We start from the raw sequence: 72,089 nt of genomic DNA, 5'->3' as shown, positions 1-72,089 counted from the left end.
GCGGCTGCGGCAGCATCCTCCGCTTGCTTGAGGGCTCCGCCGAATGTTCGCTCGCGCGCGGCAAGCTCCTCCTCGTGGGCATCAAGGTTGAACTTCCGCTGCGCCAGCTCGCCCTCCTGCGCAGACAGCTTCTCAGCGGCAAGCCGCTGTTGCTCTCTGACTTCAGCCTTCTCGAGGAGGAAGGCCTTCTGCTCTTCGGCGAGTTGCTCCCGCTCCTCCGCCAGGGACCGGACAGCTTCCTGGTGGAGACCCCGGAGCTCCTCCGCGCGCTTCTCGATGTCTGCTCCCGCCTTCGCGACAAGCGCCTCGCGGGATTCCAGCTTGGCTTGCCGCGCGCGGTAGAGCGCCAACAAGTTCCGCAGCAGCCGCTCTTCCTCAGGCTCGTTGCTGCTGCTGCTCGGCGCGTCAACCAGCGTCAGCCCAGCGGAGGCGAGCACCTCCCCATCGAAGATCTCTCCCTCGACCGGTGCCCTGGAGCTTGACGCCCAGGGGAGGTTGATGAAGACGCCATCGCCGGCCTTCAAGTAGACGCCTGGCTGGGGCTCTTCGGAGCCTGGCACTGCGGCAGCGGTGGACGAGTCGGCGGTCGATGTAGCGCCTGGCGCTCCTGCGGCCTCAGGGCCGTCAGTGCGATCGCCAGACCCCTCGCCAGTTGCTGCGGCGGCAGCCTTGGCGGCCTCTGCGCCGGCGGGATCGTCAGCACCAGCTGCTTCTTCGGTGGCAGCGACGTCGTCGGGAGCAACCTCGGTCTCCATCGGCTCCGTAGCAGATGGGTCTGACAGCCAGAAAAAGGAGAAGAGTCAAGCAAAAACCCAAGAAGATCAAAAGAAGAAGAACCCAAGGGAAGTCTTGCAGCGAAAGGATTACCTGTACCGAGTTCTGCAGTCGTGGTCTCCGCCGTCGGGGGGCCGCTGGTGCTGTCCCTTGCCGGAGACTTCTCCCTTATCGGAAAGCTCTCCCTTGCCGGAGGACTCTCCCTTGGCTCCTGGTGGGGCTGCTCTGCTCCTACACAAACCAACAGTCAGATATCAGCAAAGACAGAGTATCCATGCGCACCTCACGGCGGAAAGCAAACCATATACTTACGCTAGGGGCTGCTCTAGAGAAAAGTTGTCGGGTCCAGCAAGGTTGTCTCGGGCGCACCCCCTGCTATCGCAGTGGGTTCGTCCTCGATGACGATCACCGGGACCTTGGCTCTCTTCGCTGCTCTCTGGGCCAGAGTCCTAAAGAGGAACAAGTTCAGAGTAAAGCAAATGAGATACAAGACAAAACAGCAAGAATTGAAGAACTACAAGTACAACAAGACGATCTTACTCTTCTTCTTCCTCGTCGGAGCTGAACGCGGAGAAGTCGAAATCCGGCTCACGCTCGGCGCGATGAGGCGGAGGAGTAGTTTCCCTTGGCCGCTTGGCGGGAACGGTGGCGGTGGTCTGAGACGACCCCGCTCCGATTGCTGTCGTGGCATGAGAAACGGCAGGAGCAGAAGCGGTGGTCCGGCTAGACCCTGCTCCAGTTGCCGTGGCAGCATGAGGTGCTCCCGCGGCAACGGTGTTTGCCGCGGTGGAGCGTGTCATGCGGCGCGGCGACTGTTGACCCGCCTGCCGCTCCGCTACGTCACTGGCCTTGCGGAGACGCCTTCTTGGTGGGGATGGAGGCTCTGCTTGCGGCGAGCTGCCCGAAGATGAGGAGGAGGAGGAGTTGATTTCCAGCGAGCCGCTCGTATCCTTGGCGGGCTCGCTCGACTCGACGCCATGACCGGCAAGCTCTTTCTCGCCGGCGGGCTCCCCTCGCTCGGCACGGCTTGCCGCCTCTACTGCCTCTGCCTCCTCCACGGTGAATCCAAATTCGCCCGCGGCTGCGGCTGCCGCCGCCTCTTCCAGCCTAGTGGCGATGCGTGTCATCTCCGCATCGGTGGTGTCGCGGGTGAGGCTATCTTTCTCGTCGGAGCGGATCGGCACTTCTACCAAGTCATCAAAGAATTGCTGCACGACATCGTCTGCAGGCTCTTGCCAAGTTGGGACAATTCCATGCGAATCGCACAGCGGCATTATTGCGCGGATTCGGTCGAGCTCGGAGTTGTTGCACAACGGAACAACACCCCCCGGCAACCTGAACACTTCGGGATGTTGAGGGTCATACTTGAACAGCTCCTGGAGCATTGCGTTGAGCTCCAGAACAGTGAAGTTGAAGTTGAGGCCCGGCCGCAGCCTCATGATATCTGCCGCATTCTTGAACTCCCAGGCGGGTCTCCCTCGTTCCTGCAGGGGGGCGATGCGGCGGCGAAGAAAATCTGCGCCAACAGCGCCTACAGTCAGCCCAGCAAGCCTGAGGCGAAGGATCCGGGTGACAGCAATCTTCAGCCTGTCGTCTTCCGGGGCCACGTCACTCCAATCGCTGCCGCGTGCTACTGGGGTTTGGCGCCGGGCGGTGAATGGCTGCGGGTTCTCCTCGTCAATCCAGCACCAGTCTGCTCTCCATTCCTCCCACTTGCCGCGGAACTCTCCTTCCAGATAAGTGTCCTTCTTGCCGGCCCTTGAGATCCAGGCGATCCCGCCGGATAAAGGCTCTCCTCTCTCTACTCGGGGCATAAAGAAGTGGCGAAAAAGAGCTACATTGGGATGGACTCCGACAAAGTTTTCGCAGAGATGTGCGAAAACTGCCATGGTCAGAACGACATTGGGGGTGAAGTCAAGGAGGTGGAACCCGTAGGTGTTCATGATATCGCAGAAGAATTCAGAGAAGGGCGGGCACAGCCCGCAGTAGAAGAACAAGGCGAAGAAAGGGTATCCGTTTGGAGCCATCTTCCAAGCGGCGGCGGGAAGTACCTTCGTGCGCGGATGCGCTCGCGTCTCCGTCGACTAGAAGAGGTAGTAGTTCTCCCTCAGCTCCCTCGCGGCGAGCTTGGGGGGAAAGACCGCCCGCTCCCTTCGCAGCGCCGCAAGCCGCTGCGCCTCGGTCGACTTCACAACCTTCCCCTTGTCGGCTTTTGGAGCCATGGCGGAAGTTGTGGAGGAGGTCGACGGCGTTGGTGGTGCTGGTGGCGATGGGGGGCGGAGGGCTGCTCTCTTTCGACTTTGGGAAGACAAGGGAGCGGCGGAGATTTCCGAGATTGAAGCAGCAACTGGCGAATGGGCGAACTACCCCTGTTTCCTCTGCTTATAAAGAGGGAGGGGGCGGACGTTCCGCATTTCCGAATAAAGAAACCCCCCACGATCTCTCCCACGATGCCGCATTCAATGCGTGCCGTTCGGGGAGGGCGCGGTGGATGCGGAGAAAGATACGGCGTAACCTAGGCTGCGCGTGCCCGTGCCCTGTTTTGGGCCTGGCCCAACAGCGCTCGGCACCGTGTATGGCCCAGGCCCGGGGGCTCCTGTCGGTGTACTAGAGTAGGGGTACCCTTGTATCCCAAACTTGTGCACGGGCAGTCGCAGCATCCCGCGGCAAGGCTTGCTGGGTGACCGCCAAGGTCATCCATGGTTCCTTTGGAGCCATTCAAGGACAAAGTATCCAAACCAAAGAGACAAGACCCCGGCAAGAGGAGCTTGCCGGGAAGGCCAACCAAGGCGTTTCAAGAAGGAGACAAGACCCCGGCAAGAGGAGCTTGCCGGGAAGGCCAACAAAGGCATCTCAAGACCCCGGCAAGAGGAGCTTGCCGGGAAGGCCAAACAAGGCACTTCAAGGAACTTGCCGCGACGCGCCACGCGTCCCGGCAAGGCCCGGTGAGCGACAAGTTCCCGGACGCGACAAGACAACGACCGCGGCAAGGCGCTTGCCGCGGCAAGCCACCACTCTGTGACCGCGCTCCAGCACATCCACCAACGTGTCGCTCTGGGACCCTTCCAGGCATGCGTGGCGGGAGGCTGTGCAGCCAGCGGTGCGCAGTGGCGAGCGGCGCTGACAAGATTGCCATCGTGGCGAGCGGTGGCGCCCCTGACGGTCCCTTTTGCACTTTTTAGGCGACGCAGACGGGCATTTAATGACCTTGTCCCCTGCCGTCAGGGTTAGGTATGATACACTGTAGCAGGTAGCTGTACCAACCGCAGCACCTTTCCATTTTTACCCTTTGTCTCCGTTGCCACCTGTCGGTGACCCCTTGAGTATATAAAAGGAGGCCCGTGCGCAACGTAGAGGGGAAAAGAAAAAAAACATTCACGCTCGGTCTCCTTAGCTGCTGGGAGGTACTGTAGCACTCTGCGCTCCCGAGCAAGAACTCAATACCAACCACAAAGCAGGAGTAGGGTTTTACGCATCCGTGCGGCCAGAACCTGGGTAAACCGCTCGTGTGCTTCGCCTCGATCCGCTCTTCGTGCGACCCTCGCCCCTGCCGAACCGAAAGGGACTCGGTCCGTCGGTCCCATAGGTGTTCGTGGATTAGTCCCCCGACAACCTCCCACATATTCCATCTCTATATCGTAAAACTATTGCAAGGAATCAAACATATCATATTCAGCGATCCATAAGTTTTATGTAGGTTTTTATGACTAACCATGCAATTGACCAATTCCTTTTGACTCCCTAAATAGATATAAGTGAAGCATGAGAGCTTAATTCTTTCTACAAAAGACCATGCTCTAACAAATATAAGTGAAGCAAAAGAGCATTCCAAATAACGGTTTTCTATGTGAAGAGAAACATGCAATCCAAACTTCAAATGATATAAGTGAAGCAGATGAAGCATTCTATAAAGCCACACTCAAAAGATATAAGTGACGTGCAATGAGCATTCTATAAATCAACCATGGACTATCTCATACCAGCATGGTGCATAAAAGAAAAGTTAAAACTAAATGCAAAAGATGCTCCAAGATTTGCACATATCGCATGAACGAAACGAAACCGAAAACATACCGATACTTGTTGAAGAAAGATGGGATGCCTTCCGGGGCATTCCCAAGCTTGGATGCTCGGGTCTCCTTGAATATTTACTTGGGGTGCCTTTGGCCTCCTTCTCCTCACATCGAGACCTCCTCGATCTTCGAACACTTCATCCACACAAAACTTAACCAAACCTTTAGTGGCAGGGTTAGTGAATATGGCAATGAAATACCATCATATAATGCTGTAACATTATTGTATAATTATAAACAAACATTACCCACTGTATTCTATCATAATTCTATGGCCCCAAGTCAAGGAGGCTTCAACAAGAATTCAAACATATGCAAATAATGAAGCTATAACAGCAATCTATGAAAACAGGACAGTCTGTAAAGATTCGAACATCCACCATACTTCTGTAACTCAACAAATTCTAAAAAATTAGGGAAATATAGAAATACGGTGCAAAAAGTTTTAGAACCATTTGACGTTCCAGCAAAAAAATGTAAATCAAGCACTACAGCCAAAGTTTCTGTTTTGCCCCGCACAAACCAACAAGCAGTCTAATCATCCTAAAGGCAAATCTTGGCACATTATTTTTATAATACAATGGAATTGTACAAGGGGATAATTATTTTTGTGAGAATCTTCATGAAAAATTCTACATTGTTTCCATGAGCATGAACACAAGTGTTCAAGGTCGACCCTCACTTCTCCAATGCATAACTTCCATTTGCTTCTCTTTTGTGAAATTTTTTTAAGTTCCCCTCTATTTTATAAACTTTATGCAAACACTCAACAAAAACAAATGACTCTCTAAAACTTCCGGGTTGTCTCCCTGGCAGCGCTTTCTTTAAAGCCATTAAGCTAGGCATAAGGTTCTCAAGTAATGGATCCACCCGGATCCCAAGGTATATCAAAGCCAATTTGAATTAACAATGATTTGGCATTTAGTAGTGAGCACAAAGAAACATATATCAAGCAATGACGAAGTCTAACTCTCTTCCCATGCATCGGCATGTCATACAAGTGATGTCTACTACACAACCTTCTTCTTGTAGACGTTGTTGGGCCTCCAAGTGCAGAGGTTTGTAGGACAGAAGCAAATTTCCCTCAAGTGGATGACCTAAGGTTTATCAATCCGTGGGAGGTGTAGGATGAAGATGGTCCCTCTCAAACAAACCTGCAACCAAATAACAAAGAGTCTCTTGTGTCCCCAACACACCCAATACAATGGTAAATTGTATAGGTGCACTAGTTCGGCGAAGAGATGGTGATACAAGTGCAATATGGATAGTAGATAATGGTTTTTGTAATCTGAAATTATAAAAACAGCAAGGTAACTAATGGTAAAAGTGAGCACAAATGGTATTGCAATGTTAGTAAACAAGGCCTAGGGTTCATACTTTCACTAGTGCAAGTCCTCTCAACAATAATAACATAATTGGATCATATAACTATCCCTCAACATGCAACAAAGAGTCACTCCAAACTCACTAATAGCAGAGAACAAACGAAGAGATTATGGTAGGGTGCGAAACCACCTCAAAGTTATCCTTTCTGATTGATCTATTCAAGAGTCCATAGTAAAATAACATGAAGCTATTCTTTCCGTTCAATCTATCATAGAGTTCATACTAGAATAACACCTTAAGACACAAATCAACCAAAACCCTAATGTCACCTAGATACTCGAATGTCACCTCAAGTATTCGTGGGTATGATTATACGATATGCATCACACAATCTCATATTCATCTATTCAACCAACACAAAGAACTTCAAAGAGTGCCCCAAAGTTTCTACCGGAGAGTCAAGACGAAAACGTGTGCCAACCCCTGTGCATAAGTTCACGAGGTCACGGAACTCGCAAGTTGATCACCAAAACATACATCAAGTGGATCACGTGATATCCCATTGTCACCACAGATAAGCACATGCAAGACATACATCAAGTGTTCTCAAATCCTTAAAGACTCAATCTGATAAGATAACCTCAAAGGGAAAACTCAATTCATTACAAGAGAGTAGAGGGGGAGAAACATCATAAGATCCAACTATAATAGCAAACCTCGCGATACATCAAGATTGTATCACCTCATGAACACGAGAGAGAGAGAGAGATCAAACACATAGCTACTGGTACATACCCTCAGCCCCGACGGTGAACTACTCCCTCCTCGTCATGGAGAGCACCGGGATGATGAAGATGGCCACCGGAGAGGGATTCCCCCCCTCCGGCAGGGTGCCATAACGGGTCTAGATTGGTTTTCGGTGGCTACGAAGGCTTCTGGCGGCGGAACTCCCGATCTATTCTGCTCCTCGATGTTTGGGGGTATATGGATATATATAGAAGGAAGAAGTACTTCGGTGGACCAACGAGGGGCCCACGAGGGTGGAGGGCGCGCCCAGGGGGTGGGCGTGCCCCTGCCTCGTGGCTGACTCGTTGCTTGCCTGACGTATACTCCAAGTCTCCTGGATTGCTTCCGTTGAGAAAATCACGATCCCGAAGGTTTCATTCCGTTTGGACTCCGTTTGATATTACTTTTAATCGAAACCCTAAAATAGGCAAGAAAACAACAATTTGGGTTGGGCCTCCGGTTAATAGGTTAGTCCCAAAAATAATATAAAAGTATAAAAATAAGCCCAATAACATCCAAAATAGATAATATAATAGCATGGAACAATAAAAATTTATAGATACGTTGGAGACGTATCAGCATCCCCAAGATTAATTCCAGCTCGTCCTTGAGTAGGTAAATGATAAAAACAGAATTTTTGATGTGGAATGCTACCTAACATATTTCTCTAAGTAATTCTCTTTATTGTGGCATGAATGTTCAGATCCATAAGATTCAAGACAGAAGTTCAATATTGACATAAAAATAATAACACTTCAAGCATACTAACTAAGCAATTATGTCTTCTCAAAATAACATGACCAAAGGAAGTTATCCCTACAAAATCATATAGTCTGGCTATGATCCATCTTCACCACACAACATATCTAAATCATGCACAACCCCGATGACAAGCCAAGCAATTGTTTCGTACTTTTGATGTTCTCAAACTTTTTCAATCTTCACGCAATACATGAGCATGAGCCATGGATATAGCACTATGGTGGAATAGAATGGCGGTTGTGGAGAAGACAAAAGAGGAGAAGATAGTCTCACATCAACTAGGTGTATCAACGGGCTATGGAGATGCCCATTTATAGATATCAATGTGAGTGAGTAGGGATTGCCATGCAACAGATGCACCAGAGCTATAAGTGTATGAAAGCTCAACAAAATAAACTATGTGGGTGTGCATCCAACTTGCTTGCTCACGAATACCTAGGGCAATTTGAGGAAGCCCATCATTGGAATATACAAGCCAAGTTCTATAATGAAAAATTCCCACTAGTATATGAAAGTGATATCATAGGAGACTCTCTATCATGAAGATCATGGTGCTACTTTGAAGCACAAGTGTGGAAAAAGGATAGTAACATTGTCCCTTCTCTCTTTTTCTCTCATTTTTTGGCCCTCCTTTTTTATGGCCTTTATCTTTTTTTTCTTTTCTTTTCGTCCGGAGTCTCATCCCGACTTGTGGGAGAATCATAGTCCCCATCATCCTTTCCTCACCTGGGACAATGCTCTAATAATGATGATCATCACACTTTATTTACTTACAACTCAAAAAAATACAAATCGATACTTAGAACAAGATATGACTATGTGAATGCCTCCGGTGGTGTACCGGGATGTGCAATGATGCATGAGTGACATGTATGAAAATTATGAATGGTGGCTTTGCCACAAATACGATGTCAACTACATGATCATGCAAGCAATATGACAATGATGAAGCGTGTCATAATAACGGGATGATGGAAAGTTGCATGGCAATTGAGGGAGTCCTGGATTAGGGGGTCTCCGGACAGCCGGACTATCTCCATTGGCCGGACTGTTAGACTATGAAGATACACGATTGAAGACTTCGTCTCGTGTCCGGATGGGACTCTACTTGGCGTGGAAGGCAAGCTAGGCGATACGTATATGGATATCTCCTCCTTTGTAACCGACCTTGTGTAACCCTAACCCTCTCCGGTGTCTATATAAACTGAAGCGTTTTAGTCCGTAGGACAACAATCACAACATACAATCATACCGTAGGCTAGCTTCTAGGGTTTAGCCTCTCTGATCTCGTGGTAGATCTACTCTTGTACTACCCATATCATCAATATTAATCAAGCAGGACGTAGGGTTTTACCTCCATCAAGAGGGTCCGAACCTGGGTAAAACTTCGTGTCCCCTGCCTCCGGTTACCATCCGGCCTAGACGCACAGTTCGGACCCCCTACCCGAGATCCGCCGGTTTTGACACCGACATTGGTGCTTTCATTGAGAGTTCCTCTGTGTCATCGCCGTTAGGCTTGATGGCTCCTACTATCATCGATAGTGATGCGGTCCAGGGTGAGACTTTTCTCCCCGGACAGATCTTCGTATTCGGTGGCTTTGCACTGCGGGCTAATTCGCTTGGCCATCTGGAGCAGATTGAAAGCTACGCCCCTGGCCATCAGGTCAGATTTGGAAGTTTGAACTACACGGCCGACATCCGCGGAGACTTGATCTTCGACGGATTCGAGCCACAGCCGGGCACGCCGCACTGTCGCGATGGGTATGACCTAGCTCTGCCGCCGAAAAGTACCCCAGAGGCCGCGCCCACATCTGCTCTGACCCTTAGCTCGGAGCCAACTGCGCCAATCGAGGACGGGTGGTTAGACACCGCCTCAGGGACTGCAGTCTCAACGGCAATCTAGCCAAACACCAGCATAATCCTCTACGCAGCCCATGACACCAAGGTGCCGGACTCTTTTTCTGACTCTGAACCGCCCGCGCCCCTGCCAATTGAATCCTATTGGACGCCGATTATGGAATTCACCACCACAGATTATGGAATTCACCGCCGCAGATATCTTTCAGCACTCGCCCTTTGGCGATATTCTGAATTCACTAAGGTCCCTCTCTCTGTCAGGAGAGCCCTGGCCGGATTATGGCCAACAGGATTGGGATGCGGACGACGAAGAAATTCGACGCCCACCCGCCACCCACTTCGTAGCCACTGTCGATGATTTAACCGACATGCTCGACTTCGACTCTGAAGACATCGACGGTATGGATGACGATGTAGGAGACGAACATGAACCAGCACCTATAGGGCACTGGAAAGCCACCTCGTCATATGACATATACATGGTGGATACACCCAATGAAGGCAATGGCGACGAGATAACGGAGGATGACCCCTCCAAGAAGCAACCTAGGTGTCGACGTCAGCGGCGCCACCCTAAGTCCCTCCAAAGCAAAAGTGGTGATACCGGCAAAGGAGATAATAATACTCCGGACAGTGCCGAAGACAACAACAATCCCCTCCAGCAAGACTTAGAGCAGGAGGATGAAGGAGCCAACTCTCCTAAGAGAGTGCTAGATGGAGAGGAGGAGGATGACAATTACATCCCCCCCCCTCTGAAGACGAGGCAAGCCTCGGCGACGATGAATTCGCCGTCCCAGAGGATCCCGTCGAACAAGAGCGCTTCAAGCGCCGGCTTATGGCCACGGCAAATAGCCTGAAGAAAAAGCAGCAGCAGCTTCAAGCTGATCAAGATCTGCTAGCTGACAAATGGACTGAAGTCCTCGCGGCCGAGGAATATAAACTCGAGCGCCCCTCCAAGAGTTACCCAAGGCGCAGGTTACTACCCCGATTGAAAGAAGAAGCGTATGACAAGGCTGATCGGCCACCTCGTGGCCGCGATAGAGAGGCATTCCAGCCAAAAACTCAGCCTCCACCCCAACGCCATTCAAATAAAAAGGCATGGGGAGATACGCTAGACCTGCTAGACATGTTGGAGGACAAGGCAAAACATTCAAGATCGATCTACGGATCACGAGGGCGTACCACTCTACCAGGCGACAAACGTCACGCCGGATACAGTAAAAGCAAACCCGGCCGGGCCGAACACAGCGGGCAAGACCCATTCGAGCTACGTCGAGATATAGCCCAATACAGAGGCACCGCACACCCCTTATGCTTCACAGACGAAGTAATGGAACATCAATTCCCAAAAGGTTTCAAACCTGTAAACATTGAATCATACGACGGTACAACAGATCCCGCAGTATGGATTGAGGACTTCCTCCTCCACATCCACATGGCCCGTGGTGATGACTTACACGCCATCAAATACCTCCCACTAAAGCTCAAAGGACCAGCGCGGCATTGGCTTAACAGCTTGCCAGCAGACTCCATTAGCTGTTGGGAAGATCTGGAAGCCGCATTCCTCGACAACTTTCAGGGCACTTATGTGTGACCACCAGACGCCGATGATTTGAGCCACATAATTCAGCAGCCAGAAGAGTCGGGCAGGCAGTTCTGGACTCGGTTCCTTACAAAGAAAAATCAAATCGTCGACTGTCCGGATGCAGAGGCCTTAGAGGCTTTCAAGCACAACATCCGAGATGAGTGGCTAGCCCGACACCTTGGTCAGGAAAAGCCGAAATCTATGGCAGCTCTCACGACGCTCATGACCCGCTTTTGTGCGGGAGAAGACAGCTGGCTGGCTCGTAGTAATAACATATCAAAAAACCATGGTACCTTAGATACCAAGGACCGCAATAGTAGGTCACGTCGCAACAAGCATAAGCGCCGCATTAATAGCGAAAATACTGAGGATACGGCAGTCAATGCCGGATTCAAAGGCTCTAAACCCGATCAGCAGAAAAAGCCATTCAAACAAAGTACGTCGGGTCCGTCCAGCTTGGACCGTATACTCGATCGCTCGTGTCAAATACACGGCACCCCAGACAAGCCAGCCAATCACACCAACAGGGATTGTTAGGTGTTCAAGCAGGCCGGCAAGTTAATTGCCGAAAACAAGGACAAGGGGCCGCATAGAGATGACGAGGAGGAACCCCGGCAGCCGCACACCGGAGGATAGAAGAGGTTTCCCCCGCAAGTGCGGACGGTGAACATGATATACGCAACCCACATCCCCAAGAGGGAGCGGAAGCATGCGCTCAGGGACGTATATGCGTTGGAGCTAGTCGCCCCAAAGTTCAACCCTTGGTCCTCCTGCCTGAGCACCTTCGATCGCAGGGACCACCCCACTAGTATCCGTCATGGCGGATTTGCCGCACTGGTCCTAGCCCAATCATCGACGGATTTCACCTCACTTGAGTCCTTATGGACGGCGGCAGTAGCCTGAACCTGCATTATCAGGACACAGTGCGCAAAATGGGTATAGACCCCTCAAGGATCAAACCCACAAAAACGACCTTTAAGGGCGTTATTCCACACATAGAGGCCCATTGCACAGGCTCAATTACACTGGAAGTGGTCTTCGGATCCCCGGATAACTTCCGAAGCGAAGAGTTAATCTTCGATATAGTCCTGTTCCACAGTGGTTATCATGCGCTGCTCGGGCGAACCGCATTTGCTAGATTCAATGCGGTACCGCATTATGCATACCTCAAGCTCAAGATGCCAGGACCCTACGGAGTTATTACAGTCAATGGAAACATAGAGCGCTCCCTCCGAACAGAGGAGCACACCGCGGCCCTCGCAGCAGAAGCGCAAAGCAGCCTCTCAAGGCAATCAACCAGTTCGGCGTTTCAAAGCCCGGACACCTTCAAGCGCGCTCGAGGCAATCGGCAAATAGACCGCCTGGCGCGATCTGAGCTCGCGTAGCAATACGGCGGCCACCCCAATCCCAGCCCAACGGCGATATTCTTGCCGTGTGTACATAATTACGCATTAAAAATACCATGGGCACAGGTGGGGAGGGGGGCACAACTGCGGCACGCCCCAAAACGCGGCCTAAACCGCACTAGGGGCTTCCCGTTTAGTTATTTTTCCTTTTTTTAGGACCTTAATCTCTGGAAACACTGTCCGGCAGCACTATTGCTGAACACATGATGCAGAAACCAAGAAGGCAGACAGCTACGTTATACAACGGAATTCCCAGGTTGATCTCAGATTTCATATCATCCCTCAGCTCGCCCTTGGAAGGGACTTAGTCCTACTTTTTGCTTATCGCACTATCTGTATCACTCTGCTTTAACGCAGCTTTTTAATAAACAATGCATTACATTACGACCATTATTGCATTATATATATATGTGTGTGTGTGTGTTCATTAACGACGCCTTGAAACCGTACACTTTGGTACGGCCAATACACCAGGGGCTCACGTACCCCACAATGCGGTGTGAAAAGTCCGAACACTTTCACTAGTGCGGCACCCCGAACTTATAGCATTATATGCATCAGCTCCGAATCATGTCTTTGGTCAAATGTTGGGTTTGCCCGGCTCCTATGTTTTGGTACCGTATGTTCCGCTCTATCGGCTAAGGTAGCGCTAGGAGAACTACTGCAATTGTGCCCCGGTTCTGCTGGGCTGAGCACCTCAGTAGAGAAAGCTAAAACTGACTGTCATGATAAGGTGAGAGACTGGTCGCTGTTCGGCGAGGTTTTTCGAGTCCCTAAAGACTTATGCCGCTTAGGGCGAGGGGCCGGCCCTGTCCGGCTTAAAGGCGTGTATCACGCCCCGAATTCGGCCTTCCGAATACCAGGGGCTTCGCCGAAATTTATAATTATAGAATTCTATGGCTAAGTGAGAGTGATAAAGCAATATTAGTCCGGTTGCCTTGTTCGTTGTGCTGAGCACCTCCCTCGAAGGACCCAAACATGGGAACAAGAGTGCTCAGGTTTATCCCGAATACCCCAGCACTCGTGGCATGGGGGCAGAAGCCGAGGACTAGCCATCTCTCAGATTGGATAAACAGCCAAACAGAAGGTAATATTTTAAATTCCAACAAGCGTTGCATAGCGCATATGAAACAAGTTTTCATACATACAGGATAAAACGAGCAAGTTTACTCAAATATTACATCTTTCGAACACTCATCCGCGATAAGACGGGCACCCGACAGAACACCCTCGTAATACATCTCGGGGTGGCGGTGCTCCTTGCCCTCCGGCGGCCCCTCCTTGATCAGCTTAACGGCGTCTAGCTTGACCCACTGCATTTTTACACGGGCGAAAGCCCGGCGTGCACCTTCAATGCAGACGGATCGCTTGACAACCTCCAGCCGTGGGCAAGCATCCACAAGCCGCCTCACCAGGCCGAAGAAGCTGTTCGGAAGGGCGTCGCCAGGCCACAGCCGGACTATAAAGCCCTTCATGGCCTGATTGGCCACCTTATGTAGCTCGACCATTTGCTTCAGCTGGTCGCTCATCGGCACCGGATGTTCGGCCTCAGCATACTAAGACCAGAACAGCTTCTCCGTCGAGCTTCCATCCTCGGCCTAGTAAAATTGTGCGGCATCGGACACACTGCGGGGCAAATCTGAGAATGCTCCTGAAGAGCTCTGGATCCGGGTATGTAATCGTTAATTTACTTTTACATGCTTGCTTTGCATATAGAAAGCCTTACTCGCCGCTATCTTCTTCATCGCGTCGATCTCCTGGAGGGCCTTCTGGGCCTCGGCCTTGGCACTCTTTGCACTCTCAAGGGCCGCGGCAAGCTCAGACTCCCGCATCTTCGAGTCAAGCTCCAACGCCTCATGCTTTGTCATGAGAGCCTGGAGCTCTTGTTGCACCTCGCCCACCCGAGCCTCGTGCTTCTCTCGCTCGGTGCGCTCCTTGGCCGCTGTATCTTCAGCCTTGGTTAGTGCTTGCTTCAGGGTCGCCAGCTCGGTCGAGGCCCCTGGCAAACATACAGCGATCCTGTCATTTTGCAATCGCGTCCTTTTTATACATACATATCTATAGACAGAGTACTACTTACCCTTGTTCTCCTCGAGCTGCCTCTTGGCAAGGCCGAGCTCTTTCTTGGACCCCTCGAGGTCCTGCTTCAGTACGGCGACCTCCGCAGTTAGTGCGGCGGATGCCAGCAGTGAAGCCTGCATATGCATATTGACATACTTATATTAGACTCCTGCGATATTATTTGATCCTATGTCCGGCTTTTCTTTGTGAACACCGAACAAAGCATCAGGGGCTACTATCTATGTGGTAATATTTCTACTACATTTTAAACACACTTACCTCAAAGCCTGTTATAAGGCTGGCACAGGCTTCAGTCAATCCGCTCTTGGCGGACTGAGCCTTCTGGATCACCGCACTCATGATAGTGTGGTGCTCCTCGTCGATGGAAGCACTGCGAAGCGCTTCCAGCAGATTGTCCGGTGCCTCTGGATGGACAGAGGTCACCGGCACAGGCGTTTTGCCCCTCTTAGAAGGAGGCCGCCTTCCCGAGTCCGGAACCGCTGGAGGGTCCGGCACGGTGTTCGGCTGAGGGCCGAACTCGGAGCTCTCGGGGGCCCCGTCCCTGCGGCTCCCGGAGTCCGGAAGGTCGCCTTGAGGCGCCTCCGGGACTGTCTCCCCTCGATCCGGTGCCTCTTGAGACAACACCTCGGCGTCGTCGGCAGGATGAGGGGAGGTGGCAGTCGGGACTGGATCGCTATCCATGTCCGACGAGCCCAGGGAGCCGTTCGATGATACCTCGATATTGGCTCGGGGCGGCCTGCATAATTGCGTTCGGCGTTAGGGAAAGTAGTGCGACAAAGGAATCCTATGGGTAACTTTGGTATCCGAATACTTACGATCTCCCCGGGGGCTTGGCCCTGGGCAACCACTCGTCTTCGCTTTCGTCGGCGACGGTGGAGCTGTCCGGAAGGAGAGTCCTTCCCTTCTTGGACCCTCCGGCCTTCCCAGTTGGTGCGGCCTTCCTTTTCTTGTCTCCCCCAGTCGGTGGGGGAGCATCTTCTTCCTCTTCCTCGTCTTCAGGGGAAGAGTGCGCCACAGAGTCATCGGACAGTGAGTTCGACGACGCCTGGTGTTGGGAACTCTTTCGAGTTCCCTTGGCCTTCTTGGTCTTCTCCGGCACCTTATAAGGGGCCGGAGTCAGCATCTTCGCCAGAAGAGCGTCTGCGGGGCCTTCGGGCAAAGGAGCCGGACAGTCGATCTGTCCGGCCATCTTCTACCAGTCCTGTCAAAGGTCTGGGAGTTTAGATCCCGCATAGAGCCAATCTATATAAAAAATAAGTATCCTGTGAAAGGTAAAGAAGCTTACCGCGCTAGCTTGGTGCTTCGCGCTGAATCCGCGATCCTCAGTGATAGGGGGAGGGACCTCGGCACTTTTAAACAGCACCCTCCAGGCGTCTCCATGAGTTGTGTCGAAGAGCCTGTTTAGAGTCCGGAGCTGTGCTGGATTGAACTCCCACAAGGTGAACTCCCATTGTTGGCACGGGAGTATCCGGCGGATGAGCATAACCTGGACTATGTTGACAAGCTTGAGCTTCTTGTCCACCATATTTTGAATACATGTTTGGAGTCCGGTCAGCTCTTTCGAACTACCCCAGGACAGGCCCTTCTCTTTCTAGGAGGTGAGCCGCATGGGGATGTCAGATCGGAACTCGGGGGCCGCTACCCATGCGGGGTCGCGCGGCTCGGTGATATAGAACCACCCCGATTGCCACCCCTTTATGGTTTCCACAAAGGAGCCCTCGAGCCATGTTATGTTGGGCATCTTGCCACCATGGCGCCTCCGCACTCCGCCTGACGGCCGCCCACCACCTTCGGCTTGACGTTGAAGGTCTTCAGCCATAAGCCGAAGTGGGGCTTGATGTGGAGGAAGGCCTCGCACACGACGATAAACGCCGAGATGTTGAGGATGAAGTTCGGGGCTAGATCGTGGAAATTCAGGCCGTAATAAAACATGAGCCCCCAGAGGGATGGAGAGGGAATCCCAGTCCACGGAGGAAATGGGTGAGGAATACCACCCTCTCATGGGGCCTGGGAGTGGAGATGAGTTGCCCCTCATCTGGGAGCCGGTGCGCGATGTCGTCGGGCAGGTATCCGGCTCTCCTCAGTTTCTTGATGTCTCCCTCCGTGACGGAGGAGACCATCCACTTGCCTCCCGCTCCGGACATGGTTGGAGAAGGTTGAGATGGAAGTGAGGACTTGGGCGCTAGAGCTCGAGTGTGCGGGAGCGGATGAGCAAAGGAAGAAGAAGGCGTGGATATAAAGATGAATCCTTATCCCTTTATATGGGCGGACGAAACTAAGCGTCCCCGCTTGCCTGGTAAAACTCGCTTATCCCCCAAGCGCCGCAGTTGATGGCGCGGTTGGGTTACCCATGCCCATATTGATGAGAATCCCGTAATAAGTGGACACGGTCTCTGCTTTGACAAGGCATGTCGAAAAACTGCCTCGCGTTATGTGTGGGGCTGGTTAAAATAAACGGTTCAAATAATCATCGGGCCATGACGTAACGTCATATTGCCGAAACAAGCCAGCGAATTAGATCTGCGAAAATATTATTCTCTCTACGGTGGAATGTGGAACTTATTTTGCAGGGTCGGACACTATCCTCGTATTCAAATTCTTTTGTGATGTGTTCGGAGAAGGAACCCGCCTTGCAATGCCGAAGACAACACTGCGCGCCGGACTCATCATCATTGAAGCCTGGTTCAGGGGCTACTGAGGGAGTCCTGGATTAGGGGGTCTCCGGATAGCCGGACTATCTCCATTGGCCGGACTGTTAGACTATGAAGATACAAGATTGAAGACTTCGTCTCGTGTCCGGATGGGACTCTACTTGGCGTGGAAGGCAAGCTAGGCGATACGTATATGGATATCTCCTCCTTTGTAGCCGACCTTGTGTAACCCTAACCCTCTCTGGTGTCTATATAAACTGAAGGGTTTTAGTCCGTTGGACAACAATCACAACATACAATCATACCGTAGGCTAGCTTCTAGGGTTTAGCCTCTCTGATCTCGTGGTAGATCTACTCTTGTACTACCCATATCATCAATATTAATCAAGCAGGATGTAGGGTTTTACCTCCATCAAGAGGGCCCGAACCTGGGTAAAACTTCCTATCCCCTGCCTCCTGTTACCATCCGGCCTAGATGCACAGTTCGGACTCCCTACCCGAGATCCGCCGGTTTTGACACCGACAGCAATATATCTCGGAATGGCTATGAAAATTCCATAATAGGTAGGTATGGTGGCTCTTTTGAGGAAGGTATATGGTGGGTTTATGGTACCGGCGAAAGTTGCACGATACTAGAGAGGCTAGCAATGGTGGAAGGGTGAGAGTGCATATAATCCATGGACTCAACATTAGTCATAAAGAACTCACATACTTATTGCAAAAATCTACAAGTTATCAAAGCAAAGTATTACGCGCATGCTCCTAGGGGGATAGATTGGTAGGAAAAGACCATTGCTCGTCCCCGACCGCCACTCATAAGGAAGACAATCAATAAATAAATCATGCTCCGACTTCGTCACATAACGGTTCACCATACGTGCATGCTACGGGAATCACAAACTTCAACACAAGTATTTATCAAAGTTACAACTACTAAACTAGCATGACTCTAATATCACCATCTTCATATCTCAAAACAATCATCAAGTATCAAACTTCTCATAGTATTCAATGCACTTTATATGGAAGTTTTTATTATATCCCTCTTGGATGCCCATCATATTAGGACTAAATTCACAACCAAAGCAAATTACCATGCTGTTTAGGACTCTCAAAATAATATAAGTGACATATGAGAGTTCATCTATTTCTATAAAATAAAACCACCACCGTGCTCTAAAAAGATATAAGTGAAGCACTAGAGCAACAACAAACTACTCCGGAAGATATAAGTGAAGATCAATGAGTAGTCGAATAATTATACAACTATATGAAGACTCTCTAACATTTAAGAATTTCAGATCTTGGTATTTTATTCAAATAGCAAGCAAAACAAAATAAAATAAAATAAAATGACACTCCAAGCAAAACACATATCATGTGGTGAATAAAAATATAACTCCAAGTAAAGTTACCAATGAACAAAGACGAAAGAGGGGATGCCTTCCGGGGCATCCCCAAGCTTAGGCTTTTGGTTGTCCTTGTATTTTACCTTGGGGTGCCTTGAGCATCCCCAAGATTAGGCTCTTGCCACTCCTTGTTCCATAATCCATCGAATCTTTACCCAAAATTTGAAAACTTCACAACACAAAACTTAACAGAAAACTCGTAAGCTCTGTTATTATAAGAAAATAAATCACCACTTAGGTACTGTAATGAACTCATTCTTTACTTATATTGGTGTTAAACCTATTGTATTCCAACTTCTATATGGTTTATAAACTCTTTTACTATCCATAGGTTCATCAAAATAAGCAAACAACACATGAAAAATAGAATCTGTCAAAAAACAGAACAGTCTGAAGTAATCTGTAACTACGCAAACTTCTGGAACCCCAAAAATCCTGAGAAATTAGGAAGTCCTAGGCATTTTTTTTATTAATCTACTGCAAGTGGAATTGGTATTTTATCACTCTCTGGTAAAAATGAAAATTATTCTCGTGAGCGCATACTTTCTGTTTTTTATAGCAAGATCAAATAGCAATCACCCAAGAAGGTCCTAAAGGCTTTACTTGGCACAAACACTAAATAAAACATAAAACCACATCTAAACAGAGCCTAGATGAATTATTTATTAGTAAACAAGAACAAAAAGCAAGGAACAAAAATAAAATTGGGTTGCCTCCCAACAAGCGCTATCGTTTAACGTCCCTAGCTAGGCATGATGATTTCAACGATGCTCACATAAAAGATAAGAATTGAAACATAAAGAGAGCATCATGAAGAATATGACTAGCACATTTAAGTCTAACCCACTTCCTATGCATAGGGATTTTGTGAGCAAACAACTTATGGGAACAATAATCAACTAGCATAGGAAGGCAAAACAACCATAACTTCAAAATTTTAAGCACATAGAGAGGAAAGTTGATATTATTGCAATTCCTACAAGCATATATTCCTCCCTCATAATAATTTTCAGTAGCATCATGAATGAATTCAACAATATAACCAGCACCTAAAGCATTCTTTTCATGATCTACAAGCATAGAAAATTTACTACTCTCTACATAAGCAAAATTCTTCTCAATCGGAATAGTGGGAGTATCATAAGAGACTCGAATACTATAAATTGTTTCCACATTAAAAGAGTAATGTTCAAAAAAAGGGTAATCATAATCATGACAAGTTTTATAAATATAATCATCTCTACTTTTTATAGCATAGGTATCATCACAATAATTATCATAAGTAGCAACTTCATTCTCATCATAATTGATTGAAACCTCTTCCAAGATAGTGGAATCATCACTAAATAAAGTCATGACCTCTCCAAATCCACTTTCATAATTATCATAATAAGATTCAACATCCTACAAAATAGTGGGATCATTTATTCCTAAAGTTGACACTCTTCCAAGCCCACTTTCATCAATATAATCATCATAAGTAGGAGGCATGCTATCATCATAACAAATTTGCATATCAAAACTTGGGAGGCTAGAAATATCATCTTCATTAAACGTAGCATCCCCAAGCTTGGGACAAACATTAATTGCAGCAAATATATGTTCAAACTTGTCATTCTCATCAAACATAGCATCCCCAAGCTTGGGCCTTTTCATATCATAAGCATAATCACTCTCATCATTAATAGTATGGATGGCACCAAAAGTATAACAATTATCATCATCACAATGAGTAATAGGAGCAACATCATTTGGGAGAGATACCTTTCTACCATTGCTTCTCCGTATTTTATTTTTCTTCTTCACATCATGTGTGGGTTTAATCCTCTTTTCGGAGCTCCTTATTAATGAGATTGGTTGAATAAGAGGCTCCTCCTCGTTACCTGATTCATCATAAGAAATAATAGGAGGATATTAGGAAGTATCTTCCCTTTCATTAGTATTCTCTTCATCCTCTATTGTTTTCTTTTCTTTATGTAATTGGCAATATAAGGATTTTTGATGCAATTCACCGCACAATACATATAAATTTCTTCTAGATCAATATCGAGGAATTTCTTGAGGTTATATTCTGGAATAATCTTAGTTTGACGTTTCATTTCTTCATAACCCAAAAGCAAACTAAGTTCATTATGATGTGCAAGGGAAATCAAGTCATCACATTTTTTGGACACGATTTGAACAGGAAACAATTTGCATTTGATATTTGAATGACCATGTTCATTGCAAAGTTCACAAGTATGGCTAAGATATTTTAAATTTTCAGCACTAACATCTAGCCTTTCTTGTAACCATTTAGTTTCCAAATACTTATGCCTCTTGCAAAATCTATCTTCCCTTTTTGGTATGTACTTGCAAACTCTATGCACTCCAAAAAAATCGACATGCTTATAAGAGATATTTTCATCATAACTAGTGCAATCATCATTAGTACCATGGATATTCAAAGTGTTCATACTAATAACATTTCAATCATGCTCATCATTCAAATATTTAGTGCCAAACATTTTATAGACTTCTTCTCCTAGCACTTGAGCACAATTTTCCTTTCCATCATTCTCACGAAAGATATTAAAAAGATGAAGCGTATGAGGCAAACTCAATTCCATTTTTTTGTAGTTTTCTTTTATAAACTAAACTAGTGATAAAACAAGAAACTAAAAGATTCGATTGCAAGATCTAAAGATATACTTTCAAGCGCTAACCTCTCCGGCAACGGCGCCAGAAAAGAGCTTGATGTCTACTACACAACCTTCTTATTGTAGACGTTGTTGGGCCTCCAAGTGCAGAGGTTTATAGGACAGTAGAAAATTTCCCTCAAGTGGATGACCTAAGGTTTATCAATCCGTGGGAGGCGTAGGATGAACATGGTCTCTCTCAAACAACCCTGCAACCAAATAACAAAGAGTCTCTTGTGTCCCCAACACACCCAATACAATGGTAAATTGTATAGGTGCACTAGTTCGGCGAAGAGATGGTGATACAAGTGCAATATGGATAGTAGATAATGGTTTTTGTAATCTGAAAATATAAAAACAGCAAGGTAACTAATGATAATAGTGAGCACAAACGGCATTGCAATGTTAGGAAACAAGGCCTAGGGTTCATACTTTCACTAGTGCAAGTCCTCTCAACAATAATAACATAATTGGATCATATAACTATCCCTCAACATGCAACAAAGAGTCACTCCAAAGTCACTAATAGCGGAGAACAAACGAAGAGATTATGGTAGGGTATGAAACCACCTCAAAGTTATCCTTTCTGATCGATCTATTCAAGAGTCCGTAGTAAAATAACATGAAGCTATTCCTTCCGTTCAATCTATCATACAGTTCATACTAGAATAACACCTTAAGACACAAATCAACCAAAACCCTAATGTTACCTAGATACTCCAATGTCACCTCAAGTATCCGTGGGTATGATTATATGATATGCATCACACAATCTCAGATTCATCTATTCAACCAACACAAAGAACTTCAAAGAGTGCCCCAAAGTTTCTACCGGAGAGTCAAGACGAAAACGTGTGCCAACCCCTATGCATAAGTTCATGAGGTCACAGAACTCACAAGTTGATCACCAAAACATACATCAAGTGGATCACGTGATATCCCATTGTCACCACCGATAAGCACGTGCAAGACATACATCAAGTGTTCTCAAATCCTTAAAGACTCAATCCGATAAGATAACCTCAAAGGGAAAACTCAATTCATTACAAGAGATTAGAGGGGGAGAAACATCATAAGATCCAACTATAATAGCAAAGCTCGTGATACATCAAGATCGTATCACCTCATCAACACGAGAGAGAGAGAGAGAGAGATCAAACACATAGCTACTGGTACATACCCTCAACCCCGAGGGTGAACTACTCCCTCCTCGTCATGGAGAGCGCCAGGATGATGAAGATGGCCACCGGAGAGGGATTCCCCCCTCCGGCAGGGTGCCAGAATGGGTCTAGATTGGTTTTTGGTGGCTACGGAGGCTTCTGGCGGCGGAACTCCCGATCTATTCTGCTCCTCGATGTTTGGGGGTATATGGATATATATATATATAGAAGGAAGAAGTACATCGGTGTAGCAACGAGGGGCCCACGAGGGTGGAGGGCGCGCCCAGGGGGTGGGCTCTCCCACCTGCCTCGTGGCTGCCTCGTTGCTTGCCTGACGTATACTCCAAGTCTCCTGGATTGCTTCCGTTGAGAAAATCACGTTCTCGAAGGTTTCATTCCGTTTGGACTCCATTTTATATTCCTTTTCATCGAAACCCTAAAATAGGCAAGAAAATAGCAATTTGGGTTGGGCCTCCGGTTAATAGGTTAGTCCCAAAATTAATATAGAAGTGTAAAAATAAGCCCAATAACATCCAAAATAGATAATATAATAGCATGGAACAATAAAAAATTATAGATACGTTGGAGACGTATCAACAAGAACAATTCATGCACATCAAGTAAAGGCCAATGCATAGTATAAGCAATTTCTTGGAATTCTATCATGTTGGAAACATAGAGGCGGAGATGTAGTTCCTCTCTCATAATAATTGCAAGTAGGAGTAGCAAGCACATGCATATTATATTCATCAAAATCATCATGTGCAACGGTAAAAGGAAACCCATCAATATAATCCTTAACAAGAGCAAACTTCTCCGATATAGTGTAGTTGGGAGGATTCAAAAAGATAATAGGACTATCATGTGTGGGTGCAATAGCAACAATTTCATGTTTAACATAAGGAACAATATCAAGTTCATCTCCATAAGCATCATTCACATTTTCATCTTGGCCACAAACATAGCAATCATCAAGTTCATAAAAAAGGGATATTTCAAAAGAATCGACAGGATCATAGCAATTATCATAGCATTCATCCTTCGGTAAGAACGAAGGGGCATTAAAGATGTATGAGTTGAAGAGTTGCTCTCATTAGAAGGTGGGAATGGGTAGCTAATCCGCTCTTCCTCCGTTTGTTGTTCGCTCTCCTCATCATCTTTTTCATCCAATGAGCTCACGGTTTCATCAATTTCTTCTTCCATAGAGTCCTGCAAAATATTAATCTTTTCTTGGACAGCGGGGTTATTCTCAATAAATACATAAATATCATAATTATATTTATAATTATCAAAGCAATATTTAAGGATAGCAAGAATTTTAGGTCTATAAACTAAATCATCAAAATCTTCAAACTTTTCAAACAAAGATTCAATTTCATAAGCACCCTTAAAAGCAACAAACTCTTCTATTCATTCCACATCATAATAGTCATATATACCTCTAGCATAAGAAGCCAAGGTTTCATTATCATTAAATTCGCATGAATAGGGAAGGTGTGGAACCTCAATCTTAGAGCAACAAGTATAATCATATCTCACGCATAGATTCCAAGCATACAATTGCAACATTTCAATTTGACCCCATAAAAGATTTCCCTTTTGAGTCAAGCGATAATCCCTAAAATATTCGCCTTGATCCAACGTTACTCCCATTATCAAGTTAAATGGGGTTTTCTCAAGATTATCAAAATAGTGCATAATATTTTTCACATAACGAGCATCGAGGGTTTTAGGAGGTTCCCCATCTCCATGAGTAGCAAGTGCTACCTCTTGAGCACTGCGCTGGTTTTCCCTTGAAGAGGAAAGGGTGATGCAGCAGAGCAACGTAAGTATTTCCCTCAGTTTTTGAGAACCAAGGTATCAATCCAGTAGGAGGCCATGCACGAGTCCCTCGCACCTACACAAACAAATAAACTCCTCGCAACCAACGCGATAAAGGGGTTGCCAATCCCTTCACGGTCACCTACGAGAGTGAGATCTGATAGATATGATAAGATAATATTTTTGGTATTTTTATGATAAAGAGAAATAAAGATGCAAGTAAAATAAAGGCAAAGGAAATAACTAAGTATTGGAAGATTAATATGATGGAAAATAGACCCGGGGGCCATAGGTTTCACTAGAGGCTTCTCTCGAGAGCATAAGTATTACGGTGGGTGAACAAATTACCGTTGAGCAATTGACAGAATTGAGCATAGTTATGAGAATATCTAGGTATGATCATGTATATAGGCATCACGTCCAAGACAAGTAGACCGACTCCTGCCTGCATCTACTACTATTACTCCACACATCGACCGCTATCCAGCATGCATCTAGAGTATTAAGTTCAAGAGAACAGAGTAACGCTTTAAGCAAGATGACATGATGTAGAGGGATAAACTCATGCAATATGATATAAACCCCATCTTGTTATCCTCAATGGCAACAATACAATACTGTCCCTGGGAAAGGACACCGCAAGATTGAACCCAAAGCTAAGCACTTCTCCCATTGCAACAAAGATCAATCTAGTAGGCCAAACCAATCATACATAAAAGAATTCAGAGAAGATTCAAATATTGTTCATAGATAAACTTGATCATAAACCCACAATTCATCAATCTCAACAAACACACCACAAAAGAAGATTACATCGAATAGATCTCCACAAGAGAGGGGGAGAACTTTGTATTGAGATCCAAAAAGAGAGAAGAAGCCATCTAGCTAATAACTATGGACTCGTAGGTCTAAAGTAAACTACTCACACTTCATCGGAGGGGCTATGGTGTTGATGTAGAAGCCCTCCGTGATCGATGCCCCCTCCGGCGGAGCTCCGGAAAAGGCCCCAAGATGGGATCTCGTGGATACAGAAAGTTACGGCAGTGGAATTAGGGTTTTGGCTGTGTTTCTGGTAGTTTGGGGGTACATAGGTATATATAGGAGGAAGGAGTACGTCGGTGGAGCAACATGGGCCCCACGAGGGTGGAGGGCGCGCTTGGGGGGGTAGGCGCGCCCCCCTACCTCGTGCCTTCCTGGTTGATTGCTTGACGTAGGGTCCATGTCCCCTGGATCATGTTCGTTCCGAAAATCATGTTCCCGAAGGTTTCCTTCCGTTTGGACTCCATTTGATATTCTTTTTCTGTGAAACCCTAAAATAGGCAAAAAAAACAACAATTCTGGGCTGGGCATCCGGTTAATAGGTTAGTCCCAAAAATAATATATAAGTGTATAACAAAACCCAATAATGTCCAAAACAAGATATAATATAGCATGGAACAATGAAAAATTATAGATACGTTGGAGACGTATCAAGCATCCCCAAGCTTAATTCCTGCTCATCCTCGAGTAGGTAAATGATAAAAACAGAATTTTTGATGTGAATGCTACTTGGCATAATTTCAATGTAATTCTCTTAATTGTGGTATGAATATTCAGATCCGAAAGATTCAAGACAAAAGTTCAATATTGACATAGAAATAATAATACTTCAAGCATACTAACTAAGCAGTTATTTCTCTTCAAAATAACATGGCCAAAGAAAGTTATCCCTACAAAATCATATAGTCTGGATTGCTCCATCTTCACCACACAAAGTATTTAAATCATGCACAACCCCGATGACAAGCCAAGCAGTTGTTTCATACTTTTGGTGTTCTCAAACTTTTTCAATCTTCACGCAATACATGAGCATGAGCCATGGACATAGCACTATATGTGGAATAGAATGGTGGTTGTGGAGAAGACAAAAAGGGAGAAGATAATCTCACATTAACTAGCTGTATCAACAGGCTATGGAGATGCCCATTAATAGATATCAATGTGAGTGAGTAGGGATTGCCATGCAACGGATGCACTAGAGCTATAAGTATATGAAAGCTCAAAAAAGAACTAAGTGGGTGTGCATCCAAGTTGCTTGCTCACGAAGACCTAGGGCATTTCGAGGAAGCCCGTCGTTGGAATATACAAGCCAAGTTCTATAATGAAAAATTTCCACTAGTATATGAAATTGATAGCATAGGAGACTCTCTATCATGAAGATCATGGTGCTACTTTGAAGCACAAGTGTGGAAAAAGGATAGTAGTATTGCCCCTTTTTATTTATTTATTTATTTATTTATTCTTTTTTGGGCCTTTTTTGGCCTTTCTCTTTTTATTATTATTGGGACAATACTCTATGAATGATGATCATCACACTTCTATTTATTTACAACTCAATGATTACAACTCGATACTAGAACGAAGTATGACTCTATATGAATGCCTCCGGCGGTATACCGGGATAGCAATGATGCATGAGTGACTTATATGAAAGAATTATGAAAGGTGGCTTTGCGACAACTAAAATGTCAACTACATGATCATGCGAAGCAATATGACAATGATGGAGCATGTCATAGTAAACGGAACGGTGGAAAGTTGCATGGCAATATATCTCGAAATGGCTATGGAAATGCCATGATCGGTAGGTATGGTGGCTGTTTTGAGGAAGGTATATGGTGGGTGTATGATACTGGTGAAAGGTGCGCGGTATTAGAGAGGCTAGCAATGGTGGAAGGGTGAGAGTGCGTATAATCCATGGACTCAACATTAGTCATAAAGAACTCACATACTTATTGCAAGAATCTATTAGTTATAAAAAAAAGTAATATGCGCATGCTCCTAGGGGGATATATTGGTATGAAAAGACCATCGCTCGTCCCCGACCGCCACTCATAAGGAGGACAATCAATAAATACATCATGCTCCGACTTCTTAACATAATGGTTCACCATACGTGCATGCTACGGGAATCACAAACTTCAACACAAGCATTTCTCGAATTCACAACTACTCAACTAGCACGACTCAAATATCACCATCTCCATATCTCAAAACAATTATCAAGTATGAGACTTCTCATAGTATTCAACACACTCATAAGAAAAATTTATTATTAATCTTGAATGCCTAACATAATTAAAGCAATTTACCATGCTGTTTTGTAGGACTCTCAAAATAATCTAAGTGAAGCATGAGTGAACAAAAAGTTTCTATAAAACAAATCCACCATCGTGCTCTAAAGGATATAAGCGAAGCACTAGAGCAAAAACTATATAACTCAAAAGATATAAGTGAAGCACATAGAGTATTCTAAAAAATCTCGAATCATGTGTGTCTCTCTCAAAAAGGTGTGTGCAGCAAGGATTATTGTGGAAAACTAATAAATAAAGACTCAAATAATACAAGACGCTCCAAGCAAAACACATATCATGTGGTAAATAAAAATATAGCTCCAAGTAAAGTTACCGATAGAAGTAGACGAAAGAGGGGATGCCTTCCGGGGCATACCCAAGATTTGGCTTTTAGGTGTCCTTATATTATCTTGGGGGTGCCATGGTCATCCCCAAGCTTAGGCTCATGCCACTCCTTGTTCCATAATCCATCAAATCTTTACCCAAAACTTGAAAACTTCACAACATAAAGCTTAAAGTAGAAAATCTCGTGAGCTCCGTTAGCGAAAGAAAACAAAACATCACTTCAAGGTACTGTAATGAACTCATTCTTTATTTATATTGGTGTTAAACCTACTGTATTCCAACTTCTCTATGGTTTATAAACTATTTTACTAGCCATAGATTCATCAAAATAAGCAAACAACACACGGAAAACAGAATCTGTCAAAAACAGAACAGTCTGTAGTAATCTGTAGCTAGCGCAAGATCTGGAACCCAAAAAATTCTAAAATAAATTGATGGACGTGAGGAATTTATCTATTAATCATCTGCAAAAATAATTAACTAAATATCACTTTCCTAATAAAAATGGCAGCAGTTCTCGTGAGCGCTAAAGTTTCTGTTTTTTGCAGCAAGATTAAAAAGATTTTCCCCAAGTCTTCCCAACGGTTCTACTTGGCACAAACACTAATTAAACACAAAAAACACAATGAAAACAGAGTCTAGATAAATTATTTATTACTAAACAGGAGAAAAATGCAAGGAATAAAAATAAAATTGGGTTGCCTCCCAACAAGCACTATCGTTTAACGCCCCTAGCTAGGCATAAAAGCGAAGATAGATCTAGGTATCTTTAGTTGGTAATTCTTTAATGAGACATCTATAACCTTTAGGAGTTTATTTCCTTTTATCAATAATCAAACTTCTAGGCACAAAATCAAAAAAATCATTAGTAGCAAATGGTTCCTTAATGATAGTAAAAAGATTAGGATGAATACTTATAGATTTGAGATCCGCAGTTTCTTTGCTAGAGGATTCACCCTTATTTTTAGGAACATACATAAGCTTGGCAATTTTAGTTGGAGGACTTGGGGTATTCTTTACGGAAGAAAAAGTGGTTCCCAAGTTGGTAATGATACCCTCAAGTTTATCGATTCTAGTGGAATCATGATTTATTCTTTCATTAACTATGGGTTCCTTCTCCTTAATATTTTTCAAAGTGACTCCTACTTTAGATCCATATTGAGTAATTTGGTTGTGGATATTTTTATCGAAATTTTCAATTAACTCTATGGTAGAAACTTTATTTTCAATAATTTCAAGTTTTTGCATTACATGCTCCAAAGTTTACATAGTTCCATTAACCAATAGAGGGGGTGAGCCAAACAAATCTATCATAGCATTATAGGAATCAAAAGTGTGGCTACCCAAGAAGTTCCCTTCGGTAATGGTATCAAGGACATATCTGTGCCAAGGAATAGCACCTACATAAAAATTGCAAAGAAGAATACAAGTAGATTGCTTCCTGGTAGATCTATTTTGAGCATTGCAAATTCTATACCAAGCATCATTTAGGTTTTATACTTCCTTTTGCTTAAAATTAAGAAATTCATTTTCGGGAGACAACGGAGAAGATAGGGGACTAGCCATGACGACAAGCAAGCAAACCAACACACAAGCAAACAAGAAACGGGCAAAAAGAAGCGAATAGAGAAAGAGAGGGAGGATGAACAGAGAGGGCGAATAAAACGGCAAGGGTGAAGTGGGGGAGAGGAAAACGAGAGGCCAATGGCAAATAATCTAATGCGGGAGATAAGGGTTTGTGATGGGTACTTGGTATGTTGACTTTTGCATAGACTCCCCGGCAACGGCGCCAGAAATCCTTCTTGCTACCTCTTGAGCACTGCGTTGGTTTTCCCTTGAAGAGGAAAGGGTGATGCAGCAGAGCAGCATAAGTATTTCCCTCAGTTTTTGAGAACCAAGGTATCAATCCAGTAGGAGGCCACGCACGAGTCCCTCGTGCCTACACAAACAAATAAACTACTCGCAACCAACGCGATAAAGGGGTTGTCAATCCCTTCACGGTCACCTACGAGAGTGAGATCTAATAGATATGATAAGATGATATTTTTAGTATTTTTATGATAAAGAGAAATAAAGATGCAAGTAAAATAAAGGCAAAGGAAATAACTAAGTATTGGAAGATTAATATGATGGAAAATAGACTCGGGGGCCATAGGTTTCACTAGAGGCTTCTCTCGAGAGCATAAGTATTACGGTGGGTGAACAAATTACCGTTGAGCAATTGACAGAATTGAGCATAGTTATGAGAATATCTAGGTATGATCATGTATATAGGCATCACGTCCAAGACAAGTAGACCGACTCCTGCCTGCATCTACTACTATTACTCCACACATCGACCGCTATCCAGCATGCATCTAGAGTATTAAGTTCAAGAGAACAGAGTAACGCTTTAACCAAGATGACATGATGTAGAGGGATAAACTCATGCAATATGATATAAACCCCATCTTGTTATCCTCGATGGCAACAATACAATACATGCCTTGCTGCCCTTACTGTCCCTGGGAAAGGACACCGCAAGATTGAACCCAAAGCTAAGCACTTCTCCCATTGCAACAAAGATCAATCTAGTAGGCCAAACCAAACTGATAATTCAAAGAGACTTGCAAAGGTAACCAATCATACATAAAAGAATTCAGAGAAGATTCAAATATTGTTCATAGATAAACTTGATCATAAACCCACAATTCATCGATCTCAACAAACACACCGCAAAAGAAGATTACATCGAATAGATCTCCACAAGAGAGGGGGAGAACTTCGTATTGAGATCCAAAAAGAGAGAAGAAGCCATCTAGCTAATAACTATGGACCCGTAGGTCTGAAGTAAACTACTCACACTTCATCGGAGGGGCTATGGTGTTGATGTAGAAGCCCTCCGTGATCGATGCCCCCTCCGGCGGAGCTCCGGAAAAGGCCCCAAGATGGGATCTCGTGGATACAGAAAGTTACGGCGGTGGAATTAGGGTTTTGGCTCCATTTTTGGTAGTTTGGGGGTACGTAGGTATATATAGGAGGAAGGAGTACGTCGGTGGAGCAACGTGGGCCCCACGAGGGTTAAGGGTGTGCCTGGGGGCGGGTAGGCGCGCCCCCCTACCTCATGCCTTCCTGGTTGATTGCTTGACGTAGGGTCCAAGTCCTCTGGATCATGTTCGTTCCGAGAATCACGTTCCCGAAGGTTTCATTCCGTTTGGACTCCGTTTGATATTCTTTTTCTGTGAAAACCTAAAATAGGCCAAAAAAACAACAATTCTGGGCTGGGCATCCGGTTAATAGGTTAGTCCCAAAAATAATATAAAAATGTATAATAAAGCCCAGAATGTCCAAAACAGGATATAGTATAGCATGGAACAATCAAAAATTATAGATATGCTGGAGATGTATCAGCAAGTACCACTAATTTTTTGGTGTTTCATGTTCCATATCCATAACTAAAGATAGAGAACAACTTAGAACAGGAAATAGAAACTACTTAGTGATAAAGCAAACAAGCACACACGAGCATATTCACCCCACGCTATTGCTCCCCGGCAACGGCGCCAGAAAAAGGTCTTGATAACCCACAAGTATAGGGGGTCATTTGTACCCTTCTTTGATAAATAAGAGTGCCGAACCCAACAAGGAGCTAAAGGCAGAACAAATATCCCCTCAAGTTCTATCGACCACCGACACAACTCTACACACACTTGATGTTTGCTTTATCGGAAACAGGTATGAAACTATTTTGTAGGTGTGATGCTAGAACTACTTTGCAACAGTAAAACTAGAAGTACTTTGCAAGATAATAAAAGTTAGGTGTTTAGTAAAAGGGTTTGTGTCAACAAGAAAGTTATTTGTCCCTAGGCAATCGATAACAAGTACCGGTAATTATTCTTGAAACTTTATATGAGGGAGAGGCATGAGCTAACATACTTTATCTACTTGAATCAGATGCACTTATGATTGGAACTCTAGCAAGCATCCACAACTAGTAAAGATCATTAAGGTCATGAAACCTGACCATGGCATTAAGTATCAAGTCCTCTTTATTCCCATACGTCATACCCCACCTACTCGAGTTTAAGTTTCTGTCACTCTTGCAAACCACCGTAAGCAAACCATGAACATATTGCAACACCCTACAGTGGGGGCCCCCTCCAGTTTGCGCGAGAACGGAGGCACGGCAGGACATCACCATAAATAAAATATACAATCATACCAACCAAGATCATGATTAATCCACAGGACAAAACAGATCTACTCAAACATCATAGGATAACCATAGATCATTGGGAAATAATATATGGGGTTGAGCACCATGTTTAAATAGAGATTACAATGGGGGGAAGAGGTATTACACCGCTGCATAGAGGGTGAGAGAGTTGGTGTTGACGGTAGCAAGATTGTTGATGTAGGTCGTTGTCCCGATCATTGCCCCGGCGGCACTCCGGCGCCACCGGAAGCGAGGGGGCGAGAGCCCCCCTCCTTCTTATTCTTCCTTGGCCTCCCCCTAGATGGGAGGAGAGTTCCCTCTCTGGTCCTTGGTCTCCATGGCCGCGGAGGGGCGGGAGCCCCTCCGAGATTGGATCTCCCTCTCCGTTCTCTTCTGTTTTGCGCTCCCAGATCTGGCCGAAAACCATTTCTTATATTTTCGAAGATCCGTAACTCTGATTGCGCTCAGATTTTAACATGGTTTTTTCTCTGGATATAAGATTCCTTGCGCCCGAAGTAGAGCCCCAACTGACGTACGAGGTGGGCACAACCCACCACCACGCGCCTGGCTCAAGGGTCGGATCTTGGTGGGTTGTGCCCACCACGGGACTCCGTTTGCGGTGATTCCAACTCCCCAAAATCATGAATATTCCAAAATAATTCTCCATAAAATTTTATTGCATTTGGACTTTGTTTGATATGGATATTCTGCGATACAAAAAACATGCAAAAGATAGGAACTGGCACTGGGCACTTCATCAATAGGTTAGTCTAATAAATCATATAAAAAGTTGCCAAAAGTATGTAAAACTTGTATAATATTGGCATGAAACAATCAAAAATTATAGATACGACGGAGACGTATCAGCATTGAGCATGAACATTATATCTCGATCTTGTTTGATGCGAGACGGTTATTCATTTAAATCAGAGAATAATGGTTGTTCTATTTATATGGGTAATATCTTTTATGGTCACACACCCTTGATGAGTGGTCTATTTTTGTTGAATCTTGACTGTAGTGATACACAGATTCATAATATTGAAGCCAAAAGATTCAAAGTTAATAATGATAGTGCGACTTATTTGTGGCACTGCAGTTTAGGTCATATTGGTGTAAAGCGCATGAAGAAACTCCAAGCTGATGGGCTTTTGGAATCACTTGATTATGAATCGCTTGATGCTTGCGAACCAAGCCTCATGGGATAGATGACTAAGACTCCGTTCTCCGGAACAATGGAGCGAGCAACTGAGTTACTGGAAATAATACATACTGTTGTATGCGGTCCAATGAGTGTTGAGGCTCGCGGCAGGTATCGTTATTTTCTAACCGTCACAGATGATTTGAGCAAATATGGTTATATCTATTTAATGAAACATAAGTCTGAAACATTTGAAAAGTTCAAAGAATTTCAGAATGAAGTGGAAAATCATCGTAACAAGAAAACAAAGTTTCTATGATCTGATCATGGAGGTGAATATTTGAGTTATGAGTTTGGTATTCATTTGAAACAATGTGGAATAATTTCGTAACTCACGCCACCTGGAACACCATAGCATAATGGTGTGTCCGAACGTCGTAACAGTACTTTATTAGATATGGTGCGATCTATGATGTCTCTTACCGATTTACCGCCATTGTTTTGGGGTTATGCTTTAGAGACGGCTGCATTCACATTAAATAGGGCACCATCTAAATCCATTAAGACGACACCATATGAACTGTGGTTTGGCAAGAAACCTAACTGTCATTTCTTAAAGTTTGGGGATGCGATGCTTATGTGAAAAAGCTTCAACCTGATAAGCTCGAACCCAAATTGGAGAAATGTGTCTTCATAGGATACCGAAAAGAGACTGTTGGGTACACCTTCTATCACAGATCCGAAGGCAAGATATTCGTTGCTAAGAATGGATCCTTTCTAGAGAAGGAGTTTCTCTTGAAAGAAGTGAGTGGGAGGAAAGTAGAACTTGATGAGGTAATTGTACCTTCTCCCGAATTGGAAAGTAGTTCATCACAAAAATCAGTTCCAGTGATTCCTACTCCAATTAGTGAGGAAGCTAATGATGATGATCATGAAACTTTAGATCAAGTTACTACCGAACCTCGTAGGCCAACCAGAGTATGATCCGCACCAGAGTGGTATGGTAATCCTATTCTGGAGGTCATGTTACTAGACCATGACAAACCTACGAACTATGAGGAAGCGATGATGAGCCCAGATTCTGCAAAATGGCTTGAGGCCATGAAATCTGAGATGGAATCCATGTATGAGAACAAAGTGTGGACTTTGGTTGACTTGCCCAATGATCGGCAAGCCATAGAAAATAAATGGATCTTTAATAAGAAGACTGACGCTGACGGTAATGTTACTGTCTACAAAGCTCGACTTGTTGCGAAAGGTTTTTGACAAGTTCAGGGAGTTGACTACAATGAGACCTTCTCACCCGTAGCGGTGCTTAAGTCTATCTGAATCATGTTAGCAATTGCCGCATTTTATGATTATGAAATTCGGCAAATGGATGTCCAAACTGCATTCCTTAATGGATATCTTAAAGAAGAGTTGTATATGATGCAACCACAAGGTTTTGTCGATCCTAAAGGTGCTAACAAAGTGTGCAAGCTCCAACGATCCATTTATGGACGGGTGCAATTCTCTCGGAGTTGGAATATACGCTTTGATAGTGTGATCAAAGCATATGGTTTTATACATACTTTTGGAGAAGTCTGTATTTACAAAAAAGTGAGTGGGAACTATGTAGCATTTCTAATATTATATGTGGATGACATATTGTTGATTGGAAATAATATAGAATTTCTGGATAGCATAAAAGGATACTTGAATAAGAATTTTTCAATGGAAGACCTCGGTGAAGCTGCTTATATATTGGGCATCAAGATCTGTAGAGATAGATCAAGACGCTAAATTGGACTTTCACAAAGCACATACCTTGATTAAGTTTTGAAAAAGTTCAAAATGGATCAGGTAAAGAAAGGGTTCTTGCCTGTGTTACAAGGTGTGAAATTGAGTCGACTCAATGCCCGACCACTTCAGAAGATAGAGAGAAAATGAAAGTCATTCCCTATGCCTTAGCCATAGGTTCTATCATGTATGCAATGCTGTGTACCAGACCTGATGTGTGCCTTGCTATAAGTTTAGCAGGGAGGTACCAAATGAATCCAGGAGTGGATCACTGGACAGTGGTCAAGAACATCCTGAAATACCTGAAAAGGACTAAGGATATGTTTCTCATTTATGGTGGTGACAAAGAGCTTGTCGTAAATGGTTACGTCGATGCAAGCTCTAACAATGATCCGGATGACTCTAAGTCACAAACCGGATATGTATTTATATTGAATGGTGGAGCTGTCAGTTGGTGCAGTTCCAAGCAGAGCGTGGTGGCGCGATCTACATGTGAAGCGGAGTACATAGCTGCTTCCGAAGCAGCAAATGAAGGAGTCTGGATGAAGGAGTTCATATCTGATCTGGGTGTAATACCTAGTGCATCGGGTCCAATGAAAATCTTTTGTGACAATACTGGAGCAATTGCCTTGGCGAAGGAATCCAGATTTCACAAGAGAACCAAACACATCAAGAGACGCTTCAAATCCATTCGCGATCAAGTCAAGGAGGGAGACATAGAGATTTGCAAGATACATACAGATCTGAATGTTGCAGACACATTGACTAAGCCTCTCTCACGAGCAAAACATGATCAGCACCAAGACTCCATGGGTGTTAGAATCATTACTATGTAATCTAGATTATTGACTCCGGTGCAAGTGGGAGACTGAAGGAAATATGCCCTAGAGGCAATAATAAAGTTTTTATTTATATTTCCTTATATCATGATAAATGTTTATTATTCATGCTAGAATTGTATTAACAGGTAACTTAGTACATGTGTGAATACATAGACAAACAGAGTGTCCTTAGTATGCCTCTACTTGACTAGCTCGTTGATCAAAGATGGTTAAGTTTACTGACCATAGACATGTGTTGTCATTTGATGAACGGGATCACATTATTAGAGAATGATGTGATGGACAAGACCCATCCGTTAGCTTAGGATAATGATCATTTAGTTTTATTGCTATTGCTTTCTTCATGACTTATACATATTCCTCTGACTATGAGATTATGCAACTCCCGAATACCAGAGGAACACCTTGTGTGCTATCAAACTTCACAACGTAACTGGGTGATTATAAAGATGCTCTACAGGTGTCTTCGATGGTGTTTGTTGAGTTGGCATAGATCGAGATTAGGATTTGTCACTCCGAGTATCGGAGAGGTATCTCTGGGCCCTCTTGGTAATGCACATCACTATAAGCCTTGCAAGCAATGTGACTAATGAGTTAGTTGCGGGATGATGCATTACGGAACGAGTAAAGACACTTGCTGGTAACGAGATTGACCTAGGTATGAGGATACCGACGATCGAATCTCGGGCAAGTAACATACTGATGACAAAGGGAATAACGTATGTTGTTATGCGGTTTGACCGATAAAGATCTTCGTAGAATATGTAGGAGCCAATATGAGCATCCAGGTTCCGCTATTGGTTATTGACCAGAGATATGTCTCGGTCATGTCTGCATAGTTCTCGAACCCGTAGGGTCTGCACGCTTAATGTTCGATGATGATTTGTATTATGAGTTATGTGTTTTGGTGACCGAAGTTTGTTTGGAGTCTCAGATAAGACCATGGACATGACGAGGAGTCTCGAAATGGTCGAGGGGTAAATATTCATATATTGGAAGGTTATAAACGGACACCGGAATGGTTCCGATAAGGTTCTGGGATTTTTCGGAGTACCGGGAGGTTACTGGAACCCCCTGGGAAAGTTAATGGGCCTAATGGGCCATAGTGGAGGAGAGGAGGCAGGCCACGGAGGTAGCGCGCGCCCCCCTTGCCCAATCCGAATTGAACAAGGGGAGGGGGCGTGGCCCCCCTCTTTCCTTCTCCTCCGCCCTCCTTTCTCCTTTCCCCTTTCTGTTGCTTGGAAGGAGGGGGGGCAAATCCTACTTGGACTAGGAGTCCAAGTAGGACTCCCCCCTTGGCGCGCCCCCTTGGGCCGGCCACCTGCTCCCCCCTTTATATACGGGGGCGGGGGGCACCCCAAAGACACATAAGATTTCTCTTAGTCGTGTGCGGTGCCCCCCTCCATAGTTTACTCTTACGGTCATATTGTCATAGTGCTTAGGTCAAACCCTGAGCGGATCACATCACCATCACCGTCACCACGCCGTCGTTCTGTCGAAACTCTCCCTTGACCCTCTACTAGATCAAGAGCTCGAAGGATGTCATCGAGCTGAACGTGTGCTGAACACGGAGATGCCGTACGTTCGTTACTTAGATCGGTTGGATTGTGAAGACGTTTGAGTACATCAACCGCGTTAACCTAACGCTTCCGCTTTCGGTCTACGAGGGTACGTGGACACAATCTCCCTGTCTCGTTGCTATGCATCTCCTAGATGGATCTTGCGTCGTCGTAGGAAATTTTTTAAAATTGCATGCTACGTTCCCAACACGTATCGGGTCACCAGAAGGGGTTCCGGGCTACCCCCGGCAAACTATATGGTCCTATTGGGCCAAGAGGGGAAACACAGCAGCCAGCATGGGCTGCTGCGCCCCCCTTGCTGCCCGAATAGGAAGGGGAAAGGAAAATGGGAAGAGAGAAGGAAGGGAAAGAAATTCAGCCTCCCCCTTCCTTCCCTCCTCTCTCCCCTTTCCTTCCCTCTCCAAAAAAGATGGTAAGGGGGGCGAATTGGACAAGGCCCTGTTGGAAATATGCCCTAGAGAAAATAATAAAAGAATTATTATTATTATATTTCCTTGTTCATGATAATTGTCTTTATTCATGCTATTATTGTGTTATTCGGAAATCGTAATACATGTGTGAATAACAGACACCAACATGTCCCTAGTAAGCCTCTAGTTGACTAGCTCGTTGATCAACAGATAGTCATGGTTTCCTCGCTATGGACATTGGATGTCATTGATAACGGGATCACATCATTAGGAGAATGATGTGATGGACAAGACCCAATCCTAAACATAGCATGAGATCGTATAGTTCGTTTGCTAGAGTTTTCCAATGTCAAGTATCTTTTCCTTAGACCATGAGATCGTGTAACTCCCGGATACCGTAGGAGTGCTTTGGGTGTACCAAACGTCACAACGTAACTGGGTGACTATAAAGGTGCACTACAGGTATCTCCGAAAGTGCCTGTTGGGTTGACACAGATCGAGACTGGGATTTTGTCACTCCGTATGACGGAGAGGTATCACTGGGCCCACTCGGTAATGCATCATCATAATGAGCTCAAAGTGGCCAAGTGTCTGGTCACGGGATCATGCATTACGGTACGAGTAAAGTGACTTGCCGGTAACGAGATTGAACGAGGTATTGGGATACCGACGATCGAATCTCGGGCAAGTAACGTACCGATTGACAAAGGGAATTGTATACGGGGTTGATTGAATCCTCGACATCGTGGTTCATCCGATGAGATCATCGTGGAGTATGTGGGAGCCAACATGGGTATCCAGATCCCGCTGTTGGTTATTGACCGGAGAGTCGTCTCGGTCATGTCTACATATCTCCCGAACCCGTAGGGTCTACACACTTAAGGTTCGGTGACGCTAGGGTTGTAGGGATATGTATATGCAGTGACCCGAATGTTGTTCGGAGTCCCGGATGAGATCCCGGACGTCACGAGGAGTTCCGGAATGGTCCGGGGGTAAAGAATTATATATATAGGAAGTGCTGTTTCGGCCATCGGGACAAGTTTCGGGGTCATCGGTATTATACCGGGACCACCGGAAGGGTCCCGGGGGTCCACCGGGTGGGGCCACCTGCCCCGGGGGGCCACATGGGCTGTAGGGGGTGCGCCTTGGCCTACATGGGCCAAGGGCACCAGCCCCACTAGGCCCATGCGCCTAGGGTTTCCATGGGGAGGAGTCCCACTAGTGGAAGGCACCCCTTAGGTGCCTTGGGGGGGAGGGAAACCTCCCCTGGCCGCCGCCCCACCCTAGGAGATTGGATCTCCTAGGGCCGGTGCCCCCCTGGCCCTCCTATATATAGTGAGGGATGGAGGGCTTTTCTACCACGCCTTTGGTTGCCTCCTTCTCCCTCTCCAACACCCCTCCTTCTCCATAGCGCTTGGCAAAGCCCTGACGGAGTACTGCAGCTCCATCACCACCACGCCGTCGTGCTGCTGCTGGAGCCATCTTGCTCAACCTCTCCTTCCCTCTTGCTGGATCAAGAAGAAGGAGACGTTACGCTGACCGTACGTGTGTTGAACGTGGAGGCACCGTCCGTTTGGGGCTAAGATCTTCGGTGATTTGGATCACGTCGTGTTCGACTACCTCATCCCCGTTCTTTGAACGCTTCCGCTTGCGATCTACAAGGTACGTAGATGCATCTAATGACTCGTTGCTAGATGTACTCCTAGATGGATCTTGGTGAAACCATAGGAAAAAAATTTGTTTTCTGCTACGTTCCCCAACAGTGGCATCATGAGCTAGGTCTATGCGTAGTTCTTCTTGCGCGAGTAGAATACAATTTGTTGTGGGCGTTGATGTTGTCAACTTTCTTGCCGCTACTAGTCTTATCTTGCTTCAACGGTATTGTGGGATGAAGCGGCCCGGACCAACCTTACACGTATACTTACGTGAGACCGGTTCCACCGACTAACATGTACAAGTTGCATAAGGTGGCTGGCGGGTGTCTGTCTCTCCTACTTTAGTTGGAGCGGATTCGATGAAAAGGGTCCTTATGAAGGGTAAATAGAAGTTGACAAATCACATTGTGGCTTTCACGTAGGTAAGAAAACGTTCTTGCTAGAACCCTAATTCAGCCACGTAAAACTTGCAACAACAATTAGAGGACGTCTAACTTGTTTTTGCAGCAAGTGCTTTGTGATATGATATGGCCAAAGTTGTGATGAATGATGAATGATCTATATATGATGTATGAGTTGTTCATGATATTGTAATAGGAATCACGACTTGCATGTCGATGAGTATGACAACCGGCAGGAGCCATAGGAGTTGTCTTTATTTTTGTATGACCTCGTGTCATTGAGAAACGCCATGTAAATTACTTTACTTTATTGCTAAACGCGTTAGCCATAGTAGTAGAAGTAATAGTTGGCGAGCAACTTCATGGAGACACGATGATGGAGATCATGATGATGGAGATCATGGTGTCAAGCCGGTGACAAGATGATCATGGAGCCCCAAGATGGAGATCAAAGGAGCTATGTGATATTGGCCATATCATGTCACGTTTATTATTTGATTGCATGTGATGTTTATCATGTTTTGCATCTTGTTTACTTAGAACGACGGTAGTAAATAAGATGATCCCTCATAATAATTTCAAGAAGTGTTCCCCCTAACCGTGCACCGTTGCGACAGTTCGTTGTTTCAATGCACCATGTGATGATCGGGTGTTTGATCCAAACGTTCACATACAACGGGTGTAAGACAGATTTACACATGCAAACACTTAGGTTGACTTGACGAGCCTAGCATGTACATACATGGCCTCGGAACACAGAAGACCGAAAGGTCGAGCATGAGTCGTATAGAAGATACGATCAACATGAAGATGTTCACCGACGTTGACTAGTCCGTCTCACGTGATGATCGGACACGGCCTAGTTGACTCGGATCATGTTATACTTAGATGACTAGAAGAGGGATGTCTATCTAAGTGGGAGTTCATTGAATAATTTGATTAGATGAACTTAATTATCATGAACTTAGTCTAAAATCTTTACAATATGTCTTGTAGATCAAATGGCCAACGTAGTCCTCAACTTCAACGCGTTCCTAGAGAAAACCAAGCTGAAAGACGATGGCAGCAACTATACGGACTGGGTCCGGAACCTGAGGATCATCCTCATAGCTGCCAAGAAAGATTATGTCCTACAAGCACCGCTAGGTGATCCACCCGTCCCACAGAACCAAGATGTTATGAATGCTTGGCAGACACGTGCTGATGACTACTCCCTCGTTCAGTGCGGCATGCTTTACAGCCTAGAGCCGGGGCTCCAAAAGCGTTTTGAGAGACATGGAGCATATGAGATGTTCGAAGAGCTGAAAATGGTTTTCCAAGCTCATGCCCGGGTCGAGAGATATGAAGTCTCCGACAAATTCTTCAGCTGTAAGATGGAGGAAAATAGTTCTGTCAGTGAGCACATACTCACTATGTCTGGGTTGCATAACCGCTTGACTCAACTGGGAGTTAATCTCCCGGATGACGCGGTCATTGACAGAATCCTCCAGTCGCTTCCACCAAGCTACAAGAGCTTTGTGATGAACTTCAATATGCAGGGGATGGAAAAGACCATTCCTGAAGTATTTGCTATGCTGAAATCAGCAGAGGTAGAAGTCAAGAAGGAACATCAAGTGTTGATGGTCAATAAAACCACTAAGTTTAAGAAGGGCAAGGGTAAAAAGAACTCCAAGAAGGACGGCAAGGAAGTTAACGCGCCTGGCAAGAAAGCTGCCGGGAAGAAGTCAAAGAATGGACCCAAGCCTGAGACGGAGTGCTTTTATTGCAAGGGAAGTGGTCACTGGAAGCGGAACTGCCCCAAATACTTAGCGGACAAGAAGACCGGCAAAACAAAAGGTATATATGATATACATATAATTGATGTGTACCTTACTAGTACCCGTAGTAGCTCCTGGGTATTTGATACCGGTGCAGTTGCTCACATTTGTAACTCAAAGCAGGGGCTGCGGAATAAGCGGAGACTGGCAAAGGACGAGGTGACGATGCGCGTCGGGAATGGTTCCAAGGTCAATGTGATCGCCGTCGGCACGCTACCTCTATATTTACCGTCGGGATTAGTTTTAAACCTTAATAATTGTTATTTAGTGCCAGCTTTGAGCATGAACATTGTATCGGGATCTCGTTTAATTCGAGATGGCTACTCATTTAAATCCGAGAATAATGGTTGTTCTATTTATATGAGAGATATGTTTTATGGTCATGCTCCTATGGTGAATGGTTTATTCTTAATGAATCTCGAGCGTAATGCTACACATATTCATAGTGTGAATACCAAAAGATGCAAAGTTGATAATGATAGTCCCACATATTTGTGGCACTACCGCCTTGGTCACATAGGTGTCAAACGCATGAAGAAGCTCCATGCTGATGGACTTTTAGAGTCTCTTGATTATGAATCATTTGACACGTGCGAACCATGCCTCATGGGTAAAATGACCAAGACTCCGTTCTCAGGAACAATGGAGCAAGCAACCAACTTATTGGAAATCATACATACTGATGTGTGCGGTCCAATGAGTGTTGAGGCTCGCGGTGGCTATCGTTATGTTCTCACCCTCACTGATGACTTGAGTAGATATGGGTATGTCTACTTAATGAAACACAAGTCTGAAACCTTTGAAAAGTTCAAGGAATTTCAGAGTGAGGTTGAGAATCAACGTGACAGGAAAATCAAGTTTCTACGATCAGATCGTGGAGGAGAATACTTGAGTCACGAATTTGGCACACACTTAAGAAAATGTGGAATCGTTTCACAACTCACGCCGCCTGGAACACCTCAGCGTAACGGTGTGTCCGAACGTCGTAATCGCACTCTACTGGATATGGTGCGGTCTATGATGTCTCTTACCGATTTACCGCTATCATTTTGGGGATACGCTCTAGAGATAGCTACATTCACTTTAAATAGGGCTCCGTCGAAATCCTTGAGACGACACTGTATGAATTATGGTTTGGGAAGAAACCTAAGCTGTCGTTTCTAAAAGTTTGGGGATGCGATGCTTATGTCAAGAAACTTCAACCTGAAAAGCTCGAACCCAAGTCGGAAAAATGCGTCTTCATAGGATACCCTAAAGAAACTGTTGGGTATACCTTCTACCTCAGATCCGAAGGCAAGATCTTTGTTGCCAAGAATGTATTCTTTCTAGAGAAAGAGTTTCTCTCAAAAGAAGTAAGTAGGAGGAAAGTAGAACTTGATGAAGTGTTACCTCTTGAACCGGAAAATGGCACAACTCAAGAAAATGTTCCTGAGGTGCTTGCACCAACTAGAGAGGAAGTTATTGATGATGATCAAGGTACTTCTGATCAAGCTCCTACTAAAATTCGAAGGTCCACAAGGACACGTTCCGCACCAGAGTGGTACGGCAACCCTGTCTTGGAAATCATGTTGTTAGACAACGATGAACCTTCGAACTATGAAGAAGTGATGGCGGGCCCGGATTCCGACAAATGACTAGAAGCCATGAAATCTGAGATAGGATCCATGTATGAAAACGAAGTATGGACTTTGACTGACTTGCCCGTTGAGCGGCGAGCCATAGAAAATAAATGGATCTTTAAGAAGAAGACAGACGCGGATGGTAATATGACCATCTATAAAGCTAGGCTTGTCGCTAAGGGTTATCGACAAGTTCAAGGGGTTGACTACGATGAGACTTTCTCACCGGTAGCGAAGCTGAAGTCCGTCCGAATCATGTTAGCAATTGCCGCATTTTATGATTATGAAATTTGGCAAATGGACGTCAAAACGGCATTCCTTAATGGTTTCCTTAAGGAAGAATTGTATATGATGCAGCCGGAAGGTTTTGTCGATCCTAAGAATGCTGACAAGGTGTGCAAGCTCCAACGCTCGATTTATGGGCTGGTGCAAGCATCTCGGAGTTGGAACATTCACTTTGATGAGATGATCAAAGCATTTGGGTTTACGCAGACTTATGGAGAAGCATGCGTTTACAAGAAAGTGAGTGGGAGCTCTATAGCATTTCTCATACTATATGTAGATGACATACTTTTGATGGGAAATGATATAGAACTCTTGGACAGCATCAAGGCCTACTTGAATAAAAGTTTTTCAATGAAGGACCTTGGAGAAGCTGCTTATATATTAGGCATCAAGATCTATAGAGATAGATCAAGACGCCTCATAGGTCTTTCACAAAGCACATACCTTGATAAGATTTTGAAGAAGTTCAAAATGGATCAGTCCAAGAAAGGGTTCTTGCCTGTTTTGCAAGGTGTGAGATTGAGCTCGGCTCAATGCCCGACCACGGCAAAAGATATAGAAGAGATGAGTGTCATCCCCTATGCCTCAGCCATAGGTTCTATTATGTATGCCATGTTGTGTACCAGACCTGATGTAAACCTTGCCGTAAGTTTGGTAGGAAGGTACCAAAGTAATCCTGGCAAGGAACACTGGACAGCGGTCAAGAATATCCTGAAGTACCTGAAAAGGACTAAGGAAATGTTTCTCATTTATGGAGGTGACGAAGAGCTTGTCGTAAAGGGTTACGTCGACGCTAGCTTCGACACAGATCTGGATGACTCTAAGTCACAAACCGGATACGTGTATATGTTGAATGGTGGAGCAGTGAGCTGGTGCAGCTGCAAGCAGAGCGTCGTGGCGGGATCTACATGTGAAGCGGAGTACATGGCAGCCTCGGAGGCAGCACATGAAGCAATATGGGTGAAGGAGTTCATCACCGACCTAGGAGTCATACCCAATGTGTCGGGGCCAATCAAACTCTTCTGTGACAACACTGGAGCTATTGCTCTTGCCAAGGAGCACAGGTTTCACAAGAAGACAAGGCACATCAAGCGTCGCTTCAACTCCATTCGTGAAAATGTTGAAGATGGAGACATAGAGATTTGTAAAGTACATACAGACCTGAATGTAGCGGATCCATTGACTAAACCTCTCCCTAGAGAAAAACATGATCAACACCAGAATTCCATGGGTGTTCGATTCATCACAATGTAACTAGATTATTGACTCTAGTGCAAGTGGGAGACTGTTGGAAATATGCCCTAGAGGCAATAATAAAAGCATTATTATTATTATATTTCCTTCTTCATGATAATTGTCTTTATTCATGCTATTATTGTGTTATTCGGAAATCGTAATACATGTGTGAATAACAGACACCAACATGTCCCTAGTAAGCCTCTAGTTGACTAGCTCGTTGATCAACAGATAGTCATGGTTTCCTCGCTATGGACATTGGATGTCATTGATAACGGGATCACATCATTAGGAGAATGATGTGATGGACAAGACCCAATCCTAAACATAGCATGAGATCGTATAGTTCGTTTGCTAGAGTTTTCCAATGTCAAGTATCTTTTCCTTAGACCATGAGATCGTGTAACTCCCGGATACCGTAGGAGTGCTTTGGGTGTACCAAATGTCACAACGTAACTGGGTGACTATAAAGGTGCACTACAGGTATCTCCGAAAGTGTCTGTTGGGTTGACACGGATCGAGACTGGGATTTTGTCACTCCGTATGACGGAGAGGTATCACTGGGCCCACTCGGTAATGCATCATCATAATGAGCTCAAAGTGACCAAGTGTCTGGTCACGGGATCATGCATTACGGTACGAGTAAAGTGACTTGCCGGTAACGAGATTGAACGAGGTATTGGGATACCGACGATCGAATCTCGGGCAAGTAACATACCGATTGACAAAGGGAATTGTATACGGGGTTGATTGAATCCTCGACATCGTGGTTCATCCGATGAGATCATCGTGGAGTATGTGGGAGCCAACATGGGTATCCAGATCCCGCTGTTGGTTATTGACCGGAGAGTCGTCTCGGTCATGTCTACATATCTCCCGAACCCGTAGGGTCTACACACTTAAGGTTCGGTGACGCTAGGGTTGTAGGGATATGTATATGCAGTGACCCGAATGTTGTTCGGAGTCCCGGATGAGATCCCGGACGTCACGAGGAGTTCCGGAATGGTCCGGGGGTAAAGAATTATATATAGGAAGTGCTGTTTCGGCCATCGGGACAAGTTTCGGGGTCATCGGTATTATACCGGGACCACCGGAAGGGTCCCGGGGGTCCACCGGGTGGGGCCACCTGCCCCGGGGGGGCACATGGGCTGTAGGGGGTGCGCCTTGGCCTACATGGCCAAGGGCACCAGCCCCACTAGGCCCATGCGCCTAGGGTTTCCATGGGGAGGAGTCCCACTAGTGGAAGGCACCCCTTAGGTGCCTTGGGGGGAGGGAAACCTCCCCTGGCCGCCGCCCCACCCTAGGAGATTGGATCTCCTAGGGCCGGCGCCCCCCTGGCCCTCCTATATATAGTGAGGGATGGAGGGCTTTTCTACCACGCCTTTGGTTGCCTCCTTCTCCCTCTCCAACACCCCTCCTTCTCCATAGCGCTTGGCAAAGCCCTGATGGAGTACTGCAGCTCCATCACCACCACGCCGTCGTGCTGCTGCTGGAGCCATCTTCCTCAACCTCTCCTTCCCTCTTGCTGGATCAAGAAGAAGGAGACGTTACGCTGACCGTACGTGTGTTGAACGCGGAGGCACCGTCCGTTCGGTGCTAAGATCTTCGGTGATTTGGATCACGTCGTGTTCGACTACCTCATCCCCGTTCTTTGAACGCTTCCGCTTGCGATCTACAAGGTACGTAGATGCATCTAATCACTCGTTGCTAGATGTACTCCTAGATGGATCTTGGTGAAACCGTAGGAAATTTTTTTTGTTTTCTGCTACGTTCCCCAACAGGCCCCCAAGTAGGATTCCTCCTACTTGGGGCGCCCCATGGCGGTCCCCCTCCACCGTCCCACCTATATATATGTGGGGAGGGGGTGCCTAGAACACACAACAAACATTGTTAGCCGTGTGCGGCGCCCCCCTCCATAGTTTACGCCTCCGATTATATTCACGTAGTGCTTAGGCGAAGCCCTGCGCGGATCACTTCACCATCACCGTCACCATGCCGTCGTGCTGACGGAACTATCCCTCGACACTTTGCTGGATCAAGAGTTCGAGGGATGTCATCGAGCTAAACGTGTGCAGAACTCGGAGGTGCCGTACGTTCGGTACTTGATGGGTCAGAACGAGAAGTGTTGGGGAACGTAATAATTTCAAAAAAATTCCTACGCACACGCAAGATCATGGTGATGCATAGCACCGAGAGGGGAGAGTGTGATCTACGTACCCTTGTAGACCGACAGCGGAAGCGTTGTGACAACGCGGTTGATATAGTCGTACGTCTTCACGATCCGACCGATCCAAGCACCGTTACTCCGGCACCTCCGAGTTCTTGGCACACGTTCAGCTCGATGACGATCCCCGGGCTCCGATCCAGCAAAGCGTTGGGGAAGAGTTCTGTCAGCACGACGGCATGGTGACGATATTGATGTTCTATCGTCGCAGGGCTTCGCCTAAGTACCGCTACAATATGACCGAGGTGGAATATGGTGGAGGGGGGCACCGCACACGGCTAAGGAACGATCACGAAGATCAACTTGTGTGTCTAGAGGTGCCCCCCTGCCCCCGTATATAAAGGAGCAATGGGGAGGGGGCGGCCGGCCTAGGAGGGGGCGCGCCAAGGGGAGTCCTACTGAGTAGGACTCCTTCCTTCCTTGTTGGAGTAGGAGAAGGGGAAAGAGGGGGAGAGGAAGAAGGAAAAGGGGGCTGCGCCCCTTTTCCAATTCGGACCAGAGGGGGGGCGCAGGCCTCCTTCCTTTTGGCCTCTCTCCTCTATTCCCGTATGGCCCAATAAGGCCCATATACTCCCCGGCGAATTCCCGTAACTCTCTGGTACTTCGAAAAATACCCGAATCACTCGGAACCTTTCCGATGTCCGAATATAGTCGTCCAATATATCGATCTTTATGTCTCGACCATTTCGAGACTCCTCGTCATGTCCCCGATCTCATCCGGGACTCCGAACTCCTTCGGTACATCAAAACTCATAATATAACTGTCATCGAAACCTTAAGCGTGCGGACCCTACGGTTCGAGAACAATGTAGACATGACCGAGACACGTCTCCGGTCAATAACCAATAGCGGGACCTGGATGCCCATATTGGCTACTACATATTCTACGAAGATCTTTATCGGTCAGACCGCATAACAACATACGTTGTTCCCTTTGTCATCGGTATGTTACTTGCCCGAGATTCGATCGTCGGTATCTTAATACCTAGTTCAATCTCGTTACCGGCAAGTCTCTTTACTCGTTCCGTAATACATCATCTCACAACTAACTCATTAGTTGCAATGCTTGCAAGGCTTATGTGATGTGCATTACCGAGAGGGCCCAGAGATACCTCTCCGGCAATCGGAGTGACAAATCCTAATCTCGAAATTCGCCAACCCAACATGTACCTTTGGAGACACCTGTAGAGCTCCTTTATAATCACCCAGTTACGTTGTGACGTTTGGTAGCACACAAAGTGTTCCTCCGGCAAACGGGAGTTGCATAATCTCATAGTCATAGGAATATGTATAAGTCATGAAGAAAGCAATAGCAACATACTAAACGATCGGGTGCTAAGCTAATGGAATGGGTCATGTCAATCACATCATTCTCCTAATGATGTGATCCCGTTAATCAAATAACAACTCTTTTGTTTATGGTTAGGAAACATAACCATCTTCGATTAACGAGCTAGTCAAGTAGAGGCATACTAGTGACACTCTGTTTGTCTATGTATTCACACATGTATTATGTTTCCGGTTAATATAATTCTAGCATGAATAATAAAAATTTATCATGATATAAGGAAATAAATAATAACTTTATTATTGCCTCTAGGGCATATTTCCTTCAAGAAGAAGTTCGACTACATCAATCGCATTGTCAAACGCTTCCTCTTTCGGTCTACGAGGGTACGTGGACACACTCTCCCCCTCTCGTTGCTATGCATCTCCTAGATAGATCTTGCGTGAGCGTATGAATTTTTTTGAAATTGCATGCTACGTTTCCCAACAGTTTTACTCGGCAATTGCGATGGATGGTGGTCGCCGCGCCGCGTCTGACACGGCGAGCATGGAGTCGCGGGAGATCGATCCCATCGGCGGCGCGGTGAACTAGTTGCTAGTGTCATCGCCGCATAGAAAGTCCATACGGGGTGTCGAATAGGAGGGCGCTGATCAGAAAGCGATGGAGGAGAAATGTAGTGCACGCGTCATGGCGGCGTCAGTCTAGGAAGACGTGGAGGAGGAGGACGAAAGGAAATACGCTGGCGATGGTGCCAGTGTAGTACGACGCGAGCGAGGAGGCCGAGAGAAACAACGTCGACGGTGGCTTCAGCATAGCAAGATGTGTGAGAGAAGGCAGAGAGGAACGATGATCGTGCGAGTCTAGTAGGACGCGGGAGAGGAGGCTGAGAGGAACGACGCCGCGGTGGCACTAGTGTAACAACACGTGGGCGAGGAGGCTGAGAGGAATGATGCCGACAGTGATGCTAGTGTAGTAGGACACGGGAGAGGAACGGCTAGTTTGAGGAGATTAAGGAGTGTCACTAAAATAGATCACACATATGCTTATGTATAGTCCATGAGGAAGAGTTAGATCTACTCGTCAACGATCATCGGGACACAAAATGTGCAACACGTAAGTCGTGTGATACCGTGAGATGAAGTTACTGGTCAAAGAAATTTCAAACTATCGGCCATGCGCGATGAATTTGACAAAATCCATCCAAAATATCTCTAAACATGAACACGAAATTGAATATTTATGGTCGACGAAACTACGAACCGATCGCCTGAATAGAACCATAACATTGATGTGCATTTTTTATGTAGAGCTTATCTCAAATCGAAGCACCATTGTGTAGATTAGAAGGGACGAAATAAAGAAGATTAGAGAAGGAGCTTAATGGAGGTAGGAGAAAAAACCACCTACAACATGTATAATATCTTGCATCACATGTGTTCCTCTTGTGCAACTTGACCCACCATGTGCGCTAGATGTGGCTTGACTCAGCTTGGCTCACTGGAAACAGTCGATTCGGCCGTTTCTAACAGGCCTACCCAAGGAGTACTTGAAGCTCCGTGCTATGCAAGAATCTGATGCTACCCAATTAACCAAACAACCCGTTTTCTTCCCGGGCCGGTCTGGTTGAGGTGAATACATGCTACCAAATGCATCATAGGTAGCAAATTTCCCACCATCTCATGCTCCATCCAAGCAACATTTTTCCCATGCACGGCGCTCAAGCCTCTAACCAAACATGATATATCTCTACACAGTCATATCCCGACAATTACGGTAGTGTCGTCAGGAGGGTAGAGAAGGTGCTTCGCCTATTATGTGATGATTTTCTTCTAAATTCCCGCCCACCAACAAATATAGTTAAACTGGAATTTGCGCAAAATTTGGATTGAAGATGAACGTTCTACTTTCAAAAAGTTATGCAACATTCAATACATTTTTCTGAGCTTTATACACATTTTTCAACTTTCAGAAATTAAATGTATCTTTTAAAAAGATTCACAACAATCAAGTGACTATTGAAAAACCCCCCAACTTCTAGCTTTTTCAACATAAATACCCTTATTTTTTCTGGCAAACCATCCATACATTTTTTTGGAAATAACACAACAATATTCACATCCATAACATGTTCCAGTACCTTGTCGACCGAGGTAGAGGTTGCTACATGATTAGCTTTGTTTCCCATGTAACGATATCACTAGTCGCATCTCAACTTGGTGACACGCTACTACATATATAACTGAATAGCACCGACCCCTCATCAGTGATGTGCCCAGGACCAGGCGGCGTGAGTGATGAGCCTTAGCACTGACATGCCACAATGGAAACATCAGTGAGAACGTTTTGATGGCTTGGATGTAGGTTTATCACCGACCGACCTTAAATTACCCGGTCTGTGATGACGTGATTTGATGTCTGAAGCGGGCCTATTGTCTTCACTAACTGGCTGCTAATTGACTAGTCAGTGTTGATAATTCAAAATGGACCATTTGTTAATTCTCATATTTATATAAAAAAATTACTTTGTCATAACTCAGCTTGCCCTTAATGTATTTTTTTATTGATTCGTTATCCAATAAAGGACATTGATAACTATTTTTATATTAATAGCACCATTAACAACTCAAATTGCACATCTACATTAAGATACAAAATTTTCATACAATTCTCATATTTTTCATTACAATACACATTCCTAGTGCTAAACTGGAATTGTATTTTGTTGCAGAAAAATATGTATTATTTAGTCTGGGTGCATAAGAAAAGACTATTGTTACATGGGTTTCATTAGAAATTCAAGAAGACCATTCACATTATCCAACATATTTATTTATATTGTTGATGTATTATAAAGTGTTTGCATGTGTATTGTTTTCCATGGTATCCTTAGATATCAACACTTGTGCGTGTAGAGTGTATGGACCTAGCTAATTACTTGGTAGAGATATCTGGAGTTCAAGACTACAAAGTTTAGGTGTAGATAAATAGATATTTCTAGGGTGTATGAAGTTTTAGTTAGTAGTTTGTGCTCAATCCAAGCGTGTAAAGTGCAAGTAGTAGCTTGTCATCAAATTGTCTCTTTTGCTCTTGCTTGTTACGGTGCTCATTTCTTCAAATTTGTCATTTTTTATTTGGGGGAATGAAGTTAGCCATTGGTACATGTGTGATATATACTTTATATCAAAATCATGCAACTCATAACATGCATGACTATTTATAATTCAAAGTTTCATAAGTTACAATATTGTTCATTTGAATTTTAGATTGACCGCTCTTAAGAAATAGTTTGACATTCCTAAACTGTATGCTCATTTCAACGATACAAGCAAATTTGTATCCCTCAAGTCTCAAGATGCCCGAAACCGAACCAACTTGATAAGACCTTCATATTCACATGTTCATTCTAAAAAAACATATATCAAACGAGTAATTTTGAATGTGCAACTTTACTTCCTTCGTTATACCTGCTAATAGGCATGGTCTATTCAAATATGACAGTGACATTTCTTTTGTGCTATCTCCGCAACTTCGAGCTTAGAAGGTGGAAGCTAGAAAACAAAAGTACCGTCCCTAGCAACCCACGAGACCAACGAGTGGTTAATTGAGTCAAGACCAGATATGCCGACTAGCTTTGTTCCTGCACACCATGCTTCCTTTGCATTCCATGTTAATTTTGAAAAATCATGCTTCCAACACTACACATACTTCATGATTTACAGTTCAGCGCCATGGGATGAATGGCTCCGGCAAACCGTGTCAACAGCAATCATCCAGAGCATCATCTTCGGCACTGTTGCAGGCCAAAGGAATGGCATCAAGTCAATCATCCTTCTTACTTGTTGGGAGCTTTGGCAGGAATGCAATGATTGCACATTCAGAGGAAAGATCTCGGCCTCAAAAGGAATCATCAATGCGGTCACCAAATACATAGAACTATGGTAGGTGGCAGGAGCAAAATGCCTAGGGAGCCCCTTCGGGAATCCACCGTGAGATATCGCGTGTATTCCCTATTTATTATTGTGTTTTTCCTCTGATCCTCGGATCCAACTCTGCACATATGTTTCTATTGCTCGGTGCTAATGATCAATGAAATGTGAATATTTACTGGATCTTAAAAAACTGTTCAAATTTTCTTCAAGCACTATCATATTCTGCTTCTTACATTTATGTATGCATGTCTGAAAGAGCCGTCTCATCATTCTTTACCCAAAACCAAGGGAACAATGCTTCAATATTTATCACATATGCTGCATTTTTTTATCTTATTGGACTTCACTTCGCATTATAAGGACTGTGCTAACGTCTAGTCGACTGGACGTTAAGCAACAGATCCGCACGATGGTAACCCACCTTCCTCTCGCAACCCGCGCGCTTGATTCCATCGATTTTTTTTCTTCTCGAAAAAACCATATACGCCAATAATAAATCACTCGTGGTTTTTCTGGTTTTTGGCTACACAATATGAAATGAAAATAAAAGTGCTAGAAAGGGGACTTGAACCCAAGTCTATTCATTAGACTTTGAGCCCAATAAACAACTAAGGCACCTTTAGTTGTTGTCTATTGTATATAAACAAGGTTATTTGAACCTTTTTTCTGTCATTTCAGCGATAGTAATTTTTTTGCTTGGTAACTTTGGCATGAGCAGCGTGATAACTATGACTTGAGCAATATGATAAATATACTATGATAAGCCTGATAACTATAATATGAGAAGGTTAATGACTATACCATGAGAAGCATGACAACTTTAGCATGGGGGAGTGGTAACTTCACACTGGGGTATGTTTCGACAAAAAAAAGTTACGAGGACATGTTTCAGTAACGTTTTTCACATGGGTAAAAAGTTATCGAATGTGTTGTATGTAAGCTATCGGGTGTCTGGTGCGTAAATTACCATGATATTTGCACTAGGTTATCAGGGCATATTTCTAGAACTTATGGCCCAAGGTGAAAATTTATCAATGCGTTTAGATGTAAGTTATCAGGTTAATTGTACGTAAGTTATCATCTTATTTACACAGAAGTTACCGGGTGTATATTTTAAAAACTTTTTCACCTCGAATGGTCAAAAAAGTGGTATTTTATTTGTACTTGTCAGGAGCCAAGTAGTGGGTAAGTTGGCTAGTGTGTTAAGATCTCAATATTGAAGTCGTGAGTTCAGTTCTCAGCTTTAGCATGATTTTTTATGCTATAAAGCTACAATATGAAAACCTAGCATCAAGATTTGTTTTCAACATCTTTTTCTCCTAAAAAATATCAGGCCTGCGATGTGTGAGTTATCAAGCTATTCGCACAAAAAATAACCGAGGGTATTTCATCAACGTGCCTCCCTCCACCCGGTCGCCAAATTTACCAAGACCTAGGTACATAAGTTATCAGGTCAGCGATGTGTGAGTTACCGTGATATTTACATAAAAGTTATCGGGGGTATATTTCACCACCTCTATTCACCAAAAGTTATCAGGACCGGGTTGCATAAGTTATCAGCTCTCCAATGTATGAGTTACCATGCTATTCACACCAAAATTTACAGGGGGATATTTCATCAACACCCACCCCTACGCCAAAATTATCACGACTGAGTTATATAAGTTATCAGGTCTGTGATATGCCAGTTACCCTGATATTCACACAAAAGTGACCGAGCAGTATCCCCCCTGGTCGGCAAAATTACCACGGTGTCATCAACTCTAGATGAGTTGGTAAAAAAAGTCTACTTAAGTGTGAAAAAGATTAGACATTTCATTAACTGTTGTGCAAACGTAGAAGAGGAAACAAGTTAATAAGGTATTGTTGTTTTTCTTTTCCACTCATTTAATAAGGTATAAAAGTACTCTAATCCGATTGAAATAGTATATCAGAGTCTTAGCTCAGCTAGCCTACCGTGGCTGCAACGGACAGGTCCCGTGTTCGATTCTTAGAAGTGCCTTTTTTTTCACGCGCTAACGTACGGTCGACTGGACGTTAGCTTTCTCGTAATGTCAAACTTTGCAAACTTGTTTCATTATAAAACTTTGCAAGTGTATAGCATACATCCATAGTACCATGTCAAATTTATTTTAGCATTAAAGGAAAACCTTTCAAATAAAGTGCTCACTGGCACCCGTGTTCCAAAGTGACCTTCTGCAGCCTAAGCCACTATTCAGCCGCGCCGCGCATGGGTCCAGCCTAAATCTAGCCCCCGCAACATCCTTACTCCCAGGCCCCAAGGACATGAGTACGTTTCCTCGTGAACTTTGTGAGTTAGTTTGTGCGACCATTATGTTTCGACCAGGCACTGTAGCTAGCCAGCCAGTTAAATGCTGCAGCTCCAACTTCGCTGTCACGTAGAGGACACAGGACACAGGGCGCACGGTTTCCGTGGGCTACAACAGTAGACTGTACTACAGTAGCAAGCTGCAAGCAGTACGAGCCTCCGGCGACCCGCAACCATCCCGCCGGCCATGCATCGTGCATGCACAGTTAGTTAATCACCGCTGCCGCCGCCACTGTGCGCGCGGCAATGCGCCACAGTGGCGCCGACGGCAACGCATCCGGCCCTCTCTGCCGGGGCGTGGCGTGTCGGCGTCGTTGAGAAGCAGATCCCGGGGCCTGTTTTGCGGCACTGTTCAGCAGCTTCCATCGTTCCCCGGGAAAGCAACAGCACGCACAGCGCGTACGTGTACCGTGGTGTAGGAAAAACACAGCACACGTTGCTCGGGCATGGCTGGATGGATCTCAGGGGCCCATCAATGAGACAGTTTGTTCATCCCCACGAATTTATCTGTTGATGATGAGAGGAGCCGGGCATGTAGAAGCAGTACGCCTGATCTGACTTGCCATTAGCTAGCAAAATAATGTTGCACTGGTGGTGAAACAACGACTTAGCATGCATGCATCGATGTCGACCACCTAGTATTTACCTGGGCACAGGCAGGCTGATGGAAAAATCAAATATATATATTTCCTACTTGGCAGACATGTTCAGCGTGAACGGCAGATATATATGGAGTATTTACCGAAGGACCATAATATTGAGCGGTTGTCGTCAGACTAAGTACGTTACGTACCGGCCGCATGCCGTTGCCATGCATGGAGCTTACGTACCACGCCGACGGCACCGGCCGGCAGTCCCCGTCCGATGGGGAGAGAGGCCTCACGACCCGAGGCGGTACATGCCGTCCACCATGAAGGGCGCCCTGTCCATGTACAGCGCCGGGCCCTGCGAGGCTGGGAGGAAGCTGACGCCCACGCCGCCGTCCATCACGGAGAAGGGCATGTCCTCCGGCGCCGGCTTCCAGTGCCGCTTCCTCTGGTTGATGAACCAGTTGTTGATCTGCTTCTGGTCCAGCCCCGTCGACTCCGCCAGCGCGATCTTCTCCGTCTCCTGCACATATGCACCACCACCAGCAATCATCAGCGACTGAAAATTACCGACGTCGACACCTATCCGAGAAATTCAATGGTGGCATGTATGATGATCGTATCGTACAGAGGGGTAGGGCCACTTGGAGTGCAGCTCCCACCAGTGCAGCAGCTTCTGGCGGGCCTCCTTGGGGAGCTTCCCCTTCTTCCGGCGCTTGCAGAACTCCTGGCGGAGGCTCCCGACGTACCCGCCGTATTTCCTCAGCAGCTGGTGCTTCAGCTCCTTGTCCTCGGCGCTGGGGTCGATCTCCTCCACGCAGCTCGTGTCCAGCTCATCCTCGGACGATCCCGCGCCTTCGCAATTATTGTCTGCGCATCACAAAACAAAAATGATGGTCCCGTTCCCATAAGAATTCATTCAGGAGACTCTGGACCACTCAGGAAAATAGGAGTGCTCTTAACTGGATTGAAAATACATAACACCTGGTTTAATTTCAAAAGGTGCATGTGTTCGTGCATGCAGAATATCCTCATCCAAAAACACGCGGAAAGGGGAAGGACCACTTCAACAAATAGAAGTAACTAATTTTGAAGAAATTCACATAGTAATATCAGCCACACAAATGCATGCCTCACATTGTAACAAACGGTGAGTAGTGAGGTGTCATCTTAATTAGAAGTGTGTGAACTGAAAATGGTTACTGGGTGAAGATCAGAACAATAAATGGAGGCATATTTCAACCATGCTGCTGCAAATTTGCATCATTGAGTAAGGTGCAACCTCATGCTGCAAAAGCCAGAAGCCTTCTCCATGCAACCTCCCAAGTTCATCCAAACACCAGTTTTTTTTTTGAAATGGAGGAGGACCCCCGGCCTCTGCATCTGGACGATGCATGCAGTCACTTTATTAATTATTCACATAAGACCTTACAAAGTCATACAACAGTAGACTAAAGCCACCGTCTAGGCAACATCTGTCACTACTCCTATCCAGTTGATGTAGGGATGCTGATAGTCTGAGCCTAATACCAAACAGACCTCGCAGCCAAACCTAACATCTAAGACCCGAGGTCCCAACTAGGACGCCTGCCGGGTATGGGGCACCCTCCAATCCGGCGCACTCCTCAACCAGGACGCCTGCCGGGTATGAGGCCGCCGCAGCCACCTGCCACCAATCCATCTTCAGAGCTATACTGCTGCATCTACCGTGCCAGGTCTCTCTGCCATCGACGCCACCATGACGCTAGACAGCGCCGTCCTCCTGCGCGAGTCCATCCTCGGACATCGGGCCCCGAGTCTCCACTGCGCCACACCGTCGAGATCCGTCGTCATCAATGTGTAGGATGAAGCACCTCTTCACCAAGAAAGCCGCCCACTGGTCCCTCGATTCCGTGTACACCTCCTAGAATGACGCCCCCAAGGAGAAAACGACACCAACGCGCTGCCGTCACCCGATCTACTGATCTAGGGTTTCCCCCAGAGGTAGCAGATAGTTGTCTTGAACTTCTCCTTGGCGATGCCTTCAAGAAGGAAAATGCCGCATACCAGCGCCATCACCGCCGGCCTTGGCCAGGTTTTCACCCGGATCTGAATAGAGGACCTCCATCAAGCAACTTGTACACGAACCGCTGCCATTGCTGCCGGGGACTGGACGGAGAATCCAGGCCGCCGCCGCCTGACCAGCCATGGCACCACCATGGTGCCTAGGCCGGCGTTGTCAGGACCACCATGCTCGCCTATAGACGCTCACCAGATCCGTTGGCACGCCGAAGCCCATCTGGGTACGGCTAGATCCGCGATCTGGGCCGCCGCCACAGGGGCTCCTCTGTCGCGGTATCGCGCCTACGCTGACGCCGCTGTCACACTCGCCACCGGGAACCCGCCGCTCCACGCCGCCGGTGTCCCGCAGTTCTGCGCCGCCGCCGCCGCCAGGGGAAGGCGCGGCCACCACGCGAGGGGGAAAGCCCCGCCGCCGCCATCACCGGCCAGGCTACGGGCGTGGCCTCCGGCGGTGGCAGGGGAGAGAGGACGTGGGAGGAGGCCTTTGGGCCCGCGGTGGCAGATTGCCCCCCGTGTCGCCTAGGTTAGGCGACGCGGGGGCAGGGGGCGGACGCATATCATCCAAACACCAGATAGAGAAATGGAGTGCCTTTCACTTTTGTGCAGCCTTGTGAGCAATAACTAGCAAACTACCCTAATTCTGTCGAATCCATCTAGGAATAGAAGTAATTATACACGTGCCAGGTTGTGTTAATTTTCTCAAGTATGGATAGCGAAGTATCAAAATGAAAGGGTTGTTTGACATATCCCAATATCCGTTAGAACAAGTGAGAAAAAAAGAAACAAGTCGGGAATTAAAGGAGGGATGTATAGCAAAAGTGCAGTTTCCAGGCATAAAAAACACTTGAAATTTATATGAAAAATACTCATTTTCATTATGCAAATATATCATGAGTATATAATAAAGATTACTTATCACTGGCCGTTTTCTTTATGTTAGCAAGTGAAGTTGTTTGTAAATAAATCCACATCCATATTTCATGCTATCACTTTCTTTTGAACATCTTAGGAGCACAAGCTGTTCAAACTACAGTACATGGACTTTAACTTGGTTTTAAAAGGGAAATTTGCCCACAGTACTCAGCGTACGAAATCAAACAAAATCACTGCCATTGTTGAAAAGATATATTTCAATAACTCCTAGGATCAGTGAAATAACTTCTCAGATCAGATGTACAAGACGGTGGAGAGAAAGATATAAATGCACTTTTTTGGAATTTTAACATAGTTCTGGAAAACATATATGATATATGTAGGAAATTGAGAAAGTATATTTGGAACCACATGATAGCCGATCCCATTTTATACCCAACCAAAGATCACATTCTAAGTTTCTGTAAACATTATGAAAAACTTCGTGCATGTTGGTATTGAGCAGAAAATTGCTCCTTTAATTTCCATAAAAGAATGTGACCATTTGCAGCCTGTGTGAAAATCACAAAATAGATTTCTGCATCACAAGTTACATAATTTTCACTATAGCAAATTGTTCCATACCTCAAATTGTGTTTTTTCACAGCTCACGAATAATCATTTTTTACCAATAATTCAAAATGGCAAGTGTCTACCCATTGTTAACTAACACGAAATTTTCATAGTTTTCTAAACTTGGAAATATGATTTCTTTTGCTAAATATTAAAAAAATAAGGTTCATACGTACCGAGGTGCTGAATATCATTATGTGTAGGAAAAATGAAGTATTGCCATATGTACATCTAACACTACAAGTTTTCCACCCAAAAAACCTTTGTTCAAAAGATGCAAAAGTTTCTTAAGGTCCAGCAAAGGAACCCATCATGCTAAGTCCAAAGCATGTATATGTTTCAACAATGTAATGTAGGAACCACACATCGAATAACTTGGGTCACAAAAGGGTGATTATATATAAACAAAAGACACAAAATCCTTAAACCAATTAACAATGCTCCATGGCTACGATCAAAATTAAATCGAAGAAATAAGAGGCCTCTTAGTGTATATGAAATTACGAATGCTCCCACTTCGATGCAAAAAAAAAAGCTCCCACATAAGAGGCCTCTTAATGGTGAAGTCCCTAAAAAACAAGTAGCATTGCATAACGATTAACATCTTGACCTGATCTGAAGAGGTGATTTTGTGTTCTGTGCAACATCGAGGGCATTATTAAACAAGAAACTAGTCAGTTTTCATTCCTTCAGCAAAAGAAAAAAATGCAGCGGTGAAATACTTGTGCAAACAAGAATGTCTCTTCACCAATAGGACAACAGACAGCTGCATGTTCAGAGGATAGACTTTGCATGGCCGGAACCAGGAACACCTCACAAGCAAAACATTTTGAAGTCCTTGCTAATATTTGTTTCCACAAAATAATTCAGGCTAGGCGTCCCTCCCTCCCACTCACTCCGACTGGACAAAGAGACAGGGTGCACAGTGTAGTAACAGTAGGCGTCGCTCTAGTACAGTGCGGCGATTTATTGGCACCCTAATACTCGCGGAGGCACAGAAGTGCTACAGGCCCACCGCTCATCCACCGCCGCATACGTACACGCGCGTCGAATCAGCTACTAGTACCCTGTGTTCTGCATCCCAATTAAATCACTACTGCTTCCACCGAATAACAAGGCCGGTTGTTAGTACTAGTATCCGATTTATAATCTCTATGTGTGCTGAACACCAGCTACCTTGATGTAATTCCTTCGTGCTAGCTGATTAAACAGTACGTGTTAAACCACATAGACATAGATGATTAAACTGCCGAAACAATCGACTTTGTAGCCCTACGAGCGAGGCTAAGCCACATGCCTCTTGTTCGCCTATGAATTGCCTCTGCTGAACCAAAGATGAACTCTAATGGTTGAAGACAGTGTGTTACTTCCAATCTTGATTAATTATAAACTGAGAGCCGAAGGTATCAATAACGAGAGGCGGAGATTGGAACCACGAGCTCCCTGTGGGCTCGTGATGCATATTACTACGGATGCTAATTTAATACTCACATACTGCTGATGTGTACGTACTCCGCTAAGATGCCGGTGTTATTATAATTAGTGAACTTGTGGTCTAATGCATGCCCTTATCCCCTCCCTAAATAAACAAAGGGGCAAAGGTTATCGTGGCAGTGGCAGGGAACGACAGCATGGATCCAAAGAGGAAAAAAGTTGGCTCCATTCCGTCGCACAAACCGGACATTTCCCAATGCGGCAAGCCAAGAATCTTCTCATCTCGGAAGCACCAGCTGCCACCAGGCGCATAAATATTGCTGCTGAAATCTGAGTATACCTGTGAATGTGATGGAATCGAGCTGCGTCTCGACGCTCTTGAAGAACTCCGTGGCCTCCTGGATCGGCCGCGCCAGCTCCTCCCTGTACTTCGCCAGCATGTTGCAGTAGGCCTCCTGCACGCCGGCCGGTGAGCTCGGAATCAGTACAGGTACAGGAAAGCATCACATGGCATCACGCGACGAGCTTGGTCCATCGTATGTATCGAGGAACATATACCATGAACTGGTCGAGCTCCGGGTCGGGGCGCGGGGACTCGTGCTTCCCCCGGCCATGCCCGGCGTCCAGCTTCGCCGCCACGGCCGAGAGCCTCTCCAGCACCTCCGGCGGGGCGCCGACCTATAAGAGAAAGCAAATCGCGCGCTCAGCTTCAGCACATGGTGCAGGTGCACACATCCTGTGTGACCTAACTAACTAAATCTGCATGGTTTGGGCGATGCCTTCTGGCAGTCCAGGTAGGAGGCGAGGAGCGGCGAGTAGAGCGGGTGCGCCATGATCTTGGCCTTGATGGTCGCGGCGTCCGCCGGCGAGATCTCCCTGCGCTGCTGCTGCTGCGCCGACGGCGGCGGGACGGCCAGGAGCTGCTGCAACGCGAGCCGCGAGCCGTGCTGCTCGCCGGCCAGCTCCGGCGAGGGCGACGACGCGGAGGGCGGCGGGAGCTGCAAGAAGGAGGCCATGGACGCACTGCTGCTGCTACTGCCGCTCCCTCCTCCTCCCCCAAGATTAGGGAACCTCTCCATAATTTGCGCAGAGAATCGACAAATCAAGAACAGACGACAAGGCCAAGAAACCCTAACTAGGAAGGAGATGGGATGAACTCTGCTGAAAAGAAGAGAAGTAGTGGTGGAGGACGAAACTTGGGGGTGGACGGACGGAGGAAGAAAGGAGGAGGAGGAGGCCGGAAGGTGAATGAATGATGAGCGAGTGTGTGTGTGGCTGGTGGGAAGGGATTGGCTTTGTTCCCATGTCAAATCATGAGTAAAGATGAAGCTGTCTTTCTTGCGTCGCTGTTGCCGTTGCCGCTGTTTCGACACGACGCAATCTCACGCCGCGGCCAAGGATATAGAATCTTAGACGGATCCGTACGTGCCACATGCAAATACTACGTGCACCACCCTCTATCTTTTTTCTACCGCTACTCTCACAGCAACTTTAGCAAATCATAGTAACCTTTTTTTTAACATAGTATATAAGCAAAACGCTCATACATATGCACATATAAACATCCTCATGAACACACGCACGCACATCCTATTTTTATGAGAAATTTCGAAAAACTGAGTCGGCAAATCATCTTAAAATTGATGAAGTCGCCATAGACGCATTCATAGTCGACGGAGAAGTCTCCTCTCCGGAAGGCCTGAAATACATTCAAAACAAAAATGCTACACTTACGAAAAACTTTTACAAATTGATTTTACAGACTCCTCTCTCACCAACCAACCACCCCTAATTGTAGCTGATGGGACCTTTTCTCCTTAATCTTCTTCAACCATAACTCTACACGTGATCCCGTAAGTCTAATCTTGTCGTAAGTCTAGCATCTCTCTTCAGAAAAATGCGAGCATTAATGTCAAATATATGACTTGAACTCTGATGGGCTAGGGATACCACTGCCCTTCTAACTATCCGATCACAAGTTGGTTCACAAATCATAATAACAATTGATATGTTAATTTTGGCCGATAATACCACTCTATAGCTAGTAGAGTCGTCATACGACCCCGAGTCACATAATTTACGGACAGAGCCGCTCTTTCCTCGCCCCCCGCACTGGCCCGTGGCAGTTTATCGTCACTTCTTTTGTTGTCCGCCCCTCGCGGCTATGGAAAGACTCACAACCTTCATTTTCCTTCTCGCCGCCCATAATCTATATGTTCCTTCTCGTCGCACAGAACCTACACTTCCCTTCTTACTGCCCACGGCCTCCACTATCACCGCCAATAGATTGGGTGATATTCTCGAAGGAGGAGCAGGACCGCCGTGAAAACGTCGTTGAAATTTACACTAGCCATTTTGTTCGACACATAAGGATTTCACATCCTTGATGTGTCCCTGAAAATGATTACAATGATTTTTGTCATTAGGTGGGAAAAAATCATGACTCGGCGGCCAAGCAAGATGCGTGCACGCGTGTGAGATGTGTGATGCATTCCTATGCAAGTAGGCATCTGTGATTAATGTATGCGTGTGTTGTGCTAGAGTTTGTGCTTTGTGTGCGTGAGTCGTGGTATGCGCGTGTGAGGGACTAGTAGATTTGAGCTCTAGACAGGGAATTGGGGAATGAAAGTCATAGTCAATGACAAGCAGGACCAACATGTAACAAAACTATGAAGGCCACGTTATGATAACTTTATGTTTGCGCTTTGCCTTGCAGTCTTCATATTTATATGGAGTGTGCTTCTTATGCACCATAGAGGTTGTTCATATGATGGCTCCGCTAGAGTTGCTCTTGTTATTTCTGTCGTGTCGGATGTTTTCTACAAAGCATCCGAGGGTTAGACGAGAACCGCGACATTCTCGATGAAGCCTCTCTAGGAGCGAGTCAAAGCCGACGACAATGCAGATGGTATCAGCAGGGCCAGGCAGAGCTTTGGTGGATTCGTGGTGTGGGATGGTGACGGGAAAGTTGACGATGAAGACTGTGACGGGGCATAGGGGGCAGGTCCAAACGGCGGCGACACAAAGAAGGTGGTGGCACCGGCCGTGGATGGTGGCGGCAGGCGGCTGATGGGCGGTGAAGAAGAACGGTAACCACCGGAGGAGGAGGAAGATGAACAATATTCATTCATAGGAGGGAAATTTTAATTTAACGATCAAGACAGAATCAACTGAAACTAAAACGTTTTCCGGGCAACTGTTTTTCCCTGAACACGTGGATGGATTCTTTGAGGTTTCGTTTGGTCTGATTGAAGGAGGGCATGCAGCGCAGGGGCAGTCAGAGTGGTGACTTGTTTCATCTGCCAGCAGTGGCAGGGGTCACTCACATAATGGGACTGTACAGGGAGAGAAGTTCCAGCAGGTTACAGTTGCGGTGTGTGCCCGGCCTGTCGCCTATCCACGTCTAGTCCCTGGCCCGGGTTGGTCCTTGCATGTGTGGAGCAATAGTCCTCCTTTTCACCAGGATGGAAAGATTCTTGGAAAAGCTGCATGCCGCTACTGCGTCTGCGGCTGCCCCGTCCCTCTCCTCCTCTTGTACTATGACCTAGTAGTATATCATGTGATTTTTATTACATTTAATAGCACATCTACTCAATATTGAACTTAGGCCTATTGGTTCATAGCATAGAAATATTATAAGAATAGGAAATAAGATGACATGTATCTCAATTTCTATAATAAAAAATATGTCAGTTAACTCATAGGATAGGATTTTTCATTTTATCTTAGCTAATGTTTTTTCCCTTTGAAAATATGAAGGAAGAAACCAAACTTATATAGTAATAGAAATTCATTCCTACAAATCAAATGGCTCAAAATTATATAAGTTACATAGATAGAATTCCTACAAAATTTCTGTAAAACAAATGAGGACTTAGCCAAATGGTTATACGAACGAAAAAAGTAACACAATAATCAAAGAGAAACAAGAAGCATGTCGTATCGAAAAAGTCACGCCATAATCATGTCAAATGCTGGCATCAAATCAATCAGCCTCACAAAATATGCATGGAACCATGTGTGAACTAGGACTCTTCGGTTCGCAAGATTTTCCAGGAGCCGTGGGTGGAAATTCTCCTATAAAATCAATCAAAAATAAAACCTAAATACATATTTATAAGGTCTGCAATCCTGTGTACCATATACCCACACGTACCTAATAGTTAGAATCCTCCAAAATTATATTTGAAACCCTTGGAGCAAAGACGCCCTAGAGAAGAAGAAGAGAACCGGAACGAACCTTGAAGTTTCTATCAAACTGAGGACATGCAAAAGCAATTTGTATAAATGTGCTAGCATCATTTATGCGATCCAAATGGTTTCTAGTAAAAAATAACTATGATCGGAAATTTCACAGTTCTTACAATGCATTGAAAAGCCTAAACTAAGCTAATGCAAAAAAAGTACATGAAAAAACATAGGATAAATTGCACTTCAAAGTGTAATTGCTGGCCATAAAACTAATGAGCCGTCAGATCTACAACCTAGAGAATGCCAAAGTAAAAATGTATTGCCTTCAGTACTTCCTCCCTGTGATATAGTTTGGGACTCTTTATGGAATCTAGACTACCAATGATCTTGATGTTGTCTTTCCTCAATTGTACATCAACTGATATTTGATTTACATTAAACCGTTGTTGTCATTTACATATTTGCATGTGCTGCTTTAATGAACTAGATAAAATTCATATGAACACATGATTATTTGGTAATAAAAGAGTGGTCACTACTTTCGTAACTCACACACATTGCAGTAACGACGCAAAGATGTAGTTAAACCATAGTGTCATTCAAACATGTGGAGTTGTTGCAACATGTCATGCAGTTGAAAATTGTAGAGGAAATTGCATAAACCACTAACTGTCGGTGCTGATTTTGCACAAAACACCGACTCCATGCCTATGGGTTTGTTGTACAAAACACCACATATTAGTGTAATCAGTTGCAGCTAGGTATAATCCAGCATTAGATATGTTGATTTGATTTGTTACAGGTGGACCCCACTTGTAAGTGCACACATGACAGAGAAAACTGGCCATCAATCGACCAGATTAGCATGGGAATGTTAGTTAGCTCGTTTTTAGTTTAACATTTTCAGTAAAAAAAGAACAGTAAATCATACTATACTTAATGCTAATCTAGGAACATTTCAGCATAATAGGACCAAACATTATTTGGTTGGCATGCTGATGTGAGCGTTTTTTTTTTGCCACCCATGCACTTACCAACGAGATCACCTGTTAGAAATCTTGTAAACCGACCTAAATGCCGGATTAGACTTAGCTGCAACAGATTACACCAATAGGTGTTCTCTGCAAAATGAACAACAACAGTTGGTGTTTGTGTAATTACCTCAAAAATTGCAATTAAAACACATGACAATTGATAGTTGAAAAAACACCATGAAAAAGTCCAGTTCAAGCACGTGAACGAAATATAGTGCAGACACATGATGTTGATGAAACAATATTGTAGAGTCGAGCGTATCCCCGCCAGAATATACAGTTCACTACATCCTTATGGGTATATGTGCATTAGTTAGCTATGCACATAACATTATAGTGAAAAAGTTACTGTGATATTTAGTAAATACTATATGCAAACTAAACATTTAGGCCCCCTTTGGTTTGAAGGAATTTCATAGGAATTTTAGAGGATAGGATTTTTATACGATTTTTTCCTTTAGAGTCCTTTGGTTCATATGAATAGATTCCTATTCCTACATAGGATTGGTTCCTATCCTTCACATTTCATAGGAAAATAAAAATGAGCCCAGACTCAATGGAAAAATTCCTTTGGTGTCAAGCAAATGACATATTGTTTCCTATTCCTACTCATAAAATTTGAGATACATTTCATCTCATTTCCTACAAAATTCCTATTCCTATGATAATCCTATTCTATGAACCAAAGATTTTCTCACGATATGCAAACTTGGACCATGGGCTGACACGGCTAGTAAACGATTTACTGAGATTTTAAAAGCCTTAGTAAAATCCCAAAAAGTTAGTACGTACAAAATATTTGCACTCTGTAATCATTCGAGACCGAGCTAGAGGAGTAGCTCCACAGCACCCTCGGACTCTGGGAGAGAAAGGGTGAGAGAGAAGAGGAGGAGCCCGTGTTTTCTGCTCGTCCTGTCAAGTCGATGTCAAAAGATGGGCTACTAGAGTTAGCAACGTTCAGTTCATGTCACTCAGAAAAATGTTCAGTTCATGCTGTGCAGGCACGGGCACGTGATCCACCCCAATCGGCGATGATGGCTGAGCAAAGACGAGAATACTTGGAGTTGAGAGATTGAGACTCCAGAGTCCGGACAAACAGAGGCAATTATGCTGAACACAATAAGAACATGTCACATTTTACAAAAAAACATGTCAAAATCACAAACCACTAGCAGGTTTATCTGATACGGTGCCGAGCTGTTTAGAAAAAGGCAGAGTTTTCATTGAACTAGTTTATCAGCTAAACTATTTTGGAAAAGAAGTTTGTCAGCTAAAAGCTGTACGTAGATGTAAACTCATAGACCAGAAAACCAAGCCGTTCTTGCCCATAGTTTACTAGCGATATCTTTTGAGCAGATAATGGTCAAAGAATCTTATCGAACAGTGAGGAGGATGGGACTTAAAGCTTGGCAGCCTATCATGTCATCTCGTGTACCCCTAGGCTATGGTGTAGGGTTGATGCTACGTCGGCTCACACGTCGTCAATCAGCTAGCCGCTGTACGTAGGGACATTGTAGTACGTACGTATTCCTTGACTTGCCAGTGGTATTTTATGTGGCTCTGGCTTGTCAGCCGTGCACTGCTACTGACATGTGCTTGCGTTCCGAATGTAGGAAAAATAAATCAGAATGGCAGTCTTCAAAACACAATCAGATAAGGTGAGTTTGTAACGGAGATTAACTACTAGGAGCATCTTCAATTGGACGGAGCAAATTCGGTCCTCTACAGTTTGCGGACGTGTCCGCCGACAATGATTGAGCGTGCCTTATTTTTTATCATTTGCAACCACAAATCTTTTTAAAACACCAAAGGCATGCACCTATGCACGTGGATCATTTAGGTTAAACACAATTCAGTGCACGCAAATACGACTTGTTAGTACTTCAGATTTTAATTGTGGACGTACATCCGGTGTTGGGCCGGTGGAGTTGTTTTCTTTTTAGTTCTACCACGCTGCGCGAGGAGCGACCCGACCGGTTCAAATAGTCGCGTCGTCCAAAAACGGTAAGCTTCTTTTTCGCTATGAGTATGGTCATCCTTGCTTTGCGAAGGATATGAACTGTCACGAATAGAGAAGATTCATAGTGATATTTCATACCCTTCTCAAACTGTATAATTGATGGCCCTACTTTTTTTTAAGTTAGATCATTTTGTCCATTGCATATGTGCTCTCGTAGCCATCATTCCACAATGAATCAATCGATGGCCTACAAGTAACGACAACGGGGCGGCGTTCGGTGGCGGTGACATTGACCGGGAAGGAGGGGCGGAGATATGGACAAATTGGCGCAGGCCCTAGCGGCCAGTCTGACGTGGCTGGTGTGTCCGGACATCCCACATCCGCTTCAAATTTGGGTTGAATATAGGCGTGCCCAGACGTTTGGGCCGAAAATGGAATGACCGGTTAGGTGGCGTTTTTTCGTTTAGGCAGCCCGTCCCGGCGTTTGAGCGGATTTGAGGACTCCAGTTGTAGATCTCCAAACATCATACTAAGCTTCAGTGTCTTCAGGTGCCTTTGGTTGCATGAGATGTGAGCCCAATAGGTGGCTGGCCCACATGTCACACACTCAAAGGCAGGTGCCGTTACGACATCATAGCTGCACCCTTAAATATCTATAGGCGTGTTCACACGTGTCCACGGGCAATGGCATCCGACCTCTTAAACATCCTCTTTTGCACCCATAACTCTCACTTTTGATACCTCAAATTCATGTAAATGTGCTCGCTATCAGTGTGAAAATCGGCAGACCTCGGGATAGGGGGTCCCGAGCTGTTGATCTTAGACAGATGGTAACAGGAACAAGGAGACGATGTTTATCCAGGTTCGGGGCCTCTCTATGGAGGTAAAACCCTGCGTTCTGCTCTTGTTTATATTGATATGAATGTATCGAATACTGAGTTGATCTACCTCAAGATCGTAATATGTGTTCTAACTCTAGGGCTAAGTGAATGAGATTGTGTTAATGCCCCTTCCATGGGCTAAACCCTATGGCTTATATACACGCCAGATATGGCATCTAGGGTTATAAGGTCGGTATCTTGGTGTCGAGGCGGCAGGAGAAGTTTTGGAGTATACGTCAAGCCTTTGGCAGATGCAATCCTGATCACGCCCCGTCGTGCAGCTTCCAGAGTTCTTGAGAAGAATGAGGGTCCATCAGCCCAACTCGAGGAGCATGGGACAACTAGGTTAGTACCCCCTAGTGCAGGACATCGTCACTTGCCGATATTTCATGATAGAAGTATACATACAATGAATATTGCATAATAAACTTCATTCATGTGTAAAAATACATAGTTAAAATATTTATTCATAGTGCATAATTTAAACATAAAATTCATTAATATCCAGCGTGAGTCCACACTCTATAAGACAATTAAGTAGTTGTAACGTTAGGACTGGCTGCAAGGGCCCACGCCAATTTGTTTGAAGACGCCCCTTACTTGCGTGACCACCCCTGTTCCTCTTCTCTTTTCTCCTTTGTCAGCACAACCTCCACCGTAGTTTCGTCGTCATCGTTGCTCTATCATTGTCCCCAACACGCGGCTTCGCCACCGGAGGACCCGACCCACACCGCCGCCGACCGTGCCGCAATAGGTCAAGGCACCGTCCTGGTACGTCCAACTCCCCGGGATATACACCTCACGCTCTATGTGTTCAATGAAATATTTGAGCTGTTTTTTAATTCTTTTGGTCATTTCTAGGTCACTGATGGATTCGTCGATGGAATGATGGCTATGAAAACATGGTGTTAACGAATTCATATACGACGAGCTCATATATTCGTTCAATTCGGACAACGAAGATGCTGAAATGATGATGATCCAAGAGGAAATGGAGAAGTCAGAGGAGGACGTACTGAACTTCATGGGTTGCATAAAGGGCCGGAGAGTTATTCCCCGAGATACGATTGCTGGTGCACAGTTTCTGTACACTGGCTATTTCACAATGGACCCAACATACCATGAAGGTTTCTTATGACATCACTTCTAGATGAGCAGAGATTTGTTCTTACGCGTAGTGGCTGCCGTGGAGAAGGCTGATGACAACTTCAAGCTGAGGAAGGATTGTTGAGGAAAACTTTATTTCTCTCATTTGTAGAAATGCACAACTGCTCTCAGTATGCTTGCTTACGGTAAGGTATCAGATGCAATTGATACTGAAATTCGGATGGAAGAGACCACGGTCCTTTGCACCATGGTGCAATTTGCACGCACTATGGTGAAGATGTTGGGACCAGAGTACCTGGGAGAGCCAACTACGGAGGACACAGAAAAATTGTTGGCAATTGGAGCATCAAGAGGATTCCTAGATATGTTGGATTCAGTTGATTGCATGCACTAGCAATGGAAAAACTTCCCAAAAGGTTTGTGTGGGCAATATCAAGGTCATGTCAAAGAAGCCATCATCATACTTGAAGTAGTGACATCGAACGACTTGTGGATTTGGCATGCTTGCATTGGCATGCCCGGTTCTAACAATGACAACAATATTCTCCAACGATCTCCTTTGTTCAAGAGACTTTGTGATGGGGAAGCTTCGCCGTGCAACTACACTGTCATGCACAATTACAACATGGGGTACTACCTTGTGGATGGTATCTATCCTCAATGGGCGGTGTTTGTGAAGACCACATCTGATCCCCATGGAAACAAACAAAGCTACTTTACAACAATGCAAGAAGCAGTTAGGGAGGATGTGGATATGGCATTCAGAGTGCTCCAAACTCGTTGGGGTGTGGTTCGTGGAGCTGCAATGACGTGGAAAGTGGAGACACTTTGCTAGCTCATGACATGTTGCTTAATCTTACACAACATGATTCTCGAGGATGACAGTGAAGGGGCAGCTCGCACACATGATTTTCAGAAGCTAGGTGTTCTGGTCCGCCTCCTGAAACAAGAGGCAGAACATATTGCCAATTTCTAAAGATGCATCGACAACTGCAAGATCGACGGGTGCATATGCAACTTCTAAATTCCGAATGATCTTGTGGACCATATGTGGATCCACGCAGGAAATAAGTAAACTTTGCTTTTATTGTTTTAGTTATGCACTAGAACAATTTTTATGTTTTCATTATGTTTCGATTATGTATTAAGAACAAATAATTTGGATCAGTGTGCATTACTCATTGTTTAGCAGCGATGATCGACATGTACTTCCTCCCTTCCCTTATATAAGGGCACTATGAAAAATATATTTTGCATCTATACAAGACAACTAACAGTAATCGAGACAAAAAATAATGATGTTTTCTCATACTAGCAATTTGTTTAAAAAAATTATGCATGTAGTCATAATGATACAGAGCTACTTCCTTCTCATTTCTTCCTTGCATGCATGCCTTGTATTAATTATCCTGGTTAACGAAAAGAAAAGTTGCCTTGCAAATCAGTCATTAAATTTTACCTTGATACCTGTAATATGAGTTTGTGACCTTGTATAAGGAAATGGAGGGAGTACTTGATATTTCGAAAGTAGGGGGTTGTGGTACCCTAGATTAGTAGATCGGATGACGACGGCGCTCATGTGTCGTACCCCTCTTGAGTGCGTCATTCTTGGAGGTGTGCATAGTCTCGAGGGACCGGTGGATGGCATCTGCAGTGGAGCGGTGTTCCTTGTGATGCATCGGCGTCATGGAGTCTCGGCGGCGAGACGCAACAAAGTCTCGTCGATGGATGCGCGATGATGAATGCGCGCACGGAGGAGGTGCTGTCTGGCGTCGTGGGGGTGTCAACCGCAGGCCTGGCAAGGTTGATGCATCAGTACCTGCTCTGAAGATGGATTGATGGAACACGGCGGCGACGATCTATGAGTGTGTCGGACCGGTTGATGCCCTAGACCCGGCATGTGGCTTGGTCGAGGCCTCCGGCTTTAGATGTTAAGCTAGGTGAGAAGTCTGGGTATACGACTCACACTTTCTGCATTCCTTCATCAATGTAGTAGCGGCAGATGTTGTCAAAATGATGGCTTCGCACATATTGATGTATTACTTCGTGAGGTTTTTGTGAATAATTAATAAAGTGACTGCATGCATCTCCCAAAGGTAGATGTTAGACTAATATGTCACGTATCATGACATATCTCCTAATTCCCGAAATTGAGGAGTATCATATTATTGCGATCTCCCATTTATGGTTAGGATTGTAATTCTGTCTATATATTGACATGCAATGGAAAAGCCCAAGTGTGGCAAGTATTCCTAAATCTTTTATGGTATCAGCCTAAGAATCCTCTCGCTTCCGCTCCCTCCAACCCTAGCGCCGCCGGCCACCTCCCTCCGCTCCCTCCCATGGCGCCGGCCACCTCCGAACCGCCTGCACCTCACCCCAACGCCGCCCTTTGGGCGCAGGCCACCGCGATTCCCAATGTCTGCTCCCTCGTCCCCATCGTCCTCGAGTTCAAGAGCGTCGTCTTCCCCAAGTGGATGACCTTCTTCAACATCGTGTATGTCGTTCATCAGGTTTGCCTTCATATGCACGACCCGCGTGAGCAGCACCTCGCGGCCATCAAGCGCATCTTGCGCTACGTCAAGGGCATGCTTTCTTATGGTCTTCATCTCTACTCGACTTCACCAGACTCCATGATTGCCTACACCGACGCCAACTGGGCTGGCTGCCCTGACACTCGGCGCTCAACGTCGGGCTTCTGTGTTTACTTCGGAGATAACCTCGTCTCTTGGTCCTCCAAGCGGCAACACACGGTCTCGCGCTCGAGCGCTGAAGCCGAGTACCGCGCCGT

At 45.3% G+C, this 72,089-nt stretch overlaps 1 protein-coding gene across 1 annotated transcript; it reads right to left on the bottom strand.

Annotated features, from left to right (window-relative positions):
* Window positions 1-55,220: 55,220 nt before the first annotated feature.
* Window positions 55,221-61,292, bottom strand: LOC125510711 (homeobox protein rough sheath 1). The gene is made up of 5 exons (XM_048675962.2): window positions 60,905-61,292; window positions 60,684-60,803; window positions 60,466-60,580; window positions 55,774-56,015; window positions 55,221-55,668 (listed from the first exon to the last, which is right to left on the bottom strand). The coding sequence occupies exons 1-5, from the start codon at window positions 61,202-61,204 to the stop codon at window positions 55,438-55,440; spliced, it is 1,008 nt and encodes a 335-aa protein (XP_048531919.1). The 5' UTR covers window positions 61,205-61,292; the 3' UTR covers window positions 55,221-55,437.
* Window positions 61,293-72,089: the final 10,797 nt, after the last annotated feature.

Source organism: Triticum urartu, chromosome 5A (genome assembly GCF_056163025.1).
Source record: "Triticum urartu cultivar PI428250 chromosome 5A, HENAU_Tu73, whole genome shotgun sequence".
Classification (NCBI taxonomy): Eukaryota; Viridiplantae; Streptophyta; class Magnoliopsida; order Poales; family Poaceae; genus Triticum; species Triticum urartu.
Note: the sequence above shows the minus strand (reverse complement) of the source record. Positions and strands in the feature narration are given on the sequence as shown.

Coding starts and splice junctions, on each gene's coding strand:
- LOC125510711 (XM_048675962.2), bottom strand. CDS start 61,204: ATGGAGAGGTTCCCTAATCTTGGGGGAGGAGGAGGGAGCGGCAGTAGC. Junction 60,581..60,683: donor CGGAGCTCGACCAGTTCATG/GTATATGTTCCT, acceptor GCCGGCGTGCAG/GAGGCCTACTGCAACATGCT. Junction 56,016..60,465: donor CGATTCCATCACATTCACAG/GTATACTCAGAT, acceptor TGTGATGCGCAG/ACAATAATTGCGAAGGCGCG.